This window comes from Myxine glutinosa, chromosome 1 (assembly GCF_964187855.1).
Source record: "Myxine glutinosa chromosome 1, kmMyxGlut1.1, whole genome shotgun sequence".
Classification (NCBI taxonomy): Eukaryota; Metazoa; Chordata; class Myxini; order Myxiniformes; family Myxinidae; genus Myxine; species Myxine glutinosa.
The window spans coordinates 106,198,069-106,270,157 of NC_136261.1; positions in this window are offsets into that span (position 1 = coordinate 106,198,069).

Consider the following 72,089-nt stretch of genomic DNA (forward strand, 5'->3'; position numbering starts at 1 on the left):
AAAGAGAGAAAGAGAGAAAGAGAGAAAGAGAAAGAGAAAAAGAAAGAGAAAGACAGATCTGAAGAATTCCTTCAACTTAATGACTTCCTGATTCATTGGCCATCCGGATCCTCAGCAGGGAACGGTCTATCATCGAGGTTTCGACCCTTCAATACCAGAACCCCTTCTGAACAGCAGGTCGACAAATATTATTTGTGGCCAAATGTCATCCAACCTGGAAGGGAGTGGATGGTCGGGAGGGATGAGAGAATAGAGAAAGGAGAGTTAGAGGGAGAAAGAGCTGTTGTGAGAAAAAGAGAAAAAGAGAAAAAGAGAAAAAGAGAAAAAGAGAAAAGAGAAAAAGAGAACAAGAGAACAAGAGAACAAGAGAAAAAGAGAAAAAGAGAAAAAGAGAAAAAGAGAACAAGAGAACAAGAGAACAAGAGAACAAGAGCAAAAGAGAAAAAGAGAAAAAGAGAAAAAGAGAAAAAGAGAAAAAGAGAAAAAAAAAGAGAGAGAGAGAGAGAGAGAGAGAGAGAGATCCCTCTCCACCACAGCAGTGCTGGAATGGACACCCTGTGTTTATGAGCACCTTTCGCCTGTAACCTCATTGTCCTCGCTCTGGGAGCTCATGACACTTTGTATTAGGTCCTATGGCCTGTTACACAGGATGCTACAAGGTGGAGTTACAAATTCCCAAGAATGTACACTGACATATGGCATTGTCAAGGTTTTGAGAAACATCACTGGTCACGTCCAAACTAAATGCTATACATCGTCATAGACCCTCTGAGCGACTCTACATTTTCATAATGATTCATATACCCTTCATGATACCAGCTGCTTCCGATCACTGGCAATGGTCTTTAAACCACTGCGCTGCACAGTCGATGTAATGACTGTTTCTATCACCTATTATCAGAATAGATTTCATATCAAAACCGCAACTCAATTCAGAACTTGTTTCCTTCACAAACCATTCACATCTTTCTTCCTGATAAAAAATGTCTACACCACAAAAAATTACAAATGAATATCAAATATCTACCGAATACCACAACGTAATTCATTATATACCAAAGCATCAAACACAGAGTTCCTGGAAAATATACTTGAGATGAGTGTTTTTTCTGACCGTTTTTTTTTTTGCCTTGTTTTCTGTAAAATCCTTTACCTCCGTGGAGTCACCAAATTCGGACACCGCAAGGTACAAACACCACATGTTATAAGATGGAGGGAGTGGCAGGTGAGCACAAGGCTTTGCAAGATTTTGAATTTACAATGCCATTGCATGCGTGTATCTAAGGACATGAGTGAGTGTGCTGCAGTTTGTTTGTTTCTTTATCTGATATCATGTCCACTGGAACAAATTTCAGCAGCCATGCAAAGGCCGCAGGAAATCAGATTGCCACCTCTTCCTTATAGCATCGGTAAGTTCCAAAAAAGTTGGCAATAGAGAGGTGCAGGTATGACAGTCTCCCGAGAGGGAAACAGGTTGAAACTGTTGGTGGCAGAAACTCCTCAAATTGCTCATGATAGTGTGGCTAGCTCAGATGGCCCTGCAAATGAATGACCACTGTGCCAGAAGCCCTTTGGCACTACCTGTGGTCTGGACTAGTTCACAGCCCAGCGGAAATAAACACTTCAATGTCACACAGTGACAAAATGGCAGTAACAATTAACAAGTGACCAGTAGCAAGCTTGCTGGTACCTGTGACTACAAAAAAGTAAATAGGTTACTGTATAATCGGGTTCATGGCTTAGCTGTGACGCAACCGGCCAGTATCCTAGACTTCACCTGCACACCTTTTTGCCCATGTTTCAATTGTCAACCACCCACATTTGCATTGAATGTGAGTGCGGAAGACTGGAAAAAAGGAAGAGCAGAGGCAAAGAGCCAATGAGAAAGCAACAACTCGCACCAGAGCATGTCAATTTTGCTCTGCAATGAATCCTGATCAGTGGTATATATATATATATATATAATATGATATACATAACACTAGAAACAAACAAAACAAATGGAACAAACAAAAAATGCAGTTTTTCTAAGTACATATATAACATGAAAACCTTGAGATAAAAACAGGCTAATTAAATAAATAAATAAATAAATAAATAAATACCTATCCTATCACTGGCAGACAATTTGACCACAAAGTAAAGTCTGCACGTTATAACGCTTGACAGTTGGCAGTGTATCCAAATAACTGCACAGCAAGCTCGTTTGGTTGTACAAGTAGCTAGTATGTGGCTGGTTCAAGAAGGTTCCGGAAGGGAACAACAGTGCGCACCTTTCAGGTGCACCAAAGAGCGCTCTGCAAGAACTCCTATATGCATCAAACACAACGAATTAACAAATAAATGAAGAACGATTTCCTTTTCCGGTGCGAGGAGAGTTTCACCTCTTCCAGAGGAATGATGCATTTAGTAAATGCACGCGACAATGTAACATTGTCAAGGTAGTGAATTGGCAGAGTAATGATTTAAACTATTATTGCTCATATCATACCAATTGGTTATTTAATTATTTTTTTAAAAATATTTTTGTGTTATTGAATATTAAACATAAAGTGCTCATTGAGGACTGAACAAACGCTAGGAGAGAAGACACTGCAGTTTTGGCCTTGAAGATGACTTCATCAGGTTATAATGCGATCAGTTATGCCAATAATCCATATACTTCCACTCAGGAGGTTTCATCGGAAATTGGCAAAGCATTCCGGAAGGAAAAAACAACAACCTACAACTGTATGTGTCTTTCCATTCGTATGGAAATTAATGACTGATCTAACCTAGGATATATATATTTTTTGCCATTAAATGTTTTTAGTCCCAATGAGAAGGCAACTGAAGAGGTACATCAGTTTCTTAATTCATCTGGCAGCTATTCTGTTGGCAAATTCAAGTGGGCTTGACAAGTATCAAACTTTGATCTCGTATGCACTCATGCAGTGTTTGCGGAAACAAATCCCACCCAAACATCCAACCCACACCGTCAACACAATATGTGAGCCATTGAGCTGTCTGGCAAAAGAAAAGGGAAGAAAACCAAACCAAAGGCAGTTGATGCAATTTTCTTCCCTGGTTGTCTGGACAGGGTAGTAGAATGGGGGAATTAAATGAGCCTGGGGCCTTCCAATACCTTGTAAGTGGAAAATACAGAATACATTGTAAACCTCGAATTGCAGCACAGTGGATGTAAAATAAATGACGTCTTCCAAGAAAAGAGGAAAAGTGCAAGAACACATTCCAAACATGGTTTCAAATAAATTAAAAAGAAAACTTAAAAATGAATCCAATGATAGATTATATTAAGATTGCTGACAGTGAGGTCATTCCACCACCAGTGAAAATAAATGACGTTCTGGGGACCTGCCACAGGTGACGCACTACTGAGGATGGGTGTGGAACTTAAATATTACCAAATGAAAGACTTCTCATGTTCGTGACACAGAGTGGCAGGGTGGTCAGACAAAGGCAAATCCGCCATCTGGTTGTAAGTGTTCCGTTAACCATCTTGATTGACCATCTTCCATTGTGGGTCCTGCACTACTGCATTCATTCCATGGCACAATTTCCTGCTGCCACTATTGACATTCGTCTATCTCCACCACTACTCTTGAAACAAATACCTCATAGAGGAATGATGATGTTTTTTCAGCTTCTTTGTCTAACTTGAAAGAAACCGGGGAAAGTAAAGGGTGGGAAAGTAAAGAAAAGGGGGGTAAAAAGTAAAAGGGTAAAAAGGGGGGGGGGGTAAAAAAGAGAGTAAAGGGGGGTGGGTGAAGAGAGAAACAAGGGACATTCTATATCCTGATAGGAGCTGAAGCTTTGGTGCTGGTTGAGTGCTGAATGAGGTGTTTGGAGGAATCATAATGATCGAGGTGAAGATTGGAGGTGGCAGGTACTCATTATGAAATGGACCTGGGTTGGCGAAGCACTAAGTTCTGGTATGACCTTGATCCATATTGGCTATCTTTGTATTCCCCCCATTTCTTTTCTTGTATCTGGGTCATTAATCTTTATTTAACTTACTTCAATGTTTGAACAATGTTTGTCTTGATGAAGCTCCAACTGCATGTAGCTTCTATCAGGTTATAGCAAATCAACTCTGGTTGTCAATTTGTATCCTCTCTGACATTGATGGCTTTTCTCCAATACTCAATGTTTGGGTCGTGACAATGAACTCAAGTTTTTATCTTTCTGTAGGGTCCTTTGGTTTTAAGGTCTTCACACAGTTACTTCATTTCGACTCTTCGTGGGAAAGACCTGAGGCCGACTAACTACAGGCAGACTCTGCTGCTCTTGTGTCATGTGACGGCGGCCAGCAAAAGCCTGCCTCTTAGCTAGAGTGCTTGCTGCGTTCCATGTCCGCCCAGGCTCGGCATCTGAGCTGTCGGTGACGCTCGCCTTCCTTTGTGGGAGACCACGATGACCCGGGGTTCGAACCCCGGTTCCCCGGGGTAGCGTGGGAATCTCACCGTGGTTGCGCCACGCTGACGATGGTCGGTCCGGGGTCAAGGTTCCGGACCCAGACGAGGGTGGCCTGGAGGGCTGAGCAGCACGAGTGCGTAATCGGCTTGGAAGCGTCGCCAAGGCAACCTGGCTCCCATCATCCTCTTCAAATGAGCGTTTATGCCCATGATGATGCCCACGCCTCGGTCGAGATAATGTTGCTGGAAGTGGCTCATAGTCCTCAGACGATTCACCAGTAAGATAGTCACTGTGTTGCGATGGGGGTGGCAGCTGCTGTGCCTGAGACCTGAGTGGCCATCCCACCGGTCCAGGAGGCCCGCGCCCTGCTCGGTTGAGCGCGGGCGTAGAGCCAAATGCCTGCGACCTGGAAATCCCGGTACGTGCCGTTGTGGCATACACCTGTTCTTGTGGGCGCCGTGGTGTGCCAAGGTGTGCCGCTGGGTGGCGAGCGCAGCGCCGAGATGTGCAGTACCAGTCTAGAAAGTCATCAGTGGGGTAGTGGGGCAGCTGTTGGTTAAGTGCTCGCGATTCTTTGTTCAGTGTCGGAGTTGAGCCATAGACATCAGCACGGTAACGAAAATCCTGCAATGAAAAGAAAGATTATGCAATATCCGTGCTTGCTTGTGCATGCAACACACTGAAAAGATCAATCAAAGGGGTAAAATCCACTTGCATCCATCCTACAGTTTCTTCCCATTTGGTTTAAGATATCATGTATTAAAGATCCAAAGAATAACTCAGACATAGCCCATCAGACATTGAGTTGTGTAGTTTGGGTTCGATTTCCATACAAATAGGTTTCACCCCCCAAAAAATCTGTTTGCCGGTTTTCAGTTTGAAGCATGTTGTATCCTGGAGTCTGTCATATTTTTGGAGAGGACATTAAGTTGGCTATCCTATTGACAACATCTTGCTTGTGGGTGGTATTTTCTGCACATCTCCATTTTGAGTGAATTTGCTGATTTTTGGGGGGAATATCAGGTCGTATAATGGGAAGCCATGGTAAGACTGTTTTCCATATATACGTATATGATCAAAACCTTGACACACAAACTCAGATACTTGATTTCAACTGACTTCCTTGATGTTGTATACATGGAATTATGTCTGCAATTCATTCCAATCCCCTTCCACCCCCCCCCTCCGCCCCCCCAAAGCATCAGTGATGCTGAAGAAATCTCATGGCGAAGAATATAATGGGTGGTTTGCCGTTGCTATTCCCAGAAGTATTCAGGGCAGGAATTTGAAACTTGGCCAAAGTGCTTGCACACAATTTCCTACGGTTGTGAAGGACACCTATGGAATCTCTAATGTTGATGAGCGAATCAAAGCAGATGGGACATCCACCTGAATGTCCTTCTGACGCACGGCAGACTCGTTTATGCAATGCCCTGCCTGTAAAGGACAAGGGTAACTGTTTCTCCTGTGGCTTGGGAATGGAATCCAGACTGGACAGCTCAAAGCTAAGTATGCTATCTAGGAACTATCTTGCAAGCTTCAGATTTGTGATTACTTTTCATTGAAAGTATTGCTATAAAAGGACTATCTCAAATTAATGCTTCTGGTTCTATTTGTCAAATATATTCAATAGCTCCCTTAACCCTTGGATGCAGTGATTGGGCCTCAGAGGCCCACAAGGTTTTTTTTGTTGCAAAAACGATGTTGTACAATTTTTTTTGGAATGAGCCTCATTTTCACCGACTTTCATGTTGTTACACAAAATTCAGTGACATAAATAAATAAAATTTTCATTCGGGCTCGTGGGAAAATCTTAATTCTTCACTTATAACCCGAAAATCCGACATGAATGCATGCCTGGGGCCTTTGAGGCCCCGCATAAATGTTGTTGTACTACTATGTGATATCATTATTTTCTTGATATGAGCCTCATTATATGCTCCTATAACTTGGTTACAAATAATGCAGTGACAAAAATATGAAAATTTCATTCAGGTTTGTGGGAAAAGCTCCATTCTTCATTCATAACACTAATGCAGGCCTGTGGCATTAGAGGTGCCTCATAATTTTTCTTGTGTGATATCCATGTTATATAATTTTTTTGCTTTGCATGAGCCTTCTTGTATGCTCCTATAACTTGGATATAAATATTTCCTTCAGATTCGAGGTAAAACCTTCATTCATAACATATTACACATTACCCATAACACATTACACATTACCCGTAACACATTACACATTACACATTACCCATAACACATTACACATTACACATTGCCCATTACCCATCACACATTACACATTACACATTACAAATTACACATTACACTTATTAGTGTTATTACACATTACACATGATCCTAATAAGTAAATAAATGCCCGGGCCTCCCAGGACTGCATTGGTGTAGGATTTTTGACAAAGTTGTGGACATATACATTCTAAATAAAAGGATCAGTGAATCATATTTTTTGAGCAAATACTCCTCCATGAGCCTCAACTTTTTGGAGAAAAAAAGTTGAAAACCCTCCCAAATTGTTTTTATTTTTGCAAAAAAAATAATTATTCATTACTTGTATGGGATTCTTCCAAATAATAGGAGAAATGATTCACATTTTCTGAGCAAATACACATCCATGAGCATCGACTTGGATTGAAAAAGGATATGAAATTGGGCATCTTCTCTTCTGGTTGACGGCGAGGTCACGTCTTTTCGAAGCTGCTCCATGCGCTCACGCTCTCGAAGCTAAGTGATCTATCACAATCGTGTTTTTGTCGAGACTGTATCTATCTTTCGGTGTGTGTACCTATAGCGTATCTTTTGGAAAATTTTCGGTGCTAATTTTTCGTACATGTATACACAATCGTCGGTTAATGGTATCGAGTATTCTGCGGCCTAGTACTCGTAGGTTTAGACTACCGTACCGTCTCCGACCTTGTGGTTTTGTTTTTCTCTCAGCGATTCGTCGAATGCGCTGAAATTATTTTCGTTCTCTGTTTCGTACCAGTCGTTCACCCCGTACCTCCTTGTTTAATATCTGTACTCACATAAAAAAACAAAAAAAAAAACCCCAAAAAAATATTTCCTTCCCAGGTCTTATTCGTTTATTTGTTGTTCTTTTTGTTCGTTCGTTCTTCGTTCGCGATCACGTGGTTAGAAATGTATAATCTCTCCCCTGAACAACTATTTTCTCTCATATATTATAACACCCTTTTCTTCTTTTCCTACAAAAGGATGCTTTCGTCTTGCTCACCAAATCTATTCATTCCAAAAAATATATATAACACCATCTCTTACAGTTCCTCCTTTCTACATTCCCTAAACTATCCAGAACTCCACCCCTCCTCCAGTGTCCTCAAACGTATTTTTGACTCGAAGGTCTCAAACTCATTTTGCAAAAAATGTTCGTTTCCCATGAATCGTACACTTTTCAAAATCCAATCTCACCCCTCCCCTCCAAATCCTCCCCATCACCCATCCCTTTCAAATCTCCCCCCTTGCCCCTTCCCTCCCCTCCCTCCTAAACTCCCCCCACACCCCTCCCCTCCGAGACGCTCCCTCGCTCCTCCCCTCCTAGACTCCCCTCTCACCCCTCCTCCTCAAAGCATCCTCCCTGCTTCTTCCCCCTTCCAACTTTCACCTTCATCTCCCCAAACCTTCTGCCTCGCTCTTCCCCCTCCTCAAATAACACCTCACTGTGCCTCACCCAATCTCCATCAAACCTTTTGTCCGCCCCATTCTTCCCTTTCTCCAAGCTATTCTGAAATCTCTGAAATCTCTGACACACCTTCAACAGCTCTCCCTACCTCTTCCTCCTCTTCCACATCTTACCCTACCCCTCCCCCCCCCTGTTCTGGACCCGATGCTCCCCCTTCCTCTTCATTAACGGTATGGACCTCAAACATCCGGGGCCTTCGCTCAAACTTGACTGACCTCTCCATACAGGTTGCTTCTGACAAACCAGATGTGATCTGCTTAACAGAAACTTTCCCCCTTCATGATGTCTCTGATGCCTTGGTATCTCTCCCAGGTTACTCCCTCCTCCGGTATGATAGACCTGAGCCTCGTCCTGGAGGTGGGGTTGCTATCTTTATAAAAAAACTCTCTTCCTCACTCGCCCTCCACTGCCCTATCTCCACCTCACCCCCAGGAATACCTTTGGCTACGGCTTCCCCTTCGCTCCCACCTTTTGTTCATATGTGTGTTGTACCGTCCACCAAACAGCGATGACTCCATCTACATCTCACTGTCTGATAATATGGACCAACTTCTATCTACCCATCCCAACTCTCTCTTCCTCATATGTGGTGATTTCAATTGTCACCATGCCAGTTGGCTGGGTGTGGGTACCTCTCTCACCAGCCATGGCTCTTCAGCAAAGGACTTCTGCAACTCACTGGGACTGACACAATCTGTCAATTTCCCGACCCAGATCTCAGTCAACGGAGCATCTTCTCTTCTGGATTTGGTTATGACAAACTTCCCTGAAAATGTCTGCTGCTCTTCTTCTGCTCCAATCGGCTCATCTGATCATGTGCTTTTCAAAGTGGACATCTCTCTGACCATTCTCAGAGAGCCTCCTCAGCGTCGACGAGTCTGGCATTTCACTCAGGCCAACTGGCACGATCTTCAAGCAGCCATCAATCATCTGGACTGGTCTCCCATCTCTACCGCCTCTGACATCAACTCATCCTGGGAATTCTTTCAAAGTAAATTGCTCTCTCTCATGCACAGATTTATACCATCTCGTCTTCAGTTGTCATACCCTTCCTCCCGTCCATGGTACATGGAATCTTGTGGTGAGGCTGTTGCCCTGAAACAACTTGCTTTCGTCTCCTGGAAAGCAAATCCAATGGAAGGAAATCTCATTTCCTTTCACAAAGCCTGAAACAAGTGTGTGTCCACCCTCAGGAGAGCCAGGAAACAATATCTCACCATTCTCAAGACCGAACTCTCTTATCTGTCTCCCTCTTCCAAATCCTGGTGGCGTCTGGTCAAATCTGTTTCTGGTGTTTGTTCCCCCTCCATCCCCTCCCTCACCTCAAACGGCTTAACGGCTGACTCCGCACGTGAAAAAGCTGAATGCCTCAACTCTGTGTTTGCCTCTAAATCTTGTGTCCCAAACCCATCCCTCTCTGTACCCACCGTACCCAGTCGTACCCAGCTGCTCCTGGACTCTGTGTCCTTTCCTCCTGACAAGGTGGAAAAGTTTCTGTCAACCCTCGACTCTGATTCTGCAACTGGTCCTGACGGCATCAGCCCACGGGTCCTAAAATCATGTTCTTCTGCTCTTTCACTCCCTCTTTCTGTTCTCTTCACCCTCTCTTTTGCTCAAGGTCATCTGCCATCTGCTTGGAAATCAGCCAACATCACCGGTTTGCACAAAAAAGGTGCAAAAACAGATCCCAGCAACTACAGACCAATCAGCCTTCTCCCAATTATCAGCAAAGTCATGGAATCCATCATTGCTTCAGATATTAAATCTTTCCTCTTCTCCAATGGCTTGATCTCTTATCATCAATTTGGTTTCAGACCTCGTCACTCTACTCTGGACATGCTGCTTCTGCTTTCGCAACAATGGATGGAGGTCCTCAACGCCAAACAGGAAATTAGAGCTGTCTCCCTTGACATTTCACGTGCCTTCGATACGGTCTGGCACCCTGCTCTGCTCACCAAACTCTCCTCCTTTGGTATCCATGGAAATCTCCACACATGGCTGGCGGACTTCCTCTCTGGTCGTAGTCAACGTGTGGCCCTGAATGGGTTTCTCTCATCTCCTCTTCCTGTTCAGGCTGGAGTTCCCCAAGGTAGTGTTCTGGGCCCTGTGCTTTTTCTGGTCTTCATCAATGATCTCTCTGACTCTCTTGAAAATCCTCTCTATCTCTTTGCTGACGACTCTACTCTCTGTCGCTCCATTCCTCATCCCTCAGATCGGCAGTCTGCAGCCTCCTCACTCTCTGCAGACCTGGACAAAATCACAGACTGGTCAAACAAGTGGAACATGTCTTTCAATCCTGACAAATCTCACACTCTTACAATGTCTCTCCGAAAGGACCGACTGGACAACCCTCCCATCTACTTTCTCAACAATCCTCTCCAAGAAGTTCTGTCGCTCAAGCTTTTGGGTCTCACTATCTGCCATGATCTTTCTTGGGAAAACCACATTTCCAAGCTGGCCTCCAAAGCCAGTCGCCGACTGGGCATCCTCCGTCGTGCGAAGTCCTTCCTTGGCACACCTGAGCTCCTCACCACATACAAGGCTTTCATCCGCAGCTCAATGAAATACTGTTCTCCCCTCTGGGCTGGTGCTCCTGCCTCACACCTTGCTCGGCTTCACGCCGTTGAGGCCAAAGCTTTCAGAATCATTGGAATCTCCTGCGATGTAGTCAACACCGAGGGCCTTTCACTCACTCACCGCAGACAGGTTGGTGGTCTTTCTGTCTTCTACCGACTCCTCTCCGGCCTTGCTCCCCCAGCTCTCTCTGTGCTCTGTCCCCCCAATATTCCTTCAGGTCGCGCAAGATCTGCCTGCAACCCTCTTATGGTTAAACTGCCAAAGTCTAGGCTCTCTGCTCACCTTCACTCTTTCATTCCCCTTTTCTCCCGCCTCTGGAACAAACTCCCCCACTCCCTTCAATCCCACTCCTCCCTCCAGGTCTTTAAAACAGCTGTTCACCACCATCTCTTATCTTCCCCCATCGAAAACCTTGATCTTTTCTACCCCCGGTAATTCACCCCAGAGTCCTTGCAGTGTTCATATGTTTTATTCCTCTCCCACCTCCCCCCAAGTCCTCCCGATGTCCCTGCTCTCAAATGTTGTGTTTGTGTCCTTCCCCCTCTTCCCCCTCTCTTTTGTGTCCTTCCCCCTCTCTCCCCATCTTGTCTGCCGCTCCCCTTGTTTTTTGTGTTTTGTGTGTCGGTTTGTCTTTTTGTGTGATTAATGTTAGCTCTTTCACGAGCCTCGATCTTGTATACAAAAAAAATAAATAAAAAAAAATAAAAATCTATAAAAAAAAAACAAACAAAACAAAACTACACGAATACATTCATGGGGGGCCTCCGAGGCCCAATGGCTGCATTGGTGTAGGATTTTTGACAGTTGTGGTCATATACATTCAAAATAAAAGGATCAGTGAATCATATTTTTTGAGCAAATACTCCTCCATGAGACTCAACTTTTTAGAGAAAAAAGTTGAAAAACCAAGAACAAATTTTTTTTTTTGCAAAAAAAAAAGATTACATACTTGTATGGAATTCTTCCAACTAATAGGATCAATGATTCACATTTTCTGAGCAAATACACATCCATGAGCATCGACTTGGATTGAAAAAGGATACGAAAGAAAAAAAATCTATTAAAAAAAATAAAATAAAAAAACCACGAATACAATAGGTTGGGCCTCTGAGGTCCAATGGCTGCGTTTATGTAGGATTTTGACGCCTGCATCTAAGGGTTAAAATAGCTTTTGTTTGGACATAATGTAGATTTAAAATCTTATTAATATTTTGAAGTGTTTGTGTGTTTTTGCGTTTATACGTTTCTCTTTCACAGCTGAAATGTAGCACTTAGAGACCCCAATTTTTGTGTGGAGGTACTTCAGTATGTGGGAAAGGTTTTAAGATAACACACGTTGGCCTTGACGTCCGATTTTAGACCACCAACGCCGATATAAAGTGTATATTGGGATGTGCGGACAGGCAGTGCATCCGCCGGCAAAAGGTAACCACCATAATGCCAATAACTCCACAGCTTTTCAATATCCGATACGTTCCAAAACTTCCGACAGGAAAAGACCACCCACCCGGGCAGCGCCAGGTACCCCTTCTAGTATACATACAAAAGACATTCATGTAGGTGCCATGTCTGGGCACTGCTTACCTATAATTATGGGCAAAATCGCAGATTTTGTCCTTTACTGTTTTCAAACAGCCTGCTTACTGACAACCAGCTTGGATTCTATTCTGGGCTCGGTTGATAGAAGCTATCCTGTGGATAAATTTAATTCGCTGGATCTGTTATTTATCCACAGGATAGACTTATCCGGGCTTCTAGCAACCGGACCCTGGTCACTCAAGTCTGGACAAACTGCTCCTCCTCCCTTTGCAATGGCTAGGCGCCCTAAATGTCAAACAATATGTCAGGATTGTCTTCCTGAACATATCTTGGGCATTCAACAGTCTGGCACCCTGCTTGGCTTGCCAATTTTTTGCCATTGTCTGTGCTCTATCCTTTTAAAATGCTGAGCATCAAACAACCATTTTTAAAAATCCATTGTACCATTTTTACGTCTTTTATTTTTTATTTTTTTGTGTACAAGATTGAGGCTCGTGTAAGAGCTAACATGAAATCACATAAAAACAAACTGACACATAAAACATATAATAAAGGGAGCGGGAGAAGACGAGGAGAGAGAGAGAGAAGCACACTAGTACAACAGTAGAGAACAGGGACATCGGGAGATCTGTGGGAGGGAGAGGGCTTGGGGGGAAGAGGCATGGGAACGGGGGTGGGGGTGGGAAAGTATAAAACACATGGACACTGCTAGGACTTCCAGGAAAGAAGTAGGTATGTCACAAAAGTGGATATGGGGTGAATTAACTTGGGTAGAAAAGATCAAGGTTTTGGATGGGGGAAGATAAGAGCTGGTGGTGAACAGCTGTTTTGAAGACCTGGAGGGAGGAGTGGGATTGAAGAGAGTGAGAGCCTTTGTTCCAGAAGCAGGAGGAAAGAGGCATGAAAGAGTGAAGGTGAGCAGAGAGTCCTCATTTTGGGAGTTTAACCATAAGAGGGTTGCTGGCAGATCTTGTGCGACCTGGAGGAATATTTGGGGGACAGAGCACAGATAGAGCTGGGGGAGCAAGGCCGGAGAGGAGTCGGTAGAAGACAGAAAGACCACCTACCTGCCTGCGGTGAGAGAGAGAAAGGCCCTCAGAATCAGCTTCATCGCGGGAGATTCCAATGATTCTGAAAGCTTTGGTTTCAACAGCGTGAAGACGAGCTCGGTGTGAGGCAGGAGCACCAGCCCAGAGGGGAGAGCAGTGTTCCATTGATCTGCGGATGAAAGCCTTGTTTGTGGTGAGGAGCTCAAGTGTGCCAAGTAAGGACTTCGCACGACGGAGGATGCCCAGTCGGCGACTGTCTTTGGAGGCCAGCTTGGAAATGTGGTTTTCCCAGGAAAGATCATGGAAGATAGTGAGACCCAAAAGCTTGAGTGGCAGAACTTCTTGGAGAGGATTGTTCAGAAAGTAGATGGGAGGGTTGTCCGACGGTCTTTTCGGAGAGACATAGTGAGAGTGTGAGATTTGTCAGGATTGAAAGACATGTTCCACTTGTTTGACCAGTCTGTGATTTTGTCCAGGTCTGCAGAGAGTGAGGAGGCTGCAGACTGCCGATCTGAGGTATATTTTCATATGTCTATGGTATGATTCAGCTGGGTTTCAAAGTGCTGCCCTCCCAGACAGAGCAGATGCTATAAACAAGCTGCCGATTTAGAGTGGTTGAGCTCCCTCCTGGTTAAGACTTCCAAAAGCAGACTAACTGCGTACCTCCATCCATTTGTACCAAGCTTCTCCCCTCTGTGGAATTGCCTTCCAGCCGTTCTTTCCCACTCTTCCCACTTTGAACAGGCAGTGCACCCCCACCTCATGCCACCCCCAATCCTTACCCACAGTATTTATTGCCCCCATTAACCCTTCCCAACCAAACTCTCTCACGCCATGTTGTAGTATTCCCTTCCTTTACTTTCTCTCCTCTTTTCCTGTTCGTTCATTCCCTTGCTTATTTTGTCCAAATGCGCCTCCGTTGCCACACTGTCAGTTTAATCCCTGCATTACCTTGCTCGTCCATGAGCTTGGATCTTGTAAAGCAAAATTTAAAAACAAAAATCAAAAGAGTTTCTCACACCCTCAGGCTCCATCTTCTCTCATGTTCTCATTGTTATTCCTATACTTCTCTGGGGAGGGTATGGCCTTTTGGGTGCCTGCAACAGCTAGGCTGTGAATGTTTTGGTAGCTGATAATTTACCCTGAACAGTCCACTGCTCCACACAGGGTGCTGCTGAAGCAGCTGTTTTCTTCATTTAAACCTACTATTAATTTGCATTTGGTGACTGGCTGTGACACCAATACAAGGTTTTGTTATGGACCCGAGGCATCAAAAAGCTGGATGTATCAAACAAACCATTTCACTGGAGCACATCGCCCCCATTAGAGCATCAAAATTGCATCGGATGATCCCAGATTGCTCGATGGCAGAAGACGCCATTTGCATCTTGCTGCCTTCATCCCTACCCCATATAAAATCCCGTGCAGGCACGGGCAACTTGTTAGTATAAGTAAATTCAGGGAAGCTTTTAAAGACATGGGAATAGTAATTTTCCCTAATCACACACGTGATATATCACATTCTCAAATCAGTCTATTTTTTCAATTAACACCTTCATCCCTCAACTGAAAGGAAATCATTGAGCAAAACATTTGAATAACTAGAAGAAAGAATTGCAAAATGCAAAGCCCATCCGCATCCGCTTTGTACTCATACTAATCTTGACGAAAACAAGAGCTAAAAAAAATAAGACCGTGGGTCCTGAAGAGTCTGCAGGTTCTTGATCAGGAGCAACAGCCACTCAAATTCTCCATAGACCCCCTTAGGCCCCAATTTTTTAATGCCGTGAGCAAATTGTGGTACATCATGGGTGATGAAGGTTGTGGTGAAGTTGAAGTTGTGTGTGTATTCATTGAAATTGTGTGTGTAGTTTCAGAGAAGAGAACAAATGTCTATTTTGGTTGGGTCACAGATCACATTAGACCTCGATTTTTTTATGCTGTGACAAACATTGGTACATCATGGGTGATGAATCTTGTGGCCAGGTTTCATAAAAATTGTGTGTGTCGTTTCGGAGAAGAGAGCAAATACCTATTATAGTGGGTCAAAACCCCTCCAGTAGATCCCTTAGTGAGCGCAGATTTTGATGCCGTCAATATACCTTCGTTAGGCATCAGATGTAAAGCTTGTGGCCAAGTTTCATCAGCATCGTGTGCTTGGTTCAAGCGATAATGACTGAAGTGTGTACGGACTCACTCACTCATTGACTCACTCACTGACTCACTCACTGACCAATGGGCACTGCTCGATCGCATTAGCTCACTGTAGTGAAGTCCAGATGAGCTAAAAAGATTTTTAAAAAGTAAAATTTATCAATGAGTGTTCTCTATACTGTATTCTCATAATAAAGGTTTTCTGAAAATTTGATGACAAAAACTCAAATAGTAAAGAACGGTTATTGTCTGGACAGACAGACACAAGAGATTGCAAACCCTGTCATCCGCTGCACCGGCAGACGGTCTAATAATAACCAGTGTCTGTGTGTCATTTTTGTATCTCCTCCAAAACCACTGGTCACATTAAGTTGAAAATGGTGCCATATTGATTGCCAAGGTCCCAGGCAGTGCAGGGTCAAAAATAATTGATTTGGACAAAAATATTTTCTTTATCCACGTCGATAAATGCACAGACCAAAATGGCACTCAGTAGAGAGCATACCTCCGCCAGGTGAACAGTTTACGTTTTGTATCCCAGAGCAGACCAGAAAAATAACAATACAGAATCACATTGAATCAAAATCATCCGTCCACAACGTTTTGAGATATCCTGCTGTCACATTTTTGGCCCTATCTCCCAATGGTGAAGAAGCACTCAAAAAATTAAAGCCGGATCCGGATCCGGATCTTCACCAAAATTGAATCGATTCTTCCTTGTCACACACACAACCTCTCCACCAAGTTTCGTCCAAATCCGTCCATAACATTTTGAGATATCCTGCTATGTATAGTTTTTGGCCCTATCTCCCAATGGTGAAGAATTCAATTAAAAATTCTAGTAACCGGATCCGGATCTTCACCAAAATCTAATTATTTCGTCCGTGTCTCATACGCTACATCTCTGCCAAATTTCGTCCGAATCCGTCCACAACTTTTTGAGATATCCTGTTCACAAACAGACAAATAGACAGACAAACAGGGGTGAAAACGTAACCTCCATCCACCTTTGGTGGCGGAGGTAATAAAGCAAGCATGAACTACAGTGCCTTCAGAAAGTAGTCACACCCCTTGACTTTTTTTGTCAAAATAAGCATTTTGTCAAATAAGCATTTTGTTGTGTTGCAGCCTGAATTTAAAATGAAAAAAAAGAGATTTTTTGTCATTGATCTACACATAAAATACCACATAATGACAGTGATTCTTTTCTTTTTTTAAAGAAATGTTTTGCGAAATAATTAAAAATGAAAACCTGAAATATCTTGAGTCAATAAGTGTTCGACCACTTTGGTATGACATTCCAAATTGAGCTCAGGTGCAAAAAATTTCCTTTCATTATCATTGAGATGTCTCAACAATCTCATTGGAGTCTTTCTGTAGCCAATAATTCAATTTGATTGATTTAGAAAGAAAAACACCTTTCTATATAAGGTCCCACAGTTGACAGTACATGCCAGAGCAGAAACTGTCTTGAAGACCTGGAGGGAATGACATTGAAGAGGATGTAGAAGTTGATTCCACAAACGGGGTAAAAAGACGACCAAATGAGTGGATATAAGCAGTGATCCTGGATTTAGATAGTTTCAACAGAAGGGGGTTATGGTCGATTGTGTGAAGCCTGCAGAAACCTGGCGTAGACATATCACAGAAGGGCAGAGGGTGCAATACCATAAAGGAGGCTGTGTAAGACAGAGAGACCACCGACCTGTCTGCAATGGCGATGGCGAAGTGATACACCCATAGAGTCAGCTTCATCACGGGAGATTCCAATGATCTTGAAGGCCTTGGCTTCCACGGCATCAAGTTGATCAAGTTGTGAGGTAGGAGTGCCAGCCCAGAGGGGCGAGCAGTGCTTCATCAAGCTGCAGATGAAGGCCTTGGAGGTGGACAGGAGTTCAGGTGTGCCAAATAAGGACTTTGTACGACTGAGGATGTCCAGTCAGCGGCTGGCTTTGGAGGCCAACTTTGAAATGCGGTTTTTCCCAAGAAAGATCATGGCTGATAGTGAGACCCAGGAGTTTGAATCACCATGTTGTTGGGGAAGGTTCAAATAAGCAATTATATTACCTTCATTCAGCAGAATTTTTCACAAACTAATTGCAGGTTAAACGTATTACCTTTCACTTTTGCACTAGAATAAGAAAGTAAACATTGTTAAAATACATACATTTGTAATTGAATGTCCAATTCAGTTATAAATGAAATTCCATGAAAAATGTTCTGCCGAATGTTTACACCACAGTACATGTTTTGCAAACCAATTACGACTGGTGATGTCAAAAGCCAAGGGTTACAATTTTTCTTCATTGAAATAATCACTGTGTCCATTTCCCATACTGAAATCATTAACAAGCAGTACAGTGGCCAAACCACTTCATTCTATGGTAACTCCCATTACCAGGTTCAAGCGACTGGGTGGACTTTGTGCGAAGAACGGCATCAAAGTTGTTTAGCTATAAGGGGGTTTATTCTGTGCTGAATGTCTTAGGGTTTCATCATCCAAACGTCACTTTAGGAGTGTTGATAGTGATTTCAGAACAGTTATGTTAGGGTTAGGGTTAGGGTTAGGGTTAGGGTTAGGGTTAGGGTTAGGGTTAGAGGTCAAGTTTTGGCAGCTGCTTTAGGTGTGAAAGTCATAAAAGGATATTTATTGAGGCCCTTATGGATAGCTCATCAAATTATTCTATCAACCAATTTGACTTGCTGATGATGGCCATTTTGTCTGAAACGCTTATCAAGACTGGGGACCTTGATGCTGATGATAGTTTTGAATGCTTATCTGTCACCACTTAGCTAGTTTTCTGTCACATTATACACCGCGTGGTGGTAACTGGTGGCTGTGGCGCATTTTGCTCAGTTATCCACCATCTCGGTGTTACCCCTCAACGTTTTAAAACGTCCATTCCACTGCAATGGATCAAAATTATCAGTGTCAACAAACAATTAATCAAGAATTTAGGGAATCATGATCTGCTTACTTGTTTATTATTAAATTATCTAAATTCCATAAGTTTGTTGTCCTTGCTACTACTTTGTTGTCTTTGTCTTGGCTACAAATGCAATGTCTAGTAATGTCCTTGTACAAAGTACAGTGATTCCTCTCATGTTTTTGCCTTGCATGTTTTTTGCCTTGCAGTGTCCATGTGTTTTGTACCTCTCCCACACCCCCCCCCCCCCCCTCCGCCTTCCCATGCCTCCTCCCCCCAAGCCCTCTCCTTTCCACAGATCTTCCATCGTCCCTGTTCTCTGCTGTTGTACTTGTGTGCTTCCCTCTCTCTCCCCATCTTGTCTCCCACTCCCTTTATTGTATGCTTTGTTTGTCCAATTGTTTTGTTTTTTGTGATTGATGTTAGCTCTTACACGATCGATCTTGTATTCAAAAAAAAAAAAAAAGTGCTATAAGTACACAGCCAGAGATACCGCAGAAAAAAGTGAAGAAAATATTATTTTAATTATAACGGGAAAGTAGAATATAATTTCCAAAACTGATAATTACTACAGGTGTCCATTATCAAATTTGCATTCCTCCGCCAATGAAATCCCAGTCATTATGTTTTCGGGTTGTTCATCTGTCCGCGATAGGTTTTCGTTACCGCGATAACTTGAGAACGGCTGAAGGGATTTAAATCAAACCTAGATGAAGTATGTACTATGATGTAAAGAGGAACTGATTACATTTTGGGGTCAAGAGGTCAAAGGTCAGAGGTCATGTTGGGATAAAAAATCCTGTTACTGCAATTACTTGTGAACCAGCGATGGGATTTTGACCAAACTTGGTACATGTATTATGATGCAAAGATGACCTGATTTGATTTGGGGTCAAGAGGTCGAAGGTCAGAATCTGCAATAGGTTTTTATGCCACCAGCGACTTCAGGTTTTCTGTCCAGCTGTCCGTCTGTCCATGATAGGTTTTTGCTGCCGCGATAACTTGAGAACAGCTGAAGGGATCTAAGTCAAACATGGTGCAGGTATGTATAAACAAGGTAAAGAGGAACTGATTAGAGTTTGGGGTCACGAGGTCAAAGGTCATGTTAGGTAAATCATCCTGTTACCGTGATAACTTTTGAACCAGTGATGGGATTTTGACCAACGTTGGTACAAATATGTATTGTAATGCAAAGATGAACTGATTTGATTTTTGGGTCAAGTGGTCAGAGGTCAGTGTCTGTAATTATTACTACAATTCAATGTTTGTTGGTCATGCTACTACTCCTACTGTTCTGGCCCAATTACATCCAGACTTGCTACATAGAATCAGCATGCCCCTAATTAGTGCATCGGGGTGTTTTTATCTTTGCCGATGGTCTTGGGGAGAGGGGAAGGGGGATGCAAATTATCTATGTAAATGTGTATCGTGTAGCTCCAGTGGGGGTGTTGTAATGTGCACGTGCCCACAGTAAAACAAAGTCCACAAAAAATTATTCCCTTAGTCCCCTCCCTTGACCTACCACCCCCAACACCACAACAGTTCCCTTTTCTGTACACCCCAACAGAGGGGGTCATCTGAATGGCATTCCTTGGTCTTTCCATGGTCGCCTGGGGGTCTTCTCACTGCAGGACTGACCAATCAGACCATCCTCCCGGCGGGTTGTCCATTCCCAGTCGCACGCTAGGCCACCGGAGTCGAAGCATGGAGATGGTCTGCAGGCCTCACTCTCCTCGAGAGCCTCATCCACCAGTGAACACAGACATAACTTCCCCACCCATAAACCTTACAGAGAGTGTCCCCTCCCTACCTGGCATCCATTTTACCAACACCTGCAGTACATGCTAAAGACTGAGGCTCTCCCTGCCATGGCTTGTATACACTCTAATCATAATGACCAATACTGGCAAAAGCACAAGTGAAAATTCTTTAATTCAAAATCACAACACTTTCAACCATTTCCACTCGGTGCACATGTTGGCCTTCATCGCCACTCTTGCTTGTCACCCATACCAATTCCAAAACTCACTTACATATCCCAAAAGCAAAGCATGGTGAGTTGTAACAATGGCAAAGGTAAATTTATCTTTTCCAATTATCACCGGGGAGCTCATTCAATGCCAGTGGTGCCTGCTGCAGCCATTATTCTCATTTTCACCAAAATGCTTGCAAGACTTGCAAGAGGGTACTGCATCCATTGACCAGCCCAGCATGCAGGTCACCACATGCTGGCTGTCCTAGTGCCTTGGGGAGTGGCTGTTAGACCACATGTCACCTCCTCAGGACCATACTGGCCTTCGGAGATGCTGCCAAGAAGGCACGGCCTTGCAACACCTTTCCTTCGTGATCCTGACGTTGCACACTCACCCACCCGGGAAGAACCACCTCAGTGACCCGGAGGTCTCACCCCCCTCTGGGGTCGGGCGACTCCACCTGCCCGAGAGTGCTGCTTGGAGGAGTCCTGATGAACAGGTGATGCTCCACAACCTGAAAGCCTGTAAGTCCGTCATGCCAACCTCCTCGCTGGACCGCTCTGGGGTGGGGGAGGTTCCAAGCCTACACTCCTCCCCACTAGGCCCCACTCCTGGGTCACCTCTGAGCACCTGTTCCATGTCCACTGCATTTCATGGCCATCCGCCATTTTGTCCATTGTTTCGTGCTCACCAAATTTTAAAATAAAATCTCTTAAATTTTGACTCTGTCAATCACGCCTTTGTGCACTAATTTGAATTTGCTCATTTATCCTGGGAGATATCCAGATGAACCAACACTACTGGTACCAATTGTCGGCAGGATGCAATTCAATTGTCGGCAGGACCAGATGTCTTGTTAAAGGCCAAATTAACACAGACCCTGTGAGCTTGAGGTCCACAGACCTTTGTGAAAGACCGAAACAATGTTTAAATTTATTGCGTACAGAATTAACTATTTAACAAGTTTTGATCCTCCAAGGACCATACAAATAAAGCCGAGACTGGAGTTGTTCACACGCAGAAAGGCAAAAGTCGGGAAGCCGTTTCGTAGAAATAAATAGTTAATTACAGGTGTGTACGGAGATAAGGATGTACAAAACGCTATACATAGAGAAATGGAATATATCTGATGGTCGACAGACACATATAGGGGTGAAAGGGGAGAAAAACACAAAGTTTATATACAAAATAAATAACCCCACTAATACCAGTCCAAAATAAATGGCCTGGTCTGAATCCAATAACTTTCAAAATAAATTAAACCACAATAAAATAACCCACCAATAAATAACCCCACTTGGCACCAACAATACCAGATTCAGACACAAAGGGGAACAGAAGAGGTGATGACTTGTGCAGGCATGAGCTGGTTGTGACTGCAGGATGATGAAGTCGTGCAGGCTGGTGTGTCACAGGGTGAAGTGTGTATCGGGGTGGAAAAAGAGATGATGATGCGATGGTGGGGAAATCCCATCTGCCTTTCTCGATCGGTCCATCTTGGAAAGCCACGAAATAGGGAGAGAGGGAGAGAGGGTGAGAGGGAGAGAGGGAAAGTGAGGTTGAAAGGGAGAGAGGGAAATAGAGGCAGAAAGGGAGAGAGGGAAAGAGAGGCAGAAAGGGAGAGACGGAAAGATAGGCAGAAAGGGAGAGAGGGAGAGAGGGAGAGAGAGGGAGAGAGAGAGAGAGAGAGAGAGAGAGAGAGAGAGAGATGAGATGTCTTCTTCCAAATCCAAATGTCCAAACTCACTCGCGCATGAGCGTACATGGCTTATACCACCACGAGACTGCCTTCATGCATGGCGGGTCCCTCTCAGTGGCTGCCCAATCCCAATGGACAGCATAATCTTTCAGGCCGTTTTACCCCTCAAAAACGTTTCACATACACTACATAGACAAAAGTATGTGGACACCCGAACATCACACCCATATGTGCTCATCGAACATCCCATTCCAAAATCATTGGCATTAATATGAAGTTGGTCCCTCCTTTGCTGCTATAACAGCATCCACTCTTCTGGGAAGGCTTTCGACTAGATGTTGGAACATTGCTGCAGGGATTTGCTTCCATTCAGCCACAAGAGCATGAGTGAGGTCGGGCACTGATGTTGGGCAATTAGGCCTGGCTTGCAGTCGGGGTTCCAATGCATCGCCAAGGTGTTCTATGGGGTTGAGGTCAAAGCTCTGTGCAGGTCAGTCAAGTTCTTTCACACCGGTCTCAACAAACCATTTTTGTATGGACTTCGCTTTGTGCACGGGGGCATTGTCATGCTGAAACTGGAAAGGACCTTCCCCAAACTGTTGCCACAAAGTTGGAAGCATACAATCATCTGGAACGTCATTGTATGCTGTAGTGTTAAGATTTCCCTTCACTGGAACTAAGGGGCCTAGCCCGAAACATGAAAAACAGCCCCAGACCATTATTCCTCCTCCAACAAACTTTACAGTTGGCTCTATGCATTCGGGCAGGTAGCATTCTCCTGGCATCCGTCAAACCTATTTTAGTCCATCGGACTGCCAGATGGTGAAGCGTGATCCATCATTCCAGAGAACGCGTTTCCACTGCTCCAGAGTCCAATGGCGACGAGCCTTACACCACTCCAGCCGACGCGTGTCATTGCGCATGGTTATCTTAGGCTTGTGTGCGGCTGCTCAGCCATGGAAATCCATTTCATGAAGCTCCCAATGAACAGTTGTTGTGCTATCATTGTTCCAGAGGCAGTTTGGAACTTGGTCGTGAGTGTTGTCACCAAGGACAGACGATTTTTACGTAATACGTGCTTCAGCACTCGGCGGTCCCGTTCTGTGAGCTTGTGTGGCCTACCACTTAGTGGCTGAGCTGTTGTTGCTCCTAGACGATTCCACTTCACAATAACAGCACTTACAGTTGACCGGGGCAGCTCTAGCAAGACAGAAATTTGACGAACTGACTTGTTGGAAACGTTCGCATCCCACAGTCAAGTGAAAAAGTAAGTACACCCCATGTAAAGTTTTGACTTTTTCAACATATTTCAACATACAGCTATTTGCTCTTCATTTCAACAATATTGATTGATAAAGGTGAAATAATATAACAAATATCATGAAACATTTATATTTTATAGTCCATTGTATAATTTAAATAAACATAAATGCAAATTTCGCATGTGGAAAAAGTAAGTACACCCTTGGCTCTAATAGGTGGTATTGCCCCCTTTGGCAGAAACAACCTCAAGTAGGCGTTTCTTATAACTGTCTACCAATTACTCACATCGACTGGGAGAATTTTTTGCTCACTCCTCCATGCAGAATTATTTCAGCTCTGTGATGTTTGAGGGGTTTCTTGCATGCACATCTCGTTTACAATCCCCCCACAACACCTCGATGGGATTTAGATCCAGGCTTTAACTTGGCCATTCCAGAACCCTCCATTTCTTTCTTTTCAGCCATTCCTTGGTGGGTTTACTGGTATGTTTGGGGTCATTGTCATGTTGCAAGGTCCACCTTCCATTGAGCTTCAACTTTCCGACAGATGGCCACACATTATCCTCAAGCACCCTCTGGTACAATGAAGACTTCATCGTGGATTCTTTGATGGTGAGCTGCCCAGGCCCTGATGCAGCAAAGCTGCCCCAAACTATAATATTTCCACCACCATGCTTTACAGTTGGTATCAGGTTCTTGTGGTCAAATGCTCTCTTTGGTTTTCGCCAAACATGTCTTCTGGTACTGTGGCCAAATAGCTCTACCTTTGACTCATCTGTCCAGAACACATTGTTCCAGAATTGCTGGTCTTTGCCTCGGTGTTCATTGGCAAACTTTAGTCTTGCCCTGATGTTATTTCTGGACAGCAAAGGTTTCCTCCTGGCACACCTCCCATGTAGATCAAATTTGTGCAGGCTCTTTCTAATGGTAGACTCGTGCACTTTGACATCAACAGTGGCAAGAGCTACCTGTAGGTCCCGTGACGACATTCTGGTGTTCTTCGAAACTTCTTTCAGCATCTTGCGGGCTTCTCTCGGGCTGAACTTGCTGGGGCGGCCTGGCCTGAACAAGTTGGCAGTTGTTTGGAATCTTCTCCACTTGTAGATGATCTTCCGGACAGTCGAATGATTGATTTCAAATTGTTTGGAGATCTTTTTAAATCCCCTTCCCAGACTCGTAGGCATCTATAACCTTCTTTCTGAAGGCCTCAGATAGCCCTTTTGATCTAGGCATGGTGACGCCGCACACTTCAACAACAAAGAGCAAACTAAACTAAATGTCTGATGTTTAAATAGGACAGGTTCCTCCAAGATCCTCTCTAACGATGTTCTAATCATTTGCACCTGAGCTGGTGCACCTGATTCTAATTTTAGGTATTTGAAGTAGTGATAAATGTAGGGGTGTACTTACTTTTTCCACATGCGAAATTTGCATTTATGTTTATTTAAATTATACAATGGACTACAAAATGTAAATGTTTCATGATATTTGTTATATTATATCACCTTTATCTATCAATATTGTTGACATGATGAACAAATAGCTGTATGTTGAAATATGTTGAAAAAGTCAAAACTTTACACGGGGTGTACTTACTTTTTCACTTGACTGTATGACGGTGCCACGTTGAAAGTCACTGAACTCGTCAGTACTGCCCATTCTACTGCCAATGTTTGTCTATGGAGATTGCATGGCTGTATGCTTGATTATATATACCATTCAGCAATCGGTGTGGCTGAAACAGCCGAATCCACTAATTAGAAGGTGTGTCTGCATACCTTTGGCCATGTGGTATATATCTGGCTCTTGTTGGAGAGCTGCGCCAGTGCCGTAGAATCTGACAGTCCACCAAAGCTGACAGGGACTCCAAGCTACCTTCTCAGGTCAAGACTGGTCCTTCATTTCCACCTCTCCTGATATGAATACTACCTGGGAATCCTTCCACACAAGCTTGCTTTCACTAATGTACAGATTTATACCATCTCGTCTGCAATTTATCATACCTATATCAGAACCTCGTGGTGAAGCAGTTGCCTTCAAACAACTATCCTTCTCTTCCTGGAAGGCAAACCTGACTGAGGGCAACCTCAGATCATCCCACAAAGCCTGGAACAAGTGTGTATCCTCTCTTAGGAAAGCCAGAAGCCAACAGCTCAGGTGAACAATTTACAAGTTTTATTCAAAGATTCTCATAAAATATTATAAATAAAGTTTGTAAATAGATAGAGTTAACGAAATTAAATGATGGAGTTTTTTTCGTTAAGTTGAACCTCCAACATTAAAGGACTCCTAAAATCACTGCTGCTGCTACAATCATTGCGTGCTTAACAGAAATATTTCTTGACAGGATGTTCTCAACTCTTCTAAAGTTATATGTCTCTCCCTGGCTACATAATAATAATAATAATTCATTTATTTTGTATAGCGCTTTTCCAGAAGCCCAAAGACGCTTTGACAGAGTGGCAAACATAATGCATAACAATACATGAAAACAACAATTGCAAAAAGACAAGAATCAATAGGGAAATATTTAAAGCAAAAGGAGGGAGAAGGAGAAGAGATAGTCAGGGGTTAAATGCTGTGGGTTGAATGTTGAATGCAGTGTTGAACAGGTGGGTCTTTAGTGATGTTTTGAATGTGGTGAGTGAGGAGGAGTCTCTGATGGTGTGAGGTAGTGAGTTCCAGAGGGTGGGAGCAGCGATGGAGAAGGCCCTGTCCCCCCAGGATCTGAATTTGGTCCGGATGGAGGGGGTCAGGAGGTTGGTACCAGCAGAGCGGAGGTTGCGGGTGGGAGTGTGTCTGGAGAGGAGGTCAGCCAGGTAGGATGGGGCCAGGTTATGGAGGGCTTTGTATGTCATAGTCTCTAGTCTATGTCATATGTCATAGTCATATGGACATAGTCTCTCTTCTGCGTTGACAAGGTTGACCACTGCCCCAATGGTGGTGTCATTGTTTATGTCGATAACTCCACCCTCCCCCCACCTTCACTACAAATCATGAAGATGACTCCAATACACCTCTCTGCGAACACGGAATAACTTACAAACCATGCATTCCAAATCTCTCTTCTTCTGTAGTTTTGATTTCAACTGTCACTGGGCCAGTTGACTGGGAGTTGGCTCAAACACAGCCAGTTATTCCATCGCTGTGAAAATCTTCATTCAGTCTGTTGGTGTCACCCAATCAGTGAATTTCCTGACACAGATATCTACAAAAGATAATCCTTCGTTCCAGACCTCGAAATAACTACCAGTGCATTTCCTTACAAACTCTCCTGTTTCTTCTCTATCTCACTTAGCTTGTCTGACCATGTTATTATAAAAGTCCTAACCTATACAATTAGCAGTTTGCTCGGGTCAACTGCCAGGGTCTGGGATTTGTCCTTTCTCTAAAACACTGCCAAATATTTAGTCTCATCGTGAAGGCACTCGCTACCATTTGTCTTGATTTCCGAAAATGCAATGCAAACCAAACAAATGGCAACCTCAGTTCATTCAAAAAATAACTTAGACTTGCTCATAGAAGAGTAAAATCTGAAAATAAAGTACAGGGTCCGTCAGTGAGGTGTGACGATTTTCAGAAAACTCGTACACAGTTATTTTTAGTCGAATTTCAATTTTTTTTTTTTTTAAAGACTACATATATAATGCCATGTAATACACTGTAACAAAGACATTTTAAAAATGTAATTCATGTTTGAAAAATGACATCATCTAAATGGCGGCCGTTCTTGTCCAAGCATTCTTGCAGACCCGTGGAAAAGTTCCAGCATTTCTCAGCACAGCAGCATCCCTCAGCAGTTCCAGCATTCTTTCTGCGAACGTAAATCGCCGTACGAAATCATTCTGCTGCAGTTCTTGAACCACCAAGATTTTGTACACGTGATAATGAAGGTCCAAGTGCAAAATTCGACGAACTGATCCGTCTGACATCCGTCGAGCGCGAGCGTGCCGTACCGCTGACCGACGAGGGCTGGCCTCCACAGCTTGTCGAACCCTTTCGATGTTTTCCGGGGTCCTAACGGTTCGACCACCTCCCCGAGCTGCTCCCGGCCTCACAGATCCAGTTGTCCTTTAAGTTTTTTACCCACTTCAATATTGTGTTTCGAGACGGAATGGCGCCACGTCGACCAACATTGAAGTGAGTACGAAATCTGCGCTGTGTAAGCACCACCGCACTACCCGTTTGAATAAACGTCTCAACAACAAAGACGCGATGTTCAATCGTCCACAGCTCCATGGCTACTGAAATGGCGCCTAACAACGAGTAACCAACAGCCATCACGCATGCGCTAGACCCCCCACTTGCATTGTTATACCAAATTCAAATATGAATTACATTTTTTAAATGTCTTTGTTACAGTGTATTAAATGGCATTATATATGTAGTCTTTAAAAAAAAAAAAATTAAATTCGACTAAAAATAACTGTGTACGAGTTTTCTGAAAATCGTCACACCTCCCAGCCGGACCCTGTATATGAACATGCATACTTTGCTTGCAAATGGGAGTGGTGTATAGCATAAGAGTTGGCAGTGACGATCATTAAAAACTACGGAAGTTTAGCGCTACTGAAGCAGTGTTATACCTCACCTCATACACTGTAATAAGATGACTTTGAGTCACAGTTTAGGAGATGGAGGCATTATTAATCACCGTAGATATACATAGCCATAATGGCAGCATTTTCTTCACCCTGATACTGTACTATCGCACATGCCATGCCCTCTAATGCTGTATATCGATATATTGCATGGTTCTTGGGAGTATTATGAAGGTGATTTGGGTTATACAGTGTTCAGATATTTAATTAAATTTTAATAGAAGTTTAAAGGCATACAGATAAAAACTTTTTTATGGGTTCTACTGCCATTTTCCCCCAGCGTCTATTACACCACCATATCTAAAACATTGCATTACTTATTCGTGACTGTTGTATGTGTCCATTATGACGTCCTTAAAAACAGGAGGTTTCCTGTTTGGAATGATTTTCAATTTTGTTTGAAAATTAAAAAAAGGTTTGACAGAGTAAAATAATGATCTCACTCCTCTCTGCGCATGCGAGATCGGGTTGAATTCATGGACAAAGTACAGTAAAACTAAAGACCTGTGTTTCTATTCATGTTCCGATTCTTGTTCAAAATATAACATTGGATTTAAATATGTTGTTCCTTGATCATTATAAACTGATAATATGGACAGACGGACGGATAGACATGAACCAATTACATAACCCTGCCTTTCGCTTCACGTGTGGTAACTACAGGGCAGTGAAGCTTACATCTTGCGTTGGTTAAGCCATGGAAACTATCATTGCAGTCAGCATCATCTTTCTTCTTCTCTGTTGACCTAATCTGATCACCAGCTTGGATTCATTTCTGGTGATTGACCATTGGGGATGCTGTTGCCTCTATATTAACACTTGATGAACCACCTTTAGAGACCATTTTTCCCAAAAGACCAAAAGGGGTTGGCCTTTTACGGGCACCGTGATCCCCTTTTTGAAGCAATGTTTTATGGCTGGATGCTCTTCCTGCCGCCAACCCTGCTGGTCACCTCTTACGACACAGGGAATTACCAGTGAACTGGTACTTAATTTGCCGACTTCGGAAGGATGACAGCTGTCAACCCCGCTGGTGTATCATTTAGCGATCAACCGGGATTTATAACCCAGGATCCTCGGATCCCAAGCCGGCACCCTAACCGCGAAACCAACACCAAGCTATATTAACAATTGATGGAGGCTCTGATTCTTAAACAAAAGGTCAGGGCTGGGTCTCTGTTCTTATCCCAGGCCTTTAATACTGTCTGGAACTGTACTTTACCTGCAAAGCCATCTCCTGTGGCATCTAAGCCATCTTCATTTTGAACATGCCAACTTCATCCACAAACACAATCAATACTTAGCACATTAAGAAATCCTTTCATTTCCTTTGTCAATGGAGGCTGATGTGCCCAAGGCAGCATATTGGGCACAGCTTTGTTCCCCATATACATTAATGTCCTCTCTGATTCCTCAGAAACCCTTCCATTTTGTATATTATTCCACATTATTCTGTATGGTACATCAACCTACAGACTAACCAGCATCTACAGCATCCCGTTCCACACATCTAGAACCAGAATGGCACTTTGTAGAGCACATACCTCCACCAGGCTGAACGGTTTACGGTTTGTATACCACAGATCTGGATCTTGATCTGAACCAAAATCAAATCGGCTTGTTCTTGTCACCTAACCAACTCATCCACCAAGTTTCGTTATAACCCGTCCACAACTTTTTGAAATATCATGCTATAAATATTTTTTGGCCCCATTTATCAATGGTGAAGCATCAATATAAATATTTTTAGAAACTATCGTATCCAGATCCGCATCTGTCACACACCGAATCTGTCCACCAAATTTCATCTGAATCTGTCCACAATGTTTTGAGATATCCCTATTCACAGACAAGCAGACAGACAGGGCTGAAAAAACATAACCTCCTCCCACCTTTGGTGGCAGAGGTAATTATGAACAGATTTTTTTTTTTTTTTTTTTTTGTATACAAGATCGAGGCTCGTGAAAGAGCGAACATTAATCACACAAAAAGTGAAACCGACACATAAAACACAAAAAATAAGGGGAGCGGTAGACAAGATGGGGAGAGAGGGGGAAGGACACAAACACAACATTTGAGAGCAGGGACATCGGGAGAAATGTGGGAGGGGGAGGGCTTGGGGGGAGGTGGGAGAGGTATAAAACATATGAACACTGCAAGGACTTCCAGGAAAGAAGTTGGAATTTCCAAAAAAAAAAAAGTGTATTTGGGGTGAATTAGCGGGGGTAGAAAAGATCAAGGTTTTGGATGGGGGAAGATAAGAGATGGTGGTGATAAGCTGTTTTAAAGACCTGGAGGGAGGAGTGGGATTGAAGGGAGTGGGGGAGTTTGTTCCAGAGGCGGGAGAAAAGGGGAATGAAAGAGTGAAGGTGAGCAGAAAGCCCAGAGCAGAGAGCCTTCTTTAATCATTAACTGAGACGGTGACTTTTTGCGGATGAAGAGGGACGTTTACTGCAGGCTCATTCTTTCCCGTTTCTTGCAAAACGGAGTCCTCTTGTGCCATTTCCACTGACCATTCACGCAAGTCAGATTAGTACTAGCACCCGGCGATACTGTGTAACCTGAGTGACATGAAAAATTGATTGTGACGCCAAAAGCAAAGATATTATTTGGGTGATAAACTCCATTGGCGATAGTTGGTAGTTGACTGCACTCTTTTTCTCCCAACTTTTCTTTTTCAGAATGGATAACAACTCCGGTTGTTAATGAATGTAGAGTGGGACCAACTGTTGTGATCTGTGGCAATTCAGTAGGGGAAGGAACACCGGTTGTTGATGAATGCAGAGTGGAATGAACTGTTGTGGTGGTTGAACTCTCAAGCAATTTTGCGAAATGGGAAGATCTGACGCACTGTACTTTATGGTCATGACCACGCCCCCTCAAATGACAAACACAACTGAACTTCACCAGAAGAATGACAAAATAATTAAATAATCCATCACATATCCACTTCGTCGCCTCAGAACGAATGTTTTTCTGATGGTTGACTTATGAATGGCACATGAAGAATGGTCATAAAAAACGCAGGCCTCACATTTTCGCCTTGTTAATTTTCTCTGGTAAATTGATCTATGCACTTCCTTGATCAGTCACTGGAAGATGTTTTAAGTTGTAGGCCTATGGTTGATAGCTACCAAAATATATCACTCCCTCCCTGTCTTTCTTTTTCTCCTTTATATTTTTACTCTTTATTTCCATGTCACAGTATGGGGAACGAAATCTATTAATTTGTTTTAAGGACATGAAAATTATAGTTGTTGACTCGAGTCGATGACTCGGACTCAAGCGCGACTGGAGTCACATTTCTTTAGACTTGTGAGTTGGCATGGACTTGGAAAAAATGACTTAGAACTTTACTTGAGACTTGGTATTTTTGACTTGAGACTTGGTATTTTTGACTTGTGACTTGGTATTTTTGACTTGTGACTTGCTTGTGACTTGACCTTTCCTGTTGACAATTTTAATTTTTGTTCCCAAAAATGCCATCTAAATTTTTTTAATCCAGGTGGTGGCGCCACAGCACACAATGTGTAGCACGTACTCAGAGATATTACAGGTAGGCCTATCGTGGCCTGCCGCCACGCCTCGCATCTCCACGGAGATTGATGGATATCCTGCCTGCTTCATCGCCAAACTCGACTTGAGACTTGGTATTTTTGACTTGTGACTTGCTTGTGACTTGACCAAAATTTCCTGTTGACAATTTAATTTTTTGTCCACAAAAATGCCATCGAATTTTTTAAAATCTGGGTGGTGGTGCCACAGCACACAACGTATAGCACGTACTCGGAGATATTACAGGTAGGCCGAACGAGGCCTGCCACCACGCCTCGCATCTCCACCGAGATTGGTGGATATCCTGCCTGCTTCATCGCCAAATTGCTTATGGCCTACATACTCCATACACGGAATGCGATAAACAAAACGCATGGGTACAGTGCATTGCATTGATACCGTCATACCGACCTTTATTCTTCTGAACAACCCATCAAGTAAATAGTCAAGAAATTACAAATGATTGAAGGTTTTTACGGTGTAGCCCATCGGGCAGAGCCACCCAGAACAGTGTTTGTCCGTCTGTATGTATGTATGTATGTATTTTCCTGTGGGTGGCTCTATTAAGACAGAGCACCCACAGATGGCTAATCGAGCTTACTTTGAGGCGTTATCCAATTGATGGCGGATGATACGCGAGCAGGAAGAAGAACAATACCAACTCACCTGGACGGCCTCGATGATGTCTTCACCCTTCGAAAAGAAACTCAACCCGAGACGGATATGTAAAATGTACAAAAATAATATTTATTATACGGAAGCCGTGAACAATGGACGCGCCGGTAAATAAATGTCCCAAGTTGGGATCCCACACACCTCACTTCGAAAACAAGCACAAGGGAAGAGTTAAATTAAAGGAACCGTTGTGTTCTGTGGTGCGGCTTATCTCTGTCTGCAGTGTGTGTCCTCGTCAATGTCGCCAACTCGAGCACGCAGTCCGGACACGGCTCCGGTCAGCGGGAACAAGGCCTCGATGCGCCCCCGTTCACTAGGCCTCGGCAAGGCCCCTCGTGCCAAGCGAGCAAGCGGTGTGCAACCCGCCTCGTCAGCCATGCAATGTTCTCCCGGATTCGGCACAAAGCTGCGATGCACTCCACATTCGGGCCAGAAAGGACAGAGTCGAGGGTGAAGGAAAGCTTAAGGGCAGGAGGTCAGAGCAGAGGAATTGTGAGGGCAGGAGCGAACGGGGTCCAGGCACTCAGGTCTCTTCAACGAGCAGGGACGAGAGAGAGAAAATGTCAGTCTCTTTTGCTTTTTGTCAATCCCTCTTGACATCATCTCTCACTCTCCAGCCAGCCAACATCACAGGCTCTCTTCTCCACCAATGGCCGTGTCACATCTCTCTCATCCCATTCGTCGGTCCAATCAGTCTCCCGCTTTCTTCTCTGCCAATCGGCGGCCTGCTTCTTACTCCCCCCCTCCGCCCCGACCAATCACGAGCCCTTCTGGGCGTGGCTATTGCCAAGCTTGCTCGATGTGGTTGCTATGCCGGTTGGTGACGTGGCTGGCTGTGGCTGCATCAGCAGTGCCCCGAACTGGCTTCTGGTGGGTTTTATGGTTATTTTGGCGGAGGGGGGATTTAAGTAGTGTTTGTGTGGTGTTACTATTGGGCCTAACTAAATGTCTATGGTGCGTTGCCATATGGGACAAAGGAATGATCACAGGTTTGACACACCGGGGAATTAACATAATCCCTACAACTACTTATCACAAAGCCATCCTTGTATGACCACAAAGATACACTTAATCTCAACAAACCGCCTAAACAAACTTATTACATGTGGGGTTCCCTATCACAACAGCCGGAGGGAGCACTTACCTATGCAGATCTACCTGGATCTATATATGCCACCACCCCACCGACATAACAGCATGTATGTATGTATGTATGTATGTATGTATGTATGTATGTATATCCCCCCAAAAGTACACCAATCAGAGCTGAGAATATGGTCACATGACGGGTGATGTGATTACGTCTGATGTCATTAAGGTGGTGCAGCGGCTGACTCTCCACGCACCGCCATTTTAATTTATATGCCGTTCATGCCGAACATATTGTCGAACCTGTCATATATCACAATCCCCATGCCTTACCTTTACGTTTCTCATTCAGTGTGAAACACAAACAAACCGATTGTTAAAATGACCATCAAATATCGAAATCATACGTCTCTTCCAACAATACGATACGTATAGGCCTTACTCTTAGGCGTTATGCTTCACCTTCAGACCGCTTCGGACAAATTAAGCCCAGGTTTCTTAATACAGTAGTATCGTTTTCGTAATAATAATAATAGTATAGTAAATATAACCATAATACTTTAATCCCAATGTTGTGAATGGAAGGTTAATGGATTGAAGCGGTGTATGGTTCATGATCAATGACGAGCGTTGTTCGGCACTAATATTAATAACCGAGGCAGTAAGGAATTCACCTCGGTTTTTTTATAGTAATATCATTTTCAAAATAATGATAACGTAACGTTAATATTATAGTAAATGTAATCATAACACTAATCCCTTCGTAGTGACTCCAAACGTACTGGAAGTTAAAATATATCATGTTCTATATATTAAAGAAGCGGCAGTTTTGTGTCGCTTGTCATTACGTCGATGATGTCATTACGACGGCTGACTCCACCGACCAACATTTTAATTTACAACCGACCACAAGCGCTAGCTAGCTGCTTGGTAAATGAGCAAACCTCCAAACCTTGTCGGGTATATAGATTACAGTAGATCTTCGCTCAGTTCTGTAAGTAAAACTTACCTCATGGATGTCGAGATTCCTCCAAATTTCTTTGTTTAATGTTATAAACAGCATTAGCGACTGTTTAAAAAGCTAATCATGTGTGCTTGTGGTTTATAATATTTTACAATCCCAGCTACGCCGCTGTTAGACTTTTGGTCTTGTTTTTTATAAAAGTGACTGGAAAAAGAGATTCATATAATATTTGACATTGAAAGGACTCCGTTGAGAGTTGGAATAATTTTTGAATCGAATTGTTATATTTAATCACTGTATTTCACTAATTGTAATATGATTTCTAAAGTTGCTATATTTCTAAAGATAATATTTCTAATTAATTGTAATCGTTTTAGATCAGATCAAATAGTTATCTACTTTGAACCTGTTTCTTCACTAATTGGATGTACAGTAAGTGCACCCTAATGCTCTTACATCTCATGTTTTGGTGACAATGAAACGGATTGAACATTTTCCAAAATTCGACTTCTGAGTGACTTTAATTGAAAATTAGGCTCTTTTTGAAAAAGATCTTGACTTTCTCGACCCACAATTTGACTTGTGATCAATAGCTTATCTGTTGGACCAATGTTATTCCGACAGAACACAGGCTAATCATTCCTCGGCTTATCATTATCTATTTGACCAAGCCAAAGTCTTGGCACAAGGCTATGTGCACACTCTTACAGGAATATGTGTTTTGTTTAGTTTAGTTGCGTCACTTTAAATGAAGAATTCTGTGTTGTTTTGATAGTAAACAAAATGTCCATTGTGCAATGCTATGAATGCCCACTTTCTTCATTTAAAAAAGTGTACAACACATGTGCAGGTGGGTGTATGCATTAATTTTCAGACAGTAAAAAGAATAATTTTAATCATTTTTTGACTTGTGTTTTTGGGTGGAGGAGGGTTTGGACATTTTGCACACTCAACAAAATTAAGAAAACAAATGGACGACCCCAGATAGCATTTCATTTCCTAACCCCATAACATCAAGTCATTTGAGACTTGACATCGTCTAACGACTTGTGCCTTGTTCTTGGAGAAAATGACTTGCGACTTGTTTGCATAAATGGTCGTGGCTCGTGGAAGAGCTAGAGCACAATTAAAGTTGAAAACACCAACAACAGAATATAGGTGAGAGTGTAGGCGGGGAAGGACACCTAGGGTGCACAAGCTGCACTCATCCCAAATGAAACATAGAAAGAAGAGGAATATGAAAGTGGGATGAGACAAAGAGGAATAGGCCAAACAACTAACAAATGAAAAGAGTTGAGATGGAGAGGGAAAATTAACCATAACTTGGAAAAATGGAGTGCTTGGGAATGGGGGTCATTTGGTGGTGGAAGAGATCATGGGTATGGATGGGGATGACTTGAGGCATTGGTGAACAGCTAGCTATCTTGAAGCTCAGGAAGGGAAAATGGGACTGAACAGACTGGGGAAGTTGGTTCCACATCCGAGAGACCAGAAGAACAAATGATTGGAGATGAGCAGTGGGCCAGGACTTTATTTGAGACTTTCTTATGACTCGGAAAAGGACGATTTGGTTAAAACTCTGATTAAAATAAAAACGATGAGAAAATTATTGTGCAAGAACTGATTTTCTTACACCACCACAAAATGATGCCTCTGGTATTTCCAGGAAAAAAAACCCCATCTCTTGTTCTATCACACTTGGACCTTACCTGCTCGATGGCGTGCCTCCATCTTCCAAGATCACTCACTGCTACATTCGGCACCAGTGGCCCATCATGCCGCGTTCGTCCCAGCGTTGGGTACACTTGTATAGCCCCGTTGACACCCCGAGGTACAACCGCGATTCGTGGTTCATCAAGTGCTGGTGTCGAGCCATACGCTTTGTGCCGGCGATCTCGTGCTGGGCTCTGCCGTGTTCCGCTCGGTGGGGCGGGATTGGTGATGGACACCGGAAGTGTGCCGCAGGCCGCTAGTTCTGCCAGATGCCGCTTTCGTGAATAATAATCATTCAACTCCTTATCTCCTGTAAGAATGGCAAAGGTGAAGATGAAATTATCACGAACTAATATTCAATACTTGGCTTTATTTCAGAGCTGGCATCATTAAAAAGGTACAAATAGGTGTATGTTATGGAGAGCAAGCTTTTTAAGACGTTCAGTGATGAAGTAGGGGATCAAGATTCCTCGGCCATTTTAACAACTCAACTCTGAACTTTTCACTATAAAACCACCACAAAGTGACTCACATCGTCAAGAGGTGGAACATTGTAATAACATAAGTCATGGAGAAAGCATAGCTGGGGTTTTCACCTTACCTTGTGGAGCTTTGCAGCACGAAATCGATCATTAGAATATTCTGGTGTTCCACTTATTTCTAGTGGCCTTTCATTTTTTTCGATGTGAGCATGCTTTTAGATTTGGAGAAGGAAAGCTTCTGTGCTCATAATGTACAAAGGGCGTCCGTGGTCAAAATGTGCAAACAAAGTGCATCCATGGTCATAATGTACAAACAAACAGCGTCTGTCATCATGACATCCAAACAAAAGGCATCTGTGGTCATGATGTACAAACAAAGGGCATCAGTGGTCATGATGTACAAACAAAGGGCATCAGTGGTCATGATGGACAAACAAAGGGCATCAGTGGTCATGATGTACAAACAAAAGGCATCTGTGGTCATGATGTACAAACAAAGGGCATCAGTGGTCATGATGTACAAACAAAGGGCATCCATGGTCATAATGCACAAACAAACAGCGTCTGTCATCATGACATCCAAACAAAGGGCATCTGTGGTCATGATGAACAAACAAAGGGCATCAGTGGTCATGATGTACAAACAAAAGGCATCTGTGGTCATGATGTACAAACAAAGTGCATCCATGGTCATAATGTACAAACAAAGGGCATCAGTGGTCATGATGCACAAACAAAGGGCATCTGTGGTCATGATGTACAAACAAAGTGCATCCATGGTCATAATGTACAAACAAAGGGCATCAGTGGTCATGATGTACAAACAAAAGGCGTCCATGGTCATGATGTACAAACAAAAGGCATCCGTGGTCATGATGTACAAACAAAAGGCATCCATGGTCATGATGTACAAACAAAAGGCATCCATTGTCATGATGTCAAACAAAGGGCATCTGTGGTCATGATGTACAAACAAAAGGCATCTGTGGTCATGATGTACAAACAAAAGGCATCCGTGGTCATGATGTACAAACAAAAGGCATCCGTGGTCATGATGTACAAACAAAAGGCATCCATGGTCATGATGTACAAACAAAAGGCATCCGTGGTCATGATGTACAAACAAAAGGCATCCGTGGTCATGATGTGCAAACAAATGGCATCCGTGGTCATGATGTACAAACAAAAGGCATCCGTGGTCATGATGTACAAACAAAAGGCATCCGTGGTCATGATGTACAAACAAAAGCCATCCGTGGTCATGATATACAAACAAAGGGCATCTGTGGCCATGATGTACAAACAAAGGGCATCAGTGGTCATGATGTACAAACAAAGGGAATCAGTGGTCATGATGTACAAACAAAGGGCATGAGTGGTCATGATGTACAAACAAAAGGCATCAGTGGTCATGATGTACAAACAAAGGGCATCAGTGGTCATGATGTACAAACAAAGGGCATCTGTGGCCATGATGTACAAGCAAAAGGCATCCGTGGTCATGATGTACAAACAAAAGGCATCGGCGGTCATGATGTACAAACAAAAGGCATCCCCGGTCATGATGTACAAACAAAAGGCATCCGTGGTCATGATGTACAAACAAAAGGCATCTGTGGTCATGATGTACAAACAAAGGGCATCAGTGGTCATGGTGTACAAACAAAAGGCATCCATGGTCATGATATACAAACAAAGGGCATCTGTGGCCATGATGTACAAACAAAGGGCATCAGTGGTCATGATGTACAAACAAAGGGCATCAGTGGTCATGATGTACAAACAAAGGGCATCAGTGGACATGATGCACAAAGAAAAGGCATCAGTGGTCATGATGTACAAACAAAGGGCATCAGGGGTCATGATGTACAAACAAAGGGCATCTGTGGTCATGATTCACAAACAAAGTGCATCCATGGTCATAATGTACAAACAAACAGCGTCTGTCATCATGACATCCAAACAAAGGGCATCTGTTGTCATGATGTTCTAACAAAGGGCATCCGTGGTCATGATGTACAAACAAAAGGCATCCGTGGTCATGATGTACAAACAAAAGGCATCCGTGGTCATGATGTTCTAACAAAAGGCATCCGTGGTCATGATGTACAAACAAAAGGCATCCGTGGTCATGATGTACAAACAAAAGGCATCCGTGGTCATGATGTACAAACAAAAGGCATCCGTGGTCATGATGTACAAACAAAGGGCACCTGTGGTCATGATGTACAAACAAAAGGCATCCGTGGTCATGATGTACAAACAAAAGGCATCCATGGTCATGATGTACAAACAAAAGGCATCCATTGTCATGATGTCAAGCAAAGGGCATCTGTGGTCATGATGTACAAACAAAAGGCATCCGTGGTCATGATGTACAAACAAAAGGCATCCGTGGTCATGATGTACAAACAAAAGGCATCTGTGGTCATGATGTACAAACAAAAGGCATCCGTGGTCATGATGTTCTAACAAAAGGCATCCGTGGTCATGATGTACAAACAAAAGGCATCCGTGGTCATGATGTACTAACAAAAGGCATCCGTGGTCATGATGTACAAACAAAAGGCATCTTTGGTCATGATGTACAAACAAAGGGCATCAGTGGTCATGATGTACAAACAAAAGGCATCCGTGGTCATGATGTACAAACAAAAGGCATCCGTGGTCATGATGTACAAACAAAAGGCATCTGTGGTCATGATGTACAAACAAAGGGCATCAGTGGTCATGATGTACAAACAAAAGGCATCCGTGGTCATGATGTACAAACAAAAGGCATCCGTGGTCATGATGTACAAACAAAAGGCATCAGTGGTCATGATGTGCAAACAAAAGGCATCCGTGGTCATGATATACAAACAAGAGGCATCTGTGGTCATGATGTACAAACAAAGGGCATCAGTAGTCATGATGTACAAACAAAAGGCATCCGTGGTCATGATATACAAACAAAAGGCATCTGTGGTCATGATGTACAAACAAAAGGCATCCGTGGTCATGATATACAAACAAAAGGCATCTGTGGTCATGATGTACAAACAAAGGGCATCCGTGGTCATGATGTAGAAACAAAGGGCATCCGTGGTCATGATGTACAAACAAAGGGCATCTGTGGTCATGATGTACAAACAAAGGGCATCCGTGGTCATGATGTACAAACAAAGGGCATCTGTGGTCATGATGTGCAAACAAAGGGCATCCATGGTCATTATGTACAAACAAAGGGCATCCGTGGTCATGATATACAAACAAAGGGCATCAGTGGTCATGATGTACAAACAAAGGGCATCTGCGGTCATGATATACAAACAAAGGGCATCCATGGTCATGATGTACAAACAAAGGGCATCAGTGGTCATGATGTACAAACAAAGGGCATCTGTGGTCATGATGTACAAACAAAGGGCATCTGCGGTCATGATATACAAACAAAGGGCATCTGCGGTCATGATATACAAACAAAGGGCATCCATGGTCATGATGTACAAACAAAGGACATCAGTGGTCATGCTGTACAAACAAAGGGCATCCGTGGTCATGATGTACAAACAAAGGGCATCCGTGGTCATGATGTACAAACAAAGGGCATCCGTGGTCATGATGTACAAACAAAGGGCATCCGTGGTCATGATCTACAAACAAAGGGCATCAGTGGTCATGATGTACAAACAAAAGGCATCCGTGGTCATGATGTACAAACAAAAGGCATCCGTGGTCATGCTGTACAAACAAAGGGCATCCGTGGTCATGCTGTACAAACAAAGGGCATCCGTGGTCATGATGTACAAACAAAGGGCATCCGTGGTCATGATGTACAAACAAAGGGCATCCGTGGTCATGATGTACAAACAAAGGGCATCTGTGGCCATGATGTACAAACAAAGGGCATCAGTGGTCATGATGTACAAACAAAAGGCATCCGTGGTCATGATGTACAAATAAAAGGCATCCGCTGTCATGATGTACAAACAAAAGGCATTCGTGGTCATGATGTACAAACAAAAGGCATCCGCGGTCATGATATACAAACAAAAGGCATCCATGGTCATGATGTACAAACAAAGTGCATCCATGGTCATAATGTACAAACAAAGGGCATCAGTGGTCATGATGTACAAACAAAGGGCATCAGTGGTCATGATGTACAAACAAAGGGCATCAGTTGTCATGATGTACAAACAAAGGGCATCCGTGGTCATGATGTACAAACAAAAGGCATCCGTGGTCATGATGTACAAACAAAGGGCATCCGTGGTCATGATGTACAAACAAAAGGCATCCGTGGTCATGATGTACAAACAAAGGGCATCAGTGGTCATGATGTACAAACAAAGGGCATCAGTGGTCATGATGTACAAACAAAGGGCATCAGTGGTCATGATGTACAAACAAAGGGCATCCGTGGTCATGATGTACAAACAAAAGGCATCCGTGGTCATGATGTACAAACAAAGGGCATCAGTGGTCATGATGTACAAACAAAAGGCATCTGTGGTCATGGTGTACAAACAAAGGGCATCAGTGGTCATGATGTACAAACAAACGGCATCAGTGGTCATGATGTACAAACAAAGGGCATCTGTGGTCATGATGTACAAACAAAGTGCATCTGTGGTCATGATGTACAAAGAAAAGGCATCAGTGGTCATGATGTACAAACAAAAGGCATCCGTGGTCATGATGTACAAAGAAAAGGCATCCATGGTCATGATGTACAAACAAAGGGCATCTGTGTTCATGATGTACAAACAAAGGGCATCAGTGGTCATGATGTACAAACAAAGGGCATCAGTGGTCATGATGTACAAACAAAGGGCATCTGTGGTCATGATGTACAAACAAAGGGCATCTGTGGTCATGATGTCCAAAGAAAGGGCACCTGTGGTCATGATGTACAAACAAAGGGCATCTGTGGTCATGATGTCCAAACAAAGGGCATCTGTGGTCATGATGTTCAAAGAAAAGGCATCCATGGTCATGAAGTACAAGCGAAAGGCATCCGTGGTCATGATGTACAAAGGGCATCTGTGGTCATGATGTACAAACAAAGGGCATCTGTGGTCATGATGTACAAACAAAAGGCATCCATGGTCATGATGTACAAGCAAAAGGCATCCATGGTCATGATGTACATAATTTACATATATAGTAGCTAAATTAAAATTAGAATAAGGAATGGCATGAGCCAAATGTCGGTAAAATTTCCAATATGTGTGACGTTGTACGTACGAGGCCATTTGAGATGACAGGATTATTGTCCCCCGTCGCACCGCGGAGCGAAAGGGGGACTATGGTTTTCCCCTCCGTCCGTGTGTCCGTCTGTCCGTCCGTCCGTCCGTGCGTACGGGCGTGCGTGCATGCGTACATGCGTGCGTAAGCGAAGGACCACATTCGAATTTGGTGTGTGGATGCAACCCATGTCAAAATCCAAGATGGCCGCCGCCATGTATGTCTGATGCCATGTATGTCTGAACCTTGTGAGCGGAATATCTTGAAAAATAAGCGAAGTACCAACTTCTAATCTGGTGTGTGGGTGTATCTAGGCATAAGGAAGAAACCTATTGAAAACTGGGTCGCCATGTCAAAATCCAAGATGGCCGCCGCCATGTATGTCTGAAACTCGTGAGCTGAATATCTTGAAAAATAAGCGAAGTACCAACTTCTAATCTGGTGTGTGGGTGTATCTAGGCATAAGGAAGAACCCTATTGAAAATTGGGTCGCCACGTCAAAATACAAGATGGCCGCCACCATACATATGTCTGAACCTTGTGAGTGAAATATCTTGAAAAATAAGCGAAGTACCAACTTCTAATCTGGTTTGTGGGTGTATCTCGGGACAAGGAAGAAGGCTATTGAAAATTGGGTCGCCACGTCAAAATCCAAGATGGCCGCCACCATATATTTGTCTGAACCTTGTGAGCGAAATATCTTGAAAAACAAGTGAAGCACCAACATCTAATCTGGTGTGTGGGTGTATCTAGGCATAAGGAAGAACCCTATTGAAAATTGGGTCGCCACGTCAAAATCAAAGATGGCTGCCGCAATGTATATCTTAACGTTGTGAGCGGAATATCTTGAAAAATAAGCGAAGTACCAACTTCTAATCTGCTGTGTGGGTGTATCTAGGCATAGTGAAGAACCCTATTGAAAATTGGGTCGCCACGTCAAAATCCAAGATGGCCGCCACCATATATATCTCTGAACCTTTTGAGCGAAATATCTTGAAAAATAAACGAACTACTAACTTCTAATCTGGTGTGTGGGTGTATCTACCCATAAGGAAGAACGCTATTGAAAATTGGGTCGCCACGTCAAAATGAAAGATGGCCGCCGCCATGTATGTCTGAACCTTGTGAGCAGAATATCTTGAAAAATAAGCGAAGTACCAACTTCTAATCTGTTGTGTGGGTGCATCTAGGCATAAGGAAGAACGCTATTGAAAATTGGGTCGCCACGTCAAAATCCAAGATGGCCGCCTCCATGTATGTCTGAACCTTGTGAGCGAAATATCATATCATAGCATGTTTTCTGCGTCTTCCACTTTGTCAACTCACATCACTTCCCCGACGGGGGACCTAGGCGTAACGCTTGTTTGTATGATTATTCCAGTGTAAGTGCTTGGGGTGCCAACAGATCTTACCTAAATGTTAACTACGCCGTGTGCACGAAGCCAAAAGCGGCGTTAAGGATTTGGTTCACTCTGTCTGTCTGTCGTTCTCTTTGTCTACAAACGTCAATCGATGATCGAGGAACTACGTAATTTCAATTGAATGTTATATTTTGAATACTGCAGAACACGAACTGCAGTTTAGCAGTATTTTGCCTCTGAATTTCGCAAATCGTACCGAATCTCGTCTTGAGCACGCATGTACGCAGGGAGTAAAGTATTATTTTTACTCTGTCTGTCAAAGTAGATTGAAAATCATTCCAAACAGGAAAGTTACTGTTTTTGGATTTCATAAAGGACACAAACAACAGGCACAAAAAATAATTTAATGTGTTAGATGGGGTGGTGTGAAAGACGTCAATGGTCGGTGGTAAACTTTCGAAAAAAGTTTTTGTTTCTCCAGCCTTTAAAATCTATATTTTATTTCAATTGAATTATCTACTTGAGCCTGGTGTTGGCTTAACGGTTAGGGTGCTGGCTTGGGATCCTGAGTTTGAATCCCAGTCGATCGCTGAATTAACACCAGGGGGGTTGACTCAGACTGTCATTCCTTCCGAGGTCGGAAAATTGAGCACCAGTGCACTGGTAATTCCCTGTGTGTCGCAAGAGGCGACTAACAGGGTTGGTAGCAGGAAGGGCATCCGGCCATAAAACATTGCTTCAAAAAGGGGACCATGGTGCCCAAAAAAGGCCAACCCGCGCTCTGCGGGGGAAAATGGCCTCTAAAGGTGGTTCTTTTTTTATCTACTTGAACACTGTATATCACAAATCGATTTGTTGGCACTTCCACAAACCTCCAGTTTAGCAGTACTTGCATAAAATATTACTATCGAGATTCAGACAAAATGGTGGCTCGTATGACATATAGATTTTGCTCGGAAACGCAAAGCAAGAGCTTAAACGACCCTTCCCATGGCATTTTTCTCAAGAATGCTCTGGGTAAGGCGTTCTATGAATTCTCTAGTTTCATCTATTTTGCCTTTGCATGCAAGGCCGCGCAAAAATCTTAGCTCTTATATAACTCAGAGTTTTTTGAGTGGTGACAGATAAACATTGAAAAATAAAACGACTCGAGTGAACAACACAGCGGGACTTCCACATTAAGTAAAAGCTGATCGAAGGAAACTGTTAAGGTGAAAGCATTGATATTGTGACTTTTGAGGTCAATTTTGTCAGGATTAGTGGCTCGACAGATGGTGAGAAACACCTAGAACAAATTCAAAGTGAGCACAAAGGGAGAGAAGGTTTCTAAAAAGAGACCATCTCATTATCATGTGTGTTGAAACATGAACATAAGCTTTGAAAACAAAGAGGGAAACGTCGAGGGATTGTGTGCCACATAAATAATACATTCTGCAATAATGTTTGAACAAGAATACATTTTATAGCAAATGACACGGATCTAACATATAATATATGTCTTCTTTCCATTTCCATTCCAAGCCCTGATGAAAGGAATAGTTAAAGCAGTGATGGTTGCCTCATGGATGGGGAGCGAGTGAGTTTCCTCGTGTTCGGGCTTTGTTTACACTGCGGGCACCACCCACTGCAACACCGCCATCACCTCATTGTAAGACCTCCTGGTTACCGAGAATCATTGGAGGACCTCCCAACTACCGAGACTTATTGTAGGACGTCCCAGCTATCGAGACTCATTGTAGGACATCCCAGCTATCGAGACTCATTGTAGAACATCCCAGCTATCGAGACTCATTGTAGGACCTCCCAGCTACCGAGACTCATTGTAGGACATCCCAGCTATCGAGACTCATTGTAGGACCTCCCAGCTACCGAGACTCATTGTCGGACCTCCCAGCTATCGAGACTCATTGTAGGGCATCCCAGCTATCGAGACTCATTGTAGGACCTCCCAGCTACTGAGACTCATTGTAGGACATCCCAGATATCGATACTCATTGTAGGACCTCCCAGATACCGAGACTCATTGTAGGACCTCCCAGCTACCGAGACTCATCGTAGGACCTCCCAGCTACCGAGACCCATTGTAGGACCTCCCAGCTACCGTTTGAAACTGCACCTTATAAATAGAAGTGAAACTATGGCGTTGCGGGGATGTAAAATGTTTGTAATGTTTGCTGTGTTTGTGTGAATGCTTCACTCGGTCACATATGTGATCTGGAGAGAATATAGGCTGTGAAATTCGTTGGTTATAGTGGATTTAAAATTGGGATTTGGCTCATCTGACCATCTGGGGTAGGTGATATCCACTGGGGAGTAAAGTCAATTATATGGATTGATTTGAAAGGTTAAATTGTCTGTAATGTAGGCCTGGTTGTTTTTTGGTTTGGTGACTTCTCTCCCATGCTAGGAGAATCTGATCAAGGCATGGGGTGGTGGACGAAATTGTTTATTGACTTTGTGTATATAGGAATTTTGTAGTGTTCGGATTTTGAATGTAAAGGCGGTAGTGCGTTGTTTAGTTCGGTAAGGCAGATGTGGTCTCACCTTCCACAGCCCCTCCTGATTTAAGGTGTAGGATAATTAGAGTGTGAATATTTTAAAGTATTGGTACATCTATGGGGGTAGATTAAAGAATACCGTGTACGAAAGATAGGATTGTATAATTAAGAGCATGGATCATGTGACGCATAGGAGAAATTTCGATGTATAGTAAGTCAGGAAACTGTAACTTAAGGTTGTTTCAATGTTCCTCACACGGGGGTGGGGGGGGGGGGGGGAGGGTTAAGACATGCTAATTAGCTATAAGGTTTAAGGATCATTTTCCCCAAGGTGTGCTTTCCCTCTGTAATTTTCCCTTTACGTTTTGCTGAAAGAACATCTTTAAACAACAACAACCACCAACTACAAACAGGTTCCCGGCCTAAGCCCACCCTCATGGAACTAATAAGAAAATGGGCCCGCACACAAGAGGTGGAGAATCGGGGGGGGGAGGGGGGAGGGGGGAGGGGCGGTCAGAAAGGCCGGCAAGCCATGCCCCGAGGGACACAATTGGGCTGTAGGACGTGGGCAGGGTGAACTGGGAGGAAAACGACCCAATTGGCTCTAGAGAGTGAGGAGGAGGAGGTCGCTCTCTCTATTCGAAGAAGAAGGCTTCGCCATCTTTTGAGCTTCGCATACTGACAATTGTGTGGGCATTTTGAGATGGTTTTGGTGGTGGTGCTCTGATAGGGAGCTGAAGGTCACGCTGTCCGTTCCAAGGACAAGGAGGTGGAGAAGACGAGAGGGCCATCTTCACGATCTGCCTCATCCCCGGGCACCCATGGTGCCTTCGACACGCGGTGTCTGATGTCGCCATTTTGGGCCAAGTTTCCCACGCAAACGGCTCCGAGGCGCCTTGCACAGCCGACATCACCAAAATAACCATTTGGGACACAGAGCTAAGTACACACAAGACACACAGAGCTTTTTGTAACAATACTTTAAAATACTTAAAAAGGGACATTTTATTTTATATTCCCCTGTGTGTCCATATTTGAGACTGTGTGGAGGGTCCCTCAAAGTAGGATTTATTTTACCTCAACATTTATTTCGTCATTGCTTTATTTTCATGAAATCATTTTTGTTGAATTTATTGTGGTGTTTGCATGTTTTGTGGGTTCGGGAATAAACCAGTGTTTTTCGTTCAGATAAACGACTCGCATCCTTTCATCACACACGTGTAAAATATCCGCCAATGTGGGAGGCCCCTCGGAGTTAAGCTGGTTCAGCTGTTCGTCTCGGCTGATCTTAATTGCAGGCGACAACAGTATTAATGCTTGGTTTGCCGAGTGACCTTTTTGGGAGACTAAGGCCCAAAAGAGGGTCAGCTTTGAGGGGGGGAAGCGGTTTTCCATTGAAGGACATATGGATTAGGTAGAATGTTACGTTAGCATGGTCTATGCGTTCATGTAGGTTAGAATATTTACTGTAACTAGGGCCGGTTAGAGCGAAGAGTTCAATGTTCTGTTCCAATGTTCTAATGTTCTAATGTCCAGGATTGTACTCCTTAGCCAATGGAACTGCATCGGGAGCGCCTATGCTCCTTGCGACGTGAAAGGAATGGTTATTATTATTATATACCAGGCCATCATGTGGACCTCATTACACTCATGGAGTACAAGGAAAATGTTTGCAGAAAATAATCACAAAACTGCTCGTAAATGTCTATACAAGAAAGTCGGCCATTGCAGTTTTTCCCCTGCTCACAGAGTGTCAGGTGACTAAAGACAATGAGCTTGTCATGTGATCTTGTGATCTTGCACAGGCCCAAAAGCTTGTGGTTGTTTCTAGGTTTATGGCGGTACGATTCGAGAGGAGTCTGTCCATGTTAGCATTTACAGACGGTATACAGTCATCAGACGACACAAACATTTATCGTTTACAGATATTTTAAAGTCATCTTCATGACTTTTGTTCTCAGGTTATTCGATCAACATCAGAATCTCCTCCATAAAGATACCAAACTATGAAATAATGGTGGAATTTTGTCATCTCCTCCACCACCCTTTAAGTATGCCCTGTATTGTCCCTTTTCCTCTCCTCCTCTCTTCCCACCTCCTTTTCCTTTTCTTCCAACTCATCCAACACTTCTCCTTCCACTTCCACTTTCTTATCTAATTTTCAGTTTCTCAAATCAGTCCCCACTCCCTCCTCCCATTTCCACTGAAAAATAGTGGATGGGTGCCTCTATATTTCAAAACCCAGACATTGCCTCCAAACATGTTAACTTCTGTTGCAAGAACAACTGAAAAGCATGGATCCATGTACTAATGGCAACAAACACAATTTGATGGGGAACAATAAATATGTTCTAGCATAAAGTTGGACATTAGCAACTTCCAATGAGAAAAATAAGGCATTTTTGATTCTTTGCAACAAACAACTTTTTTTTTTTTTTTTTTTTTTTTTTTGTATACTGAATCGGTGCTCGTGAAAGAGCTAACATTTATTTCACAAACAAATCAACCAGACAAACAAAATATATAAAAAGAGGGAGCGGAAGACAAGATGGGGAGAGATGGGGAAGCACGCAAACACAACATTTGAGAGCAGGGAGATGTGTGGGATGGAGAGGGCTTGGGGGGGGGGGGGGGGGGTGGGAGAAGTATAAAACACAAGGACACCAAGGACTTCCTTGACAGAAGTTGGTATTTCAAAAAAGTGGATTTGGGGTGAAATTAGCAGGGGATCAAGGTTTTGGATTTTGAATCAAGATCAAGATAGGATCAAGGTTTTGGATGGGGGAAGATAAGAGATGGTGGTGAACAGCTGTTTTAAAGACCTGGAGGGTGGAGTGGGATTGAAGAGAGTGAGGGAGTTTGTTCCAGAGGCGGGAGAAAAGAGGTATGAAGGAGTGAAGGTGAGCAGAGAGTCTTGATTTTGGCAGCTTAACCCTCTTATGAGGGTTGCAGGCAGATCTTGTGCGACCTGTAGGAATATTTGGGGGACAGAGCCCAGAGAGAGCTGGGGGGGCAAGGCCAGAGAGGAGTCGGTAGAAGACGGAAAGACCACCAACCTGCCTGCGGTGAGTGAGTGAAAGGCCCTTGGAGTTAGCTTCATCGCGGGAGATTCCAAAGATTCTGAACGCTTTGGTTTCAACAGCGTGAAGACGAGCTAGGTGTGAGGCAAGAGCACCAGCCCAGAGGAGAGAGCAGTATTCCATTGAGCTGCAGATGAAAGCCTTGTATGTGGTGAGGAGCTCAGGTGTGCCAAGGAAGGACTTCGCACGACGGAGGATGCCCAGTCGGCGACTGGCTTTGGAGGCCAGATTTGAAATGTGGTTTTCCCAGGAAAGATCATGGCAGATAGTGAGACCCAAAAGCCTGAGTGACAGAACTTCTTGGAGAGGATTATTCAGAAAGTGGATGGGAGGGTTGTCCAGTCGGTCTTTTCGGAGAGACATCATAAGAGTGTGAGATTTGTCAGGATTGAAAGACATGTTCCACTGGTTTGCCCAGTCTGTGATTTTGTCCAGGTCTGCAGAGAGTGAGGAGGCTGCAGACTGCCGAACTGAGGGATGAGGAATGGAGCGACAGAGAGTTGAGTCATCAGCAAAGAGATAGATAGGATTTCCAAGAGAGTCAGAGAGATCATTGATGAAGACCAGAAAAAGCACAGGGCCCAGAACACTGCTTTGGGGAACTGCAGCCTGAACAGGAAGAGGAGATGAGAGAAATCCATTCAGGGCCACACGTTGACTACGACTAGAGAGGAAGTCCACCAGCCTTGCATGGAGATTTCCATGGATACCTAAGGAGGAGAGTTTGGTGAGCAAAGCGGGGTGCCAGACCGTATCGAAGTCACGTGATATGTCAAGGGAGACAGCTCTAATTTCCTGTTTGGCTTCGAGGACCTCCATCCATTGTTGAGAAAGGAGAAGCAGCATGTCCAGAGTAGAGTGACCAGGTCTGAAACCAAATTGATGATCAGAGATCAAGCCATTGGAGAAGAGGAAAGATTTAATATCTGAAGCAATGATGGATTCCATGACTTTGCTGATAATTTGGAGAAGGCTGATTGGTCTGTAGTTGCTAGGATCTGTTTTTGCACCTTTTTTGTGCAAAGCGGTGATGTTGGCTGATTTCCAAGCAGATGGCAGATGACCTTGAGCAAAAGAGAGGGTGAAGAGAACAGAGAGAGGGAGTGAAAGAGCGGAAGAACAGGATTTTAGGACCCGTGGGCTGATGCCATCAGGTCCAGTTGCAGAATCAGAGTCGAGGGTTGACAGAAACTTTTCCACCTTGTCAGGAGGAAAGGACACAGAGTCCAGGAGCAGCTGGATACGACTGGGTACGGTGGGTACAGAGAGGGATGGGTTTGGGACACAATATTTAGAGACAAACACAGAATAGAGGCATTCAGCTTTTTCACGTGCGGATTCAGCCGTGTAGCCGTTTGAGGTGACGGAGGGGATGGAGGGGGAACAAACACCAGAAACAGATTTGACCAGACGCCACCAGGATTTGGAAGAGGGAGACAGATAAGAGAGTTCGGTCTTGAGAACGGAGAGATATTGTTTCCTGGCTCTCCTGAGGGTGGACACACACTTGTTTCGGGCTTTGTGAAAGGAAATTAGATTTCCTTCCGTTGGATTTGCTTTCCAGGAGACGAAAGCAAGTTGTATCTGGGCAACAGCCTCACCACAAGATTCCGTGTACCATGAACGGGGGGAAGGGTATGACAACTGAAGACGAGATGGGATAAATCTGTCCATGAGAGAGAGAAATTTACTTTGGAAGAATTCCCAGGATGAGTTGATGTCAGAGGCGGTAGAGATGGGAGACCAGTCCAGATAAATTGATGGCTGCTTGAAGACCGTGCCAGTTGGCCTGATTTAAATGCCAGACTCGTCGACGCTGAGAAGGCTCTCTGAGAATGGTCAGAGAGATGTCCACTTTAACAAGCACATGATCAGATGAGCCGATTGGAGCAGAAGAAGAGCAGCAGACATTTTCAGGGAAGTTAGTCATAACCAAGTCCAGAAGAGAAGATGCTCCGTTGACTGAGATCCGGGTCGGGAAATTGACAGATTGTGTCAGTCCCAGTGAGTCGCAGAAGTCCTTTGCTGAAGAGCCATGGCTGGTGAGAGAGGTACCCACACCCAGCCAACTGGCATGGTGCCAATTGAAATCACCACATATGAGGAAGAGAGAGTTGGGATGGGTAGATAGAAGTTGGTCCATATTATCAGACAGCGAGATGTAAATGGAGTCATCACTGTTTGGTGGACGGTACAACACACATATGAACAAAAGGTGGGAGCGAAGGGGAAGCCGTAGCCAAAGGTATTCCTGGGGGTGATGTGGAGAGAGGGCAGTGCAGGGCGAGTGAGGAAGTGAGGTTTTTTATAAAGATAGCAACCCCACCTCCAGGACGAGGCTCCGGTCTATCATACCGGAGGAGGCAGTAACCTGGTAGAGATACCAAGGAATCAGAGACATCATGAAGGAGGAAAGTTTCTGTTAAGCAGATCACGTCTGGTTTGTCAGAAGCAACCTGTGTGGAGAGATCAGTCAAGTTTGAGTGAAGGCCCTGGATGTTTGAGGTCCATACCGTTAATGAAGAGGAAGGGGGAGCATCGGATACAGAACAGGGGGTGGGGGGAGGGGTAGGGTAAGATGTGGAAGAGGAGGAAGAGGTATGGAGAGCTGTTGAAGGTGTGTCAGAGATTTTAGAATAGCTTGGAGAAAGGGAAGAATGGGGCGGACAAAAGGTTTGATGGTGATTGGGTGAGGCACAGTGAGGTGCTATTTGATGAGGGGGAAGAGTGAGGAAGGTTGGGGGAGATGAAGGTGAAAGTTGGAAGGGGGAAGAAGCGGGGAGGACGCTTTGAGGAGGAGGGGTGAGAGTGGAGGCTTCGGAGGAGAAGAGCGAGGGAGAGTCTCGGAGGGTAGGGGTGTGGGGGGAGTTTAGGAGGGAAGGGGAAAGGGGGGAGATTTGAAAGGGATGGGTGATGGGGAAGATTTGGAGGGGAGGGGCAAGGGGGAAGATTTGAAAGAGATGGGTGATGGGGAAGATTTGGAGGGGAGGGGCAAGGGGGTAGATTTGGAGGGGAGGGGTGATGGGGAAGTTTTGGAGGGGAGGGGTGATGGGGAAGTTTTGGAGGGAAGGGGTGATGGGGAAGATTTGGAGGGGAGGGATGAGATTGGATTTTGAAACGAACATTTATTGCAAAATGTGTTTCTTGAGACCTTCGAGTCAAAAATACGTTTGAGGACGCTGAAGGACGGGTGGTGTGCAGGAGAGTTTCGGGAATGTAGAAAAAAGGAACTGTAAGAGATGGAAATTTTTTTTGGAATGAATAGATTTGGTGAGCAAGTCAAAAGCATCCTTTTATAGAAGAAGAAGAAAAAGGTGTTATAATATACGACAGAATGCAGTTCTTCAGGGGAAAGTTTAAACATCTTTAACAACATGATCACGTGATCACGAAGAACGTGATCGAAGATCGAACGAACAAATAAGAACAACGAATAAATGAATAAGAACAGAGAAGGGAATTTAAATTTTTTTTTTTTTTTTTGAGTTGAGATTTTAAACAAGGAAGTATGGGGTGAAAGACTGGGACAAAAACAGAGAACGAAAGTAATTGCAGCGCAATCGATGAACCGCTGAGAGAAAAACAAAGAATTCTAGCTGAGAGAAAAACTAACACATAACCTAATATGAAATGGGTTTAGATTCAGTGTCATGTGTGGCCAGTGCCTTAAATTCAACAATCTAACTGGAATAGTCATGTTGCACCGCACAAGGGGAAAATAAAGGGCAAGATATACAAGCACAAGAAAGTAAATAATATTTTACGACATGTTTTTTTTTTTGGGAAATGATGAAAACCTGAAGCATTTCCCTTATCGTCGTCTCATCCAATTATCTAATGTACTACAGTTTTTCAAAAGTCTTGATACTATTTAGATCGGGTCTCTATTGAACACTATTGATTGTAATTATTATTTATTTTCAGGTTACCTTCGAGGAAGATGGGAAATTGTGTCTACCAAGTTTCATTAGTCCAGAGTAAATATGTCATACACATCACAACAAGTAAAATGGTGAATGGTACTAAATCAGAAAAAGAGTCGAGACTTTGAAGATTTTTTTTTGCCATTTTGATTGGCAATGATATAAGGATGTGAATGGCATGTTCGATATGACCTCCATGGCGTCGTGCACCACGCAAACATTCAGTCATGCCAAGCAAGCATTCAGTCGTGCCAAGCAAGCATTCAGTCGTGCCAAGCAAGCATTCAGTTGTGCCAAGCAAGCATTCAGTCGTGCCAAGCAAGCATTCAGTTGTGCCAAGCAAGCATTCAGTCGTGCAAAGCAAGCATTCAGTCATGCCCAGCAAGCATTCAGTCATGCCCAGCAAGCATTCAGTTGTGCCAAGCAAGCATTCAGTCGTGCCAGGCAAGCATTCAGTCGTGCCAAGCAAGCATTCAGTCATGCCAGGCAAGCATTCAGTTGTGCCAAGCAAGCATTCAGTCGTGCCAGGCAAGCATTCAGTCGGGCCAAGCAAGCATTCAGTTGTGCCAAGCAAGCATTCAGTTGTGCCAAGCAAGCATTCAGTCATGCCCAGCAAGCATTCAGTCGGGCCAAGCAAGCATTCAGTCATGCCAGGCAAGCATTAAGTCATGCCAGGCAAGCATTCAGTCGTGCCAAGCAAGCATTCAGTCATGCCAAGCAAGCATTCAGTCGTGCCTTGCAAGCATTCAGTCATGCCCAGCAAGCATTCAGTCATGCCCAGCAAGCATTCAGTCGGGCCAAGCAAGCATTCAGTCATGCCCAGCAAGCATTCAGTCATGCCAAGCAAGCATTCAGTCGGGCCAAGCAAACATTCAGTCATGCCAGGCAAGCATTCAGTCGGGCCAAGCAAGCATTCAGTTGTGCCAAGCAAGCATTCAGTCGGGCCAAGCAAGCATTCAGTCATGCCAGGCAAGCTTTCAGTCATGCCCAGCAAGCGTAAATAACGAAGTTCTGCGTCAACCTCTTGCATGTCAGAGGTGAGACACATCTTACACTCTTCTCAATAGCTCTCTTGAGTTGCTGGATGTTACGAGGCCTGTCTTCCTAAACATTGGCCTTCACTTAGCCAAAATAAAGAAGTCCAGTGGGTTGAGGTCTGGGTAATGGGGAGACCAGATGTGTTCTGTCTTTAAGGAGATCGTCGCCGAACTTCTCCACCAAGTCAGTGTCTGTGAGAGTGTTTGGTCTGTACTTCGTATGGATAAAGTTTCACATCCTGCCTCAAGATCTGAAGGACAGTCGTGTGCGAAACACCAAGCTCTTGTGAACACCAGCGAGATCTCCTTGGACCTTGAGTGACAGATTGTCTCACTGCCTTTCGATGTTCTCTTCTGAATGGCCAGTCTTCTTTGTCACCTGATTTCTTAAGATTGTGAACAGTGCCTTCTCGAACTTCCTGACATTGTGAAGAATAAAGTTCTTGCTGGGTGGTGGGTGGGTCTCTCATTTTGAAAAGTTTGCAATCAAAGTCACTGAGTCTGGATCACAGACTTGTCTCAAGGTACCATTGCACAATTTTACTTGTTGTGATGTGTATGACATATTTACTCTGGACTAATGAAACTTGGTAGACACAATTTCCCATATTCCTCGAAGGTAACCTGAAAATAAATAATAATTACAATCAATAATAAGGGAGAATTTCTGATCTCTTTTTCTCAAAAAGCGCTGCGTAGAAAAGATTGACACATGTCTCATTGTAAAGAACTCTCCATGGAGAATAACCCATGTGAATGACGGTCATAGGTGCCTCCATTACGACGTCATAATTTGACAAGTGCAAAACTTCATCCGATCAGGATGAAATTCCTTGAGCATCATCGAGGGATAAATTAGTGGAGAAAAAAAAAAGATGATGTCATAGGTGCCTCCTTTATGACGTCATAATTCGACAAGTACAAAACTTCATCGATCAGGATGAAATTTCTTGAGCATCATCGAGGGATAAATTGATGGAAAAAATAATAATATTCTGAAAGCGGGATTGTTATAAAGTTATAAAGTGTGAGGATTTTTGCTGATTAGTGATTGTTAACTTTGAATCTTGTATACCTTGTTCAAAATAAAGCACTGAAAAGGTACCAAGACTTTTGGGACACCCTGTAATTAGAATTACAGCAAATTTTGGGTCTGAAAATCAAACCTGGAACAAAGTTTGCATTTAGGATCACAGCTTGTGATGATTTAAAACTTAAAATTAGAAACCAATACAGTATATCATCTGTAGTTCAGGTGTGTATTGAAAAAGTATCACTTTTGGTGCCTCATAACAAGGGATATTGTTTGTTTCCTTTGATTGTATTTTGTTAATTTTGGGTTTAATCCCAACTCTGCTGATACATTGATGGGAAACCACGCGTAGACTCTACACACAATTGGAATTGTGATACAATGATGGGAAACCACCCGCAGACTCTACACACAATTGGAATTCTGCAAATGGAGATTAACGCAAATATTCCAAGAATCGCAATTGCTTGAGGGAATGTTATTTCAGTTGATATAGCAGTGCTGACAAAAGAGCTCACAGGTAGGGTACTTCGTTTGGAGCCACGTAGTGTGGATTTGATTTCCAGCCTCAACTGCACCATCCTGATGCTTCAGAGGAAGGATTTCGCATCAACGAGTTGTCTTATAGAATGGCATTGAGTCATCTAATCTTGTCTATTGGAATTAGCTGATCTCTGGATGAAAAATTATATCTAAGATCCCACATTAGCTTTTGAAAAAGTGTAGGCCATTGTGTGCTGATACTCTGGCTAAATTTTGTATTTCTGCCCTGACACATGAGGCCATTGGATCAGGAGCACCGGTGTTCCTCAATAAATTATACAATTCAGCAGACTGGAGCTGTTGCAGAAGAATGATAATGAGGTGATAAAAGAGATAAGTGGACGATATTGAACTCCATTAGGACGTACCCATTCGGCTGAGTGTAGTGTAACAGCTGAGGTCTGGTTGAGTCACTTGGCTGAAGGCCGTTGGAGGGCAAGCCAGGTGTTGGTGACTTTGAGCTGGTGCCAGCGGTGACACCAGAGCGGTGACATGCATGGCTTCAACTCGTGCAGGATCTGCAAGGAATATAGATCAGAGGGAAAAACAGTTTTCCTTATAATAATAATAATAATAATAATAATAATAATAATAATAATAATAACTCTCATGCAAAAATATTCATTCATTCATTTATTCATGCAAAAATAGAATATAGCAAGAGAAACAATTGCTATGCAATACGCGTCCCCTAAGGGTGTGAAATTTTTTTAAAGTCCAAAAAGGGCATAACTCTGTGAAAAATTTACGAAACGCCTTGAAACTCAAACGTGTTCCATAACTTATCATAATAAAGCAATGTACCAAGTTTTAGTTCAATATGTTAAAGGGTATGGTGAAAAAGTCTGGAAACCACAGGTGTGACGGACAGACGGACGGATGGAGAGCAATCAATATCGACCAAACGAAAGCCTTATTTCAACTCGATGGTATTTTTTTTTTTTTTTTGTATACAGGATCGAGGCTCGTGAAAGAGCTCACATTTATCACACAAAAAAAATCAAACAGACACACAAAACATATAATAAGAGTATCGGTAGAAAAGATGGGGAGAGAAGGGGAAGCACACAAACACAACATTTGAGAGCAGGGACATTGGGAGATCTGTGGGAGGGCTTGGGGGGAGGAGGCGTGGGAAGGGTGGGAGGGGTGGGAAGGATGGGAAGGGTGGGAAGGGTGGGAGGGTGGGAGAAGTATAAAACACAAGGACACTGCAAGGACTTCCGGGAAGGAAGTTGATATTTCACAAAAGTGAATCTGGGGTGAAATTAACGGGGGTAGAAGAGATCAGGGTTTTGGATGGGGGAAGATAAGAGATGGTGGTGAACAGTTGTTTCAAAGACCTGGAGGGAGGAGTGGGATTGAAGAGAGTGGGGGAGTTTGTTCTAGAGGCGGGAGAAAAGAGGAAGTGAAAGAGTGAAGGTGAGCAGAGAGTCTTGATTTTGGCAGTTTAACCATAAGAGGGTTGCAGGCAGATCTTGTGCGACCTGTAGGAATATTTGGGGGACAGAGCCCAGAGAGAGCTGAGGGAGCAATGCCGGAGAGGAGTCGGGCGAAGACAGAAAGACCACTAACCTGCCTGCGGTGAGTAAGTGAAAGGCCCTCAGAGTTAGCCTCATCACGGGAGATTCCAATGATTCTGAAAGCTTTGGTTTCAACAGCGTGAAGCCGAGTTAGGTGTGAGGCAGGAGCACTGGCCCAGAGGGGAGAACAGTATTCCATTAAGCTGCGGATGAAAGCCTTGTTTATGGTGAGGAGCTCAGGTGTGCCAAGGAAGAACTTCGCACGACAGAGAGGATGCCCAGTTGGCGACTGGCTTTGGAGGCCAGATTTGAAATGTGGTTTTCCCAGGAAAGATCATGGCAGATAGTGAGACCCAAAAGCGTGAGTGACAGAATTTCATGGAGAGGATTATTCAGAAAGTGGGTGGGAGGGTTGTCCAGTCGGTCTTTTCGGAGAGACATAGTAAGAGTGTGAGATTTGTCAGGATTGAAAGACATGTTCCACTTGTTTGACCAGTCTGTGATTTTGTCCAGGCCAGCAGAGAGTGAGGAGGTGGCAGATTGCCGATCTGAGGGATGAGGAATGGAGCGACAGAGAGTGGAGTCATCAGCAAAGAGATAGAGAGGATTTTCAAGAGAGTCAGAGAGATAATTGATGAAGACCAGAAAAAGCACAGGGCCCAGAACACTGCCGTGGTGAACTCCAGCCTAAACAGGAAGGGGAGATGAGAGAAACCCCTTCAGGGCCATACGTTGACTACGAATAGAGAGGAAGTCCGCAAGCCAAGCGTGGAGATTTCCATGGATACCATAGGAGGAGAATTTAGTGAGCAGAGCGGGGCGCCAGGCCGTATCGAAGTCACGTGATATGTCAAGGGAGACAGCTCTAATTTCCTGTTTGGCATCGAGGACCTCCATCCATTGTTGACAGCAGAAGCAGCATGTCCAGAGTAGAGTGACCTGGCCTGAAACCAAATTGATGATCAGAGATCAAGCCATTTGAGAAGAGGTAAGATTTGATATCCGAAGCAATGATGGATTCCATGACTTTGCTGATAATTGGGAGAAGGCTGATTGGTCTGTAGTTGCAAGGATCTGTTTTTGCACCTTTTTGTGTAAAGCCGTGATGTTGGCTGATTTCCAAGCTGATGGCAGATGACCTTGAGCAAAAGAGAGGGTGAAGAGAACAGAGAGAGGAAGTGAAAGAGCGGCGGAGTAGGATTTTAGGACCAGTGGGCTGATGCCGTCAGGTCCTGTTGCAGAATCAGAGTCGAGGGTTGACAGAAACTTTTTCACCTTGTCAGCAGGAAAGGACACAGAGTCCAGGAACAGCTGGGTATGACTGGGTTCGGTGGGTGCAGAGAGGGATGGGTTTTGGACACAAGATTTAGAGGCAAACACAGAGTTGAGGCATTCAGCTTTTTCACGTACCGTCAGCTGTGTAGCCGTTTGATGTAAGGGAGGGTATGGAGGGGGAACAAACACCAGAAACGGATTTGAACAGATGCCACCAGGATTTAGAAGAGGGAGACAGGTTTGAGAGTTCGGTCTTGAGAGTGGAGAGATATCGTTTCCTGGCTATCCTGAGGGTGGACACACACTTGTTTTGGGCTTTGTGAAAGGAAATGAGATTTCCTTCCGTTGGATTTGCTTTCCAGGAGGCGAAGGCAAGTTGTTTCTGGGCAATATCCTCACCACAAGATTCCGTGTACCATGGACGGGAGGAAGGGTATGACAACTGAAGGCGAGATGGGATAAATCTGTGCATGAGAGAGAGCAGTTTACTTTGGAAGAATTCCCAGGATGAGTTGATGTCAGAGGCGGTCGAGACGGGAGACCAGTCCAGATGATTGATGGCTGCTTGAAGTCGGTGCCAGTTGGCCTGAGTGAAATGCCGGACTCGTCGACGCTGAGGAGGCTCTCTGAGAATGGTTAGAGAGATGTCCACTTTAACAAGCACATGACCAGATGAGCCGATTGGAGCAGAAGAAGAGCAGCAGACATTTTCAGGGAAGTTAGTCATAACCAAGTCTAGAAGAGAAGATGCTCCGTTGCCTGAGATCCGGGTCGGGAAATTGACAGATTGTGTCAGTCCCAGTGAGTCGCAGAAGTCCTTTGCTGAGGAGCCATGGCTGGTGAGAGAGGTACCTACACCCAGCCAACTGGCATGATGACAATTGAAATCACCACATATGAGGAAGAGAGAGTTGGGATGAGTAGATATACGTTGGTCCATGTTATCAGACAGCGAGATGTAGATGGAGTCATCACTGTTTGGTGGACGGTACAACACACATTTGAACAAAAGGTGGGAGCGAAGTGGAAGCCATACCCAGAGGTACTCCTGGGGGTGAGGTGGAGAGAGGGCAGTGCAGGGCGAGTGAGGAAGAGAGTTTTTGATAAAGATAGCAACCCCACCTCCAGGACGAGGCTCAGGTCTATCACACCGGAGGAGGGAGTAACCCGGGAGATTTATTATGGAATCAGAGACATCAAGGAGGAGGAAAGTTTCTGTTAAGCAGAGCAAGTCTGGTTTGTCAGAAGCAACCTGTATGGATAGATCAGTCAAATTTGAGCGAAGGCCCTGGATATTTGAGGTCCATACCGTTAATGAAGAGGAAGGGGGAGCATTGGAATCAGAACAGGGGGGGGGGGGAGGGTAAGATGTGGAAGAGGAGGAAGAGGTAGGGAGAGCTGTTGAAAGTGTGACAGAGATTTCAGAATAGCAAGGAGAAAGGGAAGGATGGGGCGGACAAAAGGTTTGATGGTGATTGGGTCAGGCACAGTGAGGTGTTATTTGAGGGGGGTGGGGGGCAGAGCGAGGAAGAAGGTTGGGGGAGATGGAGGTGAGAGTTGGAAGGGGGAAGAAGCAGGGAGGCTGCTTTGAGGAGGCGGGGTGAGAGGAGGGAAATGGAGAAAAAATGAGGGTGGGGAGATTTGAAGGGGAGGGGTGAGGGGGGAGTTTATGAGGAGAAGGGTTAGGGGGGAGTTTAGGAGGGAAGGGGCAAGGGGGGGGATTTGAAAGGGATGGGAGATGGGGGAGATTTGGAGGGGAGAGGTGAGGTGGGAGTTTAGGAGGGGAGGGGCGAGGGGCAGTCTAGGAATGGAGGGGTGCAGGGAAAGTTTAGGAGGGAAGGGGCAAGGGGGGAGATTTGAAAGGGATGGGTGATGGGGAAGATTTGGAGGGTAGGGGCAAGGGGGGAGATTTGAAAGGGATGGGTGATGGGAAAGATTTGGAGGGGAGGGGCAAGGGGGGAGATTTGAAAGGGATGGGTGATGGGGAAGATTTGGAGGGGAGAGGTGAGATTGGATTTTAGAAAGTGTATGATTAATGGGAAACGAACAGTTATTGCAAAATGAGTTTCTTGTGACCTTCGAGTCAAAGATACGTTTAAGGATGCTGGGGGGGGGGGGGGGGGGGGGTGGAGTGCAAGGGAGTTTAGGGAATGTATGAAAGAGGACCTGTAAGAGATGGAATTTTTTTTTGGAATGAATAGATTTGGTGAGCAAGTTGAAAACACTCTTTTAAAGAAGAAGAAGAAAATGGTGTTATAATATACGACAGAATACAGTACTTCAGAGGAAAGTTTAAACATTTTAAAATTGAACAGTGAAAACTATCTGGGGAAATGGGGGTGAAACACGTGGTCGAAGAACGAACGAATGAATAAGAACAATGAATAAACAAATAAGAACAACGAATAAGAACAAAGAAGGAAATATTTTTTTTTGTTAAGATTTTAAACAAGGAAGTTTGGGGTGAAAGGACTGGGAAAAACTGAGAACGAAATTAAATGGACCACAATCGACCGCTGAGAGAAACAATGCCTCAAGGTAGGAAACAAATTACTCGGCCGCAAAAAAACGCGGCACGAAATAACCGACGATTTTTTGTGCAGGTATGAAAGATTAACACCGAGAATCTTCCTCGGGACACACCATAAGTACATACACCGAAAGATAAATACAGTTTCGACAAAAATACAATTGTGAACAATTACTTAACTTCGAGCATAGAGTGTGTGCAGCTTCGAAAAACCGTGCCCTCGCCGACAAAGATCTGAATTATTCTGTGAATATTCATAGAATACTTACCTTGCACAGTCAACTTGGTGTGAGCCAAGTCTTCTGTTTTTGAACATTTAAAAAAATTTGATCCAATATGGCTGCCAGACCGCGTGAGCGATGACATCATAAATTTATATTCTCTAATATAATTGTTGCATAGATCATGCTCAATACATTTCAAACTGATCAGACTAAGCGTTGTCCCAGTCAAATTATGACGTCATAATTATGGCACCAATGACGTCATCGTTAACAACACCTATTCCCCATATGGAGTTCTTTACAATGAGCTATGTTTCAATTTTTCCATGCAGCGGTTATGGAGATATAGAGGTGCAACATTTTTCGGTTTTTCCAAGATGGCGCCTGCACAACATGACATATGACGTCATGATTATCATTAAAATATTCCACAGGAGGAGGCGCGCCTATGGTGAAAATTTAGTGCCCAATCAGACCAACAGTTGCTGAGAAAAAAAAATCCCAATGATCGGATAAGTGTTGTACTTGTCGAATTATGACGTCATAATTAAGGCACCGATGACATCACCATCAACATATATTATTCCCCATGGTGAGTACTTCACAATGAGCCATGTTTAAATTTTTTGCATTGAGCAGTTTGGGAGATATCGAGGTGTAACTTTTTCCCAAGATGGCGTCCGTACCACGTGACCTATGACGTCATAATTATTAATAAAAAATTACACAGGCGGAGGCGCTTCGATGGTAAATTTTTTTATCAATCAGACCAACAGTTGCCGAGAAAATGAATTTTTAAAATGCAGACACGTGCGGCACACGGCACACGTACGGCACATGGCACATGCACGCAAGTGAATGCTTCACCCCGCTTTTCGCTTCGCGGGCGCAGGGTAACAAGACACTATGTATTTTGGACCTACTTTTGCATTCTCTACATCATACGATAAAGAAGACGGATGAGCAAAAAGAGTAAATAATTTTAATTAGCAGCTGCTCGGTCTCCTTCAGTGTAAACTGCGCCTAATTGCATGGAAAGGAGGCCACGAGAGGAGGGAAAATTATATTCACCATTTTTATTTAAATATACCATTTAGGAGACGGTTCAGGCAAAATTTCACAAATCACATGGAATTAATTGTGCTGGATCAAAGGTTAAAGCAGTTTCTGAGTTGATTAAGATTATTATCCACAGGAAAGTTGTTCAACCCCTTCAGTCAGTTAAGTGGGCAGCACCAAGTTCAGCGGTGCCATCTTTACCCGAGCGGCGCCTGGCATGACGGATCTGTCCATCGATCATCAATCAAAGATTATATCCAAATTCAGAACATCATATATAAACGTGCCGGATATATATTTTAATTTTAATAGCTGCATCAACCAATTTTATTAGATTTTAAAAAATAGACCATTTAAAGAATTTTGTGATATACTTCACTGAACACGCACGTGTTCTTTTTTTCTGCCCAATGGCTCTCATTTTGAATAGAAACAAACATATGCGGAGAAGAGGAGATAGAATATAGAGTCTATGGTTATTTGTAATTCTCTAACATTAACATTATTGAGATTGGTGGAAGATAGCACAAATCCAGGTCAGCAATGAGAAGGAGGACTCCCAGGTGAGAAGGCATGGTGAGGAGAGGAAGGATTCCCAGGGAAGAGGTCATGATTATGAGAGTGAGGGCTCCCAGGGGAGAGATCATGAGGTTGATAGGGAGGGCTCCCAGGGATAAAGTCATGAGGTTGGTAGGGCGGGCTCCCAGGGGATAGAACATGAGGTTAATAGGGAGGGCTTCCAAGGGTGAGGTAATGAGGTTGGTAGGGCGGGCTCCTAGGGGAGAGGTCATGAGGTTGATAGGGCGGGCTCACATGGGGAGATGTCATGACGTTGGTAGGGAGGCCTCCCAGGGGAGAAATCCTGAGGTTGGTAGGGCGGGCTCACAGGGGAGAGGTCATGAGGTTGGTAGGACAGGCTCCCAGGGGAGAGGTCATGAGGTTGATAGGGAGGGCTCCCAAGGGTGAGGTCATGAGGTTGGTAGGGCGGGCTCCCAGCAAAGAGGGCGTGAGGTTGGTAGGGAGGACTCCCAGGGGTGAGGTCATGAGGTTAATAGGGAGGGCTCCCAGGGGAGAGGCCATGAGGTTGGCAGGGAGGACTCCCACGGGAGAAATCATGAGGTTAATAGGGAGGGCTCCCAAGGGTGAGGTCATGAGGTTAGCAGGGCAGGCTCCCAGGGGAGAGGTCATGAGGTTAATAGGGAGGGCTCCCAGGGGAGAGGTCATGAGGTTGATAGGGAGGACTCCCAGCAAAGAGGTCATGAGGTTGATAGGGAAGGCTCCCTAGGGAGAGGTCATGAGGTTGGTAGGGAGGGCTCCCAGGGGAGAAGTCATGAGGTTGGTGAGGCAGGCTCCCAGGGGATAGGTCATGAGGTTGGTAGGGCGGGCTCCCAGGGGAGAGGTCATGAGGTTGATAGGAAGGCCTCCTAGGGGAGAGGTCATGAGGTTGATTGGGAGGGCTCCCAGGGGTGAGGTCATGAGGTTGGTAGGGCAGGCTCCCAGGGGCGAGGGCATGAGGTAAATGGGGAGGGCTCCCAATGCTGAAGTCATGAGGTTGATAGGGAGGACTCCCAAGAGTGAGGTCATGAGGTTGATAGGGAGGACTCACAAGGGAGAAGTCATGAGGTTGGTAGGGCGGGCTCCGAGGCGTGACGTCATGAGGTTAATAGGGAGGGCTCCCAAGAGTGAGGTCATGAGGTTGATAGGGAGGACTCACAAGGGAGAAGTCATGAGGTTGGTAGGGCGGGCTCCCAGGGAGAGGTCATGAGGTTGATAGGGAGGGCTCCCAGGGGTGAGGTCATGAGGTTGATCGGGAAGGCTCCCAGGTGAGAGGTCATGAGGTTGATATGGCGGGCTCCTCGGGGAGAGGTCATGAGGTTGATAGGGAGGGTTCCCAGGGGAGAAGTCATGAGGTTGGTAGGGTGGGCTCCCAGGGGAGATGTCATGAGGTTGATAGGGAGGCCTCCCAGGGGAAAGGTCATGAGGTTAATAGGGAGGGCTCCCAGGGGTGAGGTCATGAGGTTGATAGGGAGGACTCCCAGAGGAGAGGTTATGAGGTTGGTAGGGCGGGCTCCCAGGGGAGAGGTCATGAGGTTAATAGGGAGAGTTTCCAAGGGTTCGGTCATGAGGTTGATATGGAGGACTCCGAAGGGAGAAGTCATGAGGTTGGCAGGGCAGGCTCCAAGGGGAGAGGTCATGAGGTTAATAGGGAGGGCTCCCAAGGGTGAGTTCATGAGGTTGATAGGGAGGATTCCCAGGGGAGAGGTCATGAGGTTGATAGGGCAGGCTCCCAGGGGAGAGGTCATGAGGTTAATATGGAGGGCTCCCAGAAGATAGCTCAAGAGGTTGATAGGGAGTACTCCCCACAAAGAGGTCATGAGGTTGGTAGGTAGGGCTCCCAGGGAGAGGCCATGAGGTCAATAGGGAGGCCTCCCAGGGGAGGGGTCATGAGGTTGGTAGGGAGGGCTCCCAGGGGAGAGGTCATGAGGTTGGTAGGGTGGGCTCCCAGGGGAGAAGTCATGAGGTTGATAGGGAGGACTCCCAGGGGAGAGGTCTTGAGGGTGATTGGGAGGGCTCCCAGGTGAGAGGTCATGAGATTAGTAGGGCAGGCTCCTAGGGGAGAGGTCATGAGGTTGATCGGGAGGACTCCCAGGGGAGAAGTCATGAGGTTGGTAGGGCGGGCACCCAGGGGAGAGGTCATGAGGTTGGTAGGGCCAGCTCCCAGGGGAGAGGTCATGAGGTTCATAGAGAGGCCTCCCAGGGGAGAGGTCATGAGGTTAAGAGGGAGAGTTCCCAAGGGTGAGATCATGAGGTTGATAGGGAGGACTCCCAAGGGAGAAGTCATGAGGTTGGTAGGGTGGGCTCCCAAGGGAGAGGTCATGAGATTAATAGGGAGGGCAGTAGATATAAAGTGCTGATTCTGGGACACCGAAGCAAAATGCATGTGTCCCCCCTGGCAACTCTTAAAAAGTGGGCGGGGCCTAACAAAAATAATTAATGAAATAAAAAATGAATCAATTATTTCAATAATTTTCCTGATTTTCGCGATTGCAAGTTTGCGAATATTTGCGAATATCAATATTTGTGAATATTTGTGAATGTTTGTGAACGTGAATTCCTGCAGCGGGTATGCAAAAACCTCCGGCTGCGCCATGGGCAATGCAATCAGTCACAATGTAGGAACTCCCACCTCCCACATATTACAAACTATTACTTTAAGTAAAAAAGTTTAAAAAGTAAAAAATTTTGTTGGGATATATAAAAATGGGTGAACAACAAGACAGAATATTTCAAAATATATTTAACGCAATTCAATATTTGGTTGAGAAAATTCTAATGTGTATACATAATTATAATAGGGATAACACACAGAATGAATGATTAAACACTAAATATTTTCAAAACTATATAAAATGGATGATTTTTTACCGGTTTGGGAAAGTAAGATAGAATTTAATAATCATAAGAATCTCCCAAATTCATTAAGATGTCTAAAAGTTGGTTCAAGTGGGTGTGGGAAAACCTGTTTGCTTTTTAAGATGATCCTTACTCCAAACTTTTTAGATTATGAAAATTTAATAATTTTCACAAAATCAAGTTTTCAGCCAGAGTATCAACTACTATCATAGGGTTTTAATGCAGGCCTTCAAAAAGAAGATATAATCGGTTTATTTAAACATCAACACATTCTAAATGAGCACGACATTAAAGATGTAATACAACTATTTTGTGATAATCTACAGAAAGGTAAAAATAAATCAAAATCCACATCACCTACGGTCATAACTTGTATTCTCAGTGATAATACGGATGATATACCTTTACTTCAAGATTTAGATAAAACAAAAAAGAAACTCGTTATCTTTGACGATTGTGTTAATGAGAAAAATCAAACAGTTATGGACAGCTACTATACAAGGGGGTGACATTCTTCTTGTAATTATATTTATCTCAGTCAATCATACTTTCAACTCCCTCGCCGCTCAATAAGAAATAATGCTAATACTTTTATTTTATTCAAACTAAATTCAATGGACATAAATAATTTTTGCAAAAATAATTGTTCTACATCATGTAATAAAAAGAAATTTGAGGGGTATATGAAACATACTGTTGAAAAATAGAAATATATTGTTGTTAAAGAAGAGGATATAATAACCAATAATTTTTTGGTATAATAAAATGAACGCCGAAGAACGAGCAAAAAAAATTAAGGAATATAATCAATTAGTTTCAAAAGTTGTTAAACAACAGGAAGAGATAACGAAGAAACGGAGACAGAAACTATCGGGTGAAGAAATATTTGAAAGAAAACAAGAGAAGTTTTTTAAACCTCTTTTAAAATCTTCCGAACAAAAAGCGGTTCATTTCAAATTCCTACGATGGATTATACTGCAAAAAAACTTCAAATGATAAAAGATTTTAGTCAAATGACAGAGCAAGATCTTGGAGATATAGGAGCATCAAAATCTGATGATGAAGAATTATACCGACACCTTGGGGGGATATTCAATGGGGGAATTGATTCAACAATGAATATTCAACGGAGACAAAAACCAAAGCGGGTCTCATTCCAACAGAAGAACCCGCACAGTTTTATCTTGTTAAAGAAAAGGTATTTATATTTAATGATAAATTGACATTCTTAAGTTCTGACCGACCACCTATTAAATTAACCCTTAGACTAATGTTTCTTCTCACAAAAGATGGGTATACTAATTCAAAATATTTTGATGAGCCGCTTGATATGGAAAATGAGGAAGATATGGTATATATTGATGTACTAAACTCGCTTGATTATAAAGTTTCTGTTGCTGGTAAAAGTAAGAAGAATGAGAAGGAAAAAGAGATTATTAATGCTTTAAGTAAGCTTGGTCCGGGTGATAGTTTTCTTCCAAATGAGTTATCACAATTAGTTAATAGACTATTATTGTTGTTAGGTAGTAAGGAGGTGGGAAACAACAATTGTTTTAATGAAGCATCAGCCATTCTAGATCAGTCGTTCAATTGGAAAATAATTAATAAATGTCAATACAAAGATATTTCATCGCATGTTATATAAAATGAGAAGCACAGTACTTAATTTTAATTTTACAAAGAGTGATTCTACAGAATCATTCCCATACCTGTTACAACTTGATCCCACAAAAGAATATGAATTGGCGTTAATGTCTATGGAAACCTATAATACCTTGTTTAATATCACAGAAAAGAATAACAAGTTTAGTTATAATCCAGGAAGTGGATATAAAACTATAGAAGTTACACCAGGAGCTTATGAGATTTCTCAAATAGCTTCTGAAATTGAACGTCTTATGAAAGAACAGGGAGATGAACCAAAAAATATTGGTATAGATATTCAAAAACACATCAAAATCAACTATTAGACTTAAAAATAATTATAAAATCGATTTCACGATTAATAATTCATTCCGAGAGTTATTAGGTTTCTCTGCAAAAAAGATTGAATCAAGCAAAACATTTTACAGTGATAACATCATTCAAATATCCGCAGGTATAAATTCGGTATTGATTAACTGTGATTTGATTGATGGTGCTTATAACGACAGAGTAAAAACAAATACAATATTTTCCTTCAGTGCTTACTCAACCCAAATAGGTTATAAATTCAATATGGAACCAAAGAATCTCGTGTATTTAACCGTCTCAGGAAAAACCATTAATAAAGCAAATTTTAGGACAACCGATCAAGCTAATCTGATGATTTCTTTCAAAGATGAAATTATATCCATCAGAATTCACCGACGTGAAGTTTTACAATAAATAAAACCAATGTAATTAGTTGAAGAATATAAAACTATTAATAAATGAACATCCAACTGTTTTTTTTGGAATGTAGTTTTAACACGAGTGATCAATATAAAAAGAAAACTTTCCAGGATTTGGCATTTGGAAAAATAGGTCTTATATTTACTCGGGGAAAAAGGGGAGGTTATGTTAACGTTGAGCGGAGAATTTTTAATGCCATTAAATTTTTCAATGGAGGATAAATCATATTTTGAAAAATTGTTTTGGCTAGACACTAATTATTCTCGACTAGAACAAAAAATCAAAATGGCAAAATTGAAAAAATTAAAACTAAAAAGCTAAAATGTTTAAAAGTTTTATTCTATTTAGAATAAAAACACGATGGTTGTTGTCAGAAAACACGAGTTGAGAAAATATAAAATAATTACGAAAGATGCTGTTAAAACAGCTGGAGATGGGATTGGGGAAGGTATGTATCTTTCACTGTACTATAAGGGTGAAGGTATGTTTCTTGGGAGAGGATACTATAAACCTAAGAGACAAATGGGTATAGGACATCAATTTAGAAATCAGGAGATGGGATAATTGATAATCTAATGGGTATTGGTTCAACTATTCTTAAACATAAAGATCTAATTAGTTCAACCGCTTCTGCCATGGGAAATGTAGCGGGTGCTGTAAAGAGTATAAAAGACGCTCAAAAGGAGTCTCATAAATTACAAGCAATCAAAGAAATAAAAAAGGTAAAACTTCACTAACTCCGCAAGAATGAGAAAAACTAATTAAATTATTTAATGGTTCGGGTTTTCAAAAAGTTTTAAATAATTTTCTATTATTCTTAAATATAATAAATTTATTTATTATATTTTTTTATTGTTATATCTAAAAAGATATGGAAGCATTTGACAGTATTTATTATTTGGATGATACGATTATCATCTCAAGGTCTACAAGAAAAGAAGATTATTTCAAGGTAAATGCTATAACGGGAACAGATTCGAATACGAATGGCACAAAAAGTTTTGAGATAAATAATCAACAAACTTATTTGAATCCAGCTGATATTTTCTTGGTGTGTAAATTTAAATTCACTAAGGCTGTGAATAACACAAACGCTACACTCGTAAATGGTTTCTTCTGGAAAATGTTTGATAGTATTAGTTTGTATATTGGAACGCAAGAAGTGGAAGCGGTTGATTATGTCTCTGCTACAGCTGAAATGATGAAATTCACACTATATTCGTTTAGTGATAGAATGGGTAAGAGATTTGTTGAAGGTTTTATTCCTGATATGACAACAGGAAAAGACGATGACCCTGGTTATAAACAAAGGAAGGGAATGTATAACGATGATACCAAAGCTGAGAATCGTTTTACCATAGCTGTGCCCCTTAAAGGTATACTTGGCTTTTGTGATTATGATAAAGTTCTGTATGGACTTAAAATTGGATTTCAACTACAAAGGAATGATAATGAAAATAGATTGCTTTTTGGGGCTGAGAATGCTTTCGGCGATAATAAATTTGTTATTAATGATTTATGTTGGTATATCAACGAATATACTCCTAATCTTAAAACGGAAGAGATGTTGAATGGAAGACTTAACTCAAAAAACCCTCTAAATGTATCGTACCTTAAAAGAAGATGCCAACATGTTAAACTGAACCAAACCACTTACACGTGGAATTTGGGTGTTCCTGAAGGAAAGCCTCGGTACCTGTGGCTCATTTTAAAGAAACCAGATGGAGATGAAGGTACTAATAAGAATAATGAGTTGAGTAATAATGCTAAGGTAAAATAACTTCGGGTTTCTCTAGATGGAACATTTTACCCCCGAGAAAGTTTGGAAATTAATTGGGAAAAAAATGATTATGCTGAAGCCTACAAGTCTTACCAAAAGGTGTGTGAAAGCAACGGTAATAAGGATCCCATTTTAGACATGATAGCGTTTAAAAGTCTATATACAATCTATGCAATTGACCTGAGCGCTCAAAAGGAAACTATAAAGTCTAATAGAGTTGATACTGCCCTGTACATTGAAAGGGGGGGGGGGGGGGGGGGGAAATGAAGAAGTTGATATGTATCGTTTGCTCTTGGAAGAAACAGAACTACAGATTAATACAGATAATGGCATTATGATTAATATAACATAAGTAATAATTGAAAATTTGTATGTTTACGTGGTATTGCTGATTTTTTTTCTCATATAACTAGAAAACAATCTTTTCGTAATAACTAGAAAAAAATCTTTTCGTAATAACGACAATTTTTTTCTCTTAATATATAAAAATGAGTAAAGTAAGAACTGACATAGATGTTAATCAAATCAATCTTGATAAACTATTGTATTGTATTCAAAATCAAAATCCTTGTATGATTACCGTTAATACAATTCAGAGAAAAGGAGCTGTAAGAATTGCTGTTTTGCTTACAAGAGAACAGGTGAAAACGCTAAATGATACTGGCTCCCTTAAAATTAAAATGACAAAACCTATGTTGAAGAAATATTCACTCAGGGAGACCAGTGGAGGATTTCTTCCATTTCTAATTCCTCTATTTGCTGGTTTGAGTGCAGCGAGAGCTTTGACGGGTGGTATTTCAGCAGCGGTAAAAACTGCTAACGAAAGGAAGGCACAACTAAAAGCCCAAAAATAATTGGAAAGGCATAACAAGGAGTGGGAAAAACAAATTAGTGGAAGCGGTGTAATTAGTGGAAACGGTGTAATTGTAGATTTTGCTGAAAAACTTGAAAGCCTGCCTTATAAAGCGAGAACGTTAGTTGGAGATATGCTTACTTCTATCACACAGGCGGGTGTAAAATTAACTAAAAGGTGTAATGGATTATATCTTTCTCATAAATAAAATCATAAATAAAATGGAGGAGTGGTTTAAATATTTCGGAAAGAATACAACATCAAATATAGAACTCGATAAATATTGTAAAAAACCAAAACTCGATAACGTAATTATTTGTACTAGGGCATGCCCGTACGTGGGTGCAATGCCCGTACGTGGGTACGTGGGTACGTGGGTGCGAGTACGGTGACAATCCCCCCCCCTCTATTTACATGAAATGGTTTGGTCCATGAAATGTTTTGGTCCATTCGCAACGCCAAAGCGAACGGCGAACGGCTTGCGAGTACGGTGACAATCCCCCCCCTCTATTTACATGAAATGGTTTGGTCCATTCGCAACGACCACAGAACCCCCCCCCTCTATTTACATGGAATGGTTTGGTCCATTCGCAACGCCAAAGCGAACGGCGAACGGCTAAATCGCCATAGCTCGGTAACTACTTGTCCGATTAATATGAAACCTTGAAAAGGCACATCCTCGGGTCCCCAGCAATATACCTGGCAAGTTTAAAGTATATCGGACCCGTGGTTGTCGAGAAACAGCGGTCACAAACAAACATACAAACATACAAACACACACACAGAGATTAGTGGAATTATAGATAGATAAGAGATGAATTAACAAAGTTGCCCAAAAATACAAAGAATATTATTCTGAATTTAGAAGATAATAATGGGAATGGGTCTCATTATGACTTAGTCGGGATAAATATTATTTCGATAGTCATGGACTTCCACCGCCTTTTGAAGTAATTATCTTCTTACAGAATGCTGTTTATCAAACATTTCAAGTCCAAGAAGTAAATTCCAAATGTTGTGGGCAATTATGTTTATATGTATTTATAAGTGTTTATATGTAAACAATTATGTTTCACCTCAACAATAAAAAAATTTTTTGAGATTATTTTAAATATTATTTAAAATGACTTACATTGGAAAAGACGGCTCTATCTTTGGAGTATCCCAGGAGTCAGGTATTGATTTTTCAAATTATTATACAAAGGCACAGGCTGAGTGACAAAAATATAATATAACAAAAAATATTAATATGAAGAATAGTTATAAATTAATCAATTATCCAAGCCCCACAGATGACAATGACTTAGTTAGATTCAGTGATTTAGCAAAATATTCTACAGCACGTTTTGTTAAACAAGTGGAATTTACAGCCACAACACCCGGTTCTCCAGACCATACACCTTTTCTTGTTAAATTTACCCCATCAACTTGCAATTGAATTTTATAAAGAGGGGCATATAGTTAATATGGGAATAGATAAATGGGGGTATGATATGTTTGATTTAGGGTATAATTGGCTCTTTTCAATAAACTTAGAAGACCTACATGATTTTAATTGGTCTCGTAAAGAAGACTATTACCCGCTTGGTGAGTATAATGAAATATGTGGAAGCAAAATTTGTAAACAAATACACGATTTCAAGAATGAAAAAATATATGATAGCAAAGCGATGGTTTGCATGACAAAGAAGGAAGACAATCAGATACATATACAAAGCCGAGGAATACAAACAGATTTGGTGGTGGGAAGATGGGGTGGCATTACCTGTCATATTATTAATCTCATGTATATTTCAAAAACATAATTTTGTTATTTAATTTTAAATTATTTAATTTCAAATTATTTTTTATCAATTCCATCATCATTATCATCTATAATATGTTCCTTATTTCCATGTAGCCACTCCTGCTACCCATTCCTCCTCATCCTTTGATACCCTTGCTGCCAACCTTGCTACC